Here is a 71,097-nt window from a genome sequence, read left to right as displayed (position 1 = left end):
AAATAATGTAATTTTTTAAAATTAATGTATTTTTTTAATGTAATTTTTTTTAAAATTAATGTATTTTTTTATTGTATTTTTTTTAATTTAAATAATATTATTGAATTTTCCCATATATGTGTCGTACATTTAATTCCGTATTTTGTGTGATTGTCAATTATTTGTTTTATATAATTAGGGGTGATGTGACTAGGCTATTGCTGGGCTATTTGCTTGTCCTGATGATGTGGCATGAGGATTTTTAGTGCTGATGATGTGGCAGAAGGAGTTTGTGGCTGGGCTATTGCTGGGCGAAAGCCACTGGATATGCCCTAAGATAGATTTATAATAAGGCCAGATATCTGTTATGTATTAATCCAATTTGTTTTCTGAAACCTACATAATTTCCTTTATTCTACCTATGTTTGACGTTATTTATTAGGATGTGAAATTTAACACTAATAGTTTGGTTTGAAACATCTTGTACTTACACACGTACTTGTGTTGAGTATTACAACATCTGATATTTTTCCTAGTAATTTTGAAGAGATGTTAATTGGCAGTGTTGCAAATAATTAAATGTGACCAAATAAGGTAGAATCATTTGTTTATTTATCATCAAAAAAATTGTTTTTTTAAGAGCGAAGGGGAAAAAGTGTGTGGACAATGAAATAAATATTGTGATATAAGAAAGTGAGGTGAGAGGTGCTATCAATGATGGTGGCTCCTCCAACTTTCGGTTTCTCGCCAATACATTAGACTTCCTACCAAACAATATATGCATAATTAGTGTAGACTTTATGGGGTCCATCTCATTTTCAAAAATTAAATTAAATTAAATATTTCACCAATAATAATATGATAATACTAACCAAATTAACATTTTTGCCTTTACTGATGAAAAAGAGTTATATGAATTTTACAAAATTGTAAATTCTTGTAATAGTACTAGTATAATTTATGCAAAATTTATAAATCATTGTTACAAACTTACGAGAGTTTAAAATTTTATGAAAATCCAAGTAAAGGTATTAATTAGTCTTTTTAATTCCTAAATTCTAATTTTTTCGTTTTCTAAATTTTTTTGGTTTGACTCGAGTGTGATGTTACTACCTCTCTAATTTTGAATGGTACGTATATTAATTTACACAACTAATTATTTCAGCCATGCCTATATTGCATTATTGTGGTCGCCCCCATGATTAGACTATCTGCCGTTGTCTTTCTTTATTTAATTTTTGGAACTTAATAATTTCGGAATTATTTTGATATTGCTCTGGGACTTGTGTGTATGATTTCTTGGGAACTCCACTATCTTGCTGCAAAAATTCAAGAAGTTGTGTACATAATTGTATGATGGATCAAACTTATTTTTTGCTGCTCAAGGATGGCTTATGATTGGTGATTTAGCCGTAAGGCTTGCCTGAATCTCTTTGGGTTTTGATTTGTAACTTTTGAAGTTGCATATGACACGAATTGAATTGAATCTCTTTCCCTGTACAGCTCTATAAATAATAGTATGAGATAGGACTGCAAGAAGAGAATGATAGCATGTTACATCTGCAAGAAGAGAATGAAGAAGACGACGATGAAGGCACCTCTAATTACTAAGTAGAAGACTTGCTGCAAAACCAAGAGGGATTAGCCATATAGGCTCAGGCTGGGGAGTTCACCTCCCAAATTCCAAAGTTATTAAAGCCTAATGAGCCTATTTTGTAGCGTCATTTTATCTGTGTAACGAATAGTAATAGCACTAGAATAGATTAGGAAACATGATATTTGGGAGAGAAAAAGAGCCACCAAATTTTTGATCAGTTCTTTGAACAGTAGTATAATTGTGTACGTATATGAAATATACAGAAGTTGAGCTTTAAACCACCTACCGATCCTAGAAGTCAAAATCCTTAAGAATCCATTAGCATATGGATCTTTATGACTAAACTGAAAAAATCAATGGCTGCAAATTTATGAGTTCAAATTTACTGCAGAGATTTACAAAAATGGGATTTCTGATTAGCTTTACACACATGGGGCTATGAACCATGTAAGCTGCACTGCATACACAAGAGATAGTTGCAGCATTCGCGTAACTTGCATGGAACGAGCATAAAGTATTCACATGATGGCACACTTCTCTTTCGATTTGGACTCCTGCTTAGTTGAGGAAGGCGTGTGTTTCCAGCTGTTGTGTGAAACCTGCAATGATATTGAGCTTAGAACAATACTTCCGCTATCAACTATTCAAAGTGTAAAACAATGCTCCATATTGATTGGATGGTGACTAGGATAGAAAGCCTCAACATAGACATGCTAGTATTTTGAAATCGAGTACATAGCAAGTTGGATAGGTGATGCAGAAAGCGTCTCATCCGTTAGACCATCAGCAGTGGGGCGCCCTAAGGCGCGCCCTATGGCGCGCCACGTCAGCATTTTTATCCTCCTCCTTCTCCACCTGCAGTGGGGCGCCCTAAAGCGCGCCCTATGGCGCGCCACATCATCAATTTTGTAATATTTACAAAATACATACGAATTAAAAAAAACTAAAATACATTTAAAATACGAATTTTAAAAACTTCATTCATTTAATAAAAATTAATACATTACAATGCGAAATAATAAAAAACGCAAACTCAGCGACGGCGGTTACGAGCCCACACTTCTTCAATCATGTCGCTCATGAGCTGCGCATGCTCCTGTTGGTTGCGCATTGAGGCCTGCCTAGATAAAACCTCATCGAAACCTAACGGTAACCCTCTATCGGGTGTCTCGGTCGATGTGCCGGCAGAGCTAGATGCACGGTCGTCGTCATTCCAATCGGTGATGCTTCCGCCTTCACTCTCGACTATCATGTTGTGCATGATTATGCACGCATATATGACATCGGCGATGACTTCCTTGTACCAGAAACGAGCCGGCCCTTTCACAATTGCCCACCGTGATTGGAGCACCCCAAATGCCCGCTCTACATCCTTCCGCGCCGCCTCTTGCTTTTGCGCAAATAAAACTCTCTTCTCACCAATCGGGCAGCTGACCGTCTTTAGGAAAACTGGCCACCGTGGGTAGATGCCGTCGGCCAAGTAGTACCCCATATGGTATTGGCCGGGCCGTTGCGGTTACATTGTTCGACCCGGCTACGCCGAAGTAAGCATGCTAGATCCAAAGCCGATAGTCAGCGACGGCTTCGAGGATCATCGTCGGGTGGCTGCCCTTGTATCCACTTGTGAATTGGCCTCTCCACGCCGTCGGACAGTTCTTCCACTGCCAGTGCATACAGTCGATGCTCCCGAGCATCCCAGGAAACCCGTGCGCCCTCTCGTGCATCTGCATCAGACCCTAGCAATCAGTGGCAGTCGGCTTGCGCAAATATGTGTCGCCATAGGCCTCTACTATCCCCCGACAAAAGTACTTCAGACACTCGCGGCCTGTAGTCTCCCCACAGTGGAGGTACTCGTCAAAAAGGTCCGCCGTGGTGCCGTATGCCAACTGACGAATAGCAGTCGTGCACTTTTGCAATGGTGTAAGGCCGGGTTTCCCGATGCCGTCCTCCCGAAACGTGAAGTATTCTTCACGTGAAGACAATGTACGAACAATGCTGAGAAAAAGGTACCTCGACATTCGAAACCGGCGGCGGAACACAGTCGGGCCCCAACGTGGTTGATCGGCAAAATAGTCTTCAACCAGACGCCTGTGAGCTTCCTCGTGGTTGCGTCGGACATACGTCCTATGTCGAATAGGACGATGGACTTGCTCAGCCGCCGCCTTCTCGCGCTGCATTTGCGAATAGCATGCCGCCATGGCCGCTTCAACGGCTGCATCTAATGCTTCGTCAATCGAACTACAGGAATCAGACGAACTAGAACTATTGGTGTCTTCGCCGGGATTCATTTTCGTTGGATGTTGAGAGAGAATATGTTGAGAGATAGTCGATATGTTCGTATGCACAACTGAATGAGAAACAAGATTTATATAAAAAAACGAAACCGCGTGCCATCGTCCGCGTGCCATCGTCCGCGGCCTTCACAATGGGGCGGACGATGTCGCGGACGATGGCCATCGTCCGCGGTTTAAGTTGCGCCTGAAGCATAGGCCACACACCCACAGTGGGGGCGGACGATGAATGGCGCGGACGATGCGCGCCATCGGGCGTGCCATCGTCCGCCCATTGCGGATGGCCTTACTTATGATTCAAAAAGTAGTGGAAAAAACAAAAAACACAGGTAAGAGTGAAATTTCCTTGATTCTCTATTGAATACAGGAAGAACTGGAGAAGGAAAAACAAAACCTAGCTTTTCATTTTATCAAAATCAACCATAAATACATACAGAAATCTCTGTATATACAAACTAAACAAGCCAAGCCCGTAAACTTAATCAAAAGACATAAATAACCCTAAACTGAAAGTAATCATCTTTTGGATAGGGTCATGAGTTTAGCTAAGTTCCATACAAATCAAACTATCAACCAGGCAGATCCTTTAGTTGGGCAGTGGACATTAGTCAGAGATTGGGAGACAGATGATTCTGGCAGTTAATAGTTAATATGACCCCCTTTTGGTTAAGAAAGTTTATACTAGCCTACATAGTCATTTAACATTATGGTTTTCCACCCATAGTTGTCCCATATCACAGAATCAAATCTAATAAAAGAAACTACTTGCTACAGGGAAGAATCTCAATCAGCAAACTATGGTTACTATTGACTTGTGCAATATTATCAGCCGTTTAACAAACCGTTAAGCACTAATTAACTAATATTTCAACAAAACTTCACCGAATTATCATTTAGAAGTGGATGAACAATTCCAGAAAATATGAGAACAATGCCACAGCACATTGATTGCTTCAAAACAACTACCTGAGGATCCGTGGCCAGCCCTGAATCACTAGCAACAGTTGGGTGTACTGATCGCTGAGGTTGTTGTTGCTCAAATTCCTGTTGTTGAAGAGCTATAGCCAATTGCAAATCAGAACTGCCAAACATAAAAAGCATAAAGTCATTCAAACAACATCAGAAATCAGAAATAGAATAATGAGATGATACATGTAGGCTAAAGATAGAAAAACCTCAGAATATTCCATCAAGTAGAAGGAAATTATATTAAGTAATGGCATGACAGCAGTAATTATCTTAATTGCTGCATGGAGTGGTGCTGAGTAATGGAGCAGCAGTTACTGATTAGTCGGAAATAAATGTGATATAGTAATATATTAGAATATTATTTACGTTTCTTTTAATTATTGTTATAATTAATTGCTGGAGTCTTGTTAATAGGCTAAACCTAATTTGCATGGGCTTGGGTCCATTACCATTAGTAGTTTCGTTGCTAGGTTTTCAGATTATAAGTATTTTGAAACAGCACTCTTGAAGTTGTATAGCTTCTTCAAGTTTGTTTGAGTTTCATCGTTTCTTCTTCACACAAACCCCCTTAACTCTTTCAATTTGTGAGATGGGCGCGGCACTGAAGAACCAAGTGGAAGAGATAGAGAATGATGTTGAATATTTGCAGGGCCGTATCGCAGAGATTCGAGCAAACCAGGCAGTGCTCGACGTCAAGGTTCGTGCCATATTGGCAAAGCTGTCGATCAGTGAAGCTTCTTTCAACGGCAATGATTCCGGGGGAGAGAACTTGCGGGAACATAAAACTTCACCGCCACAGCTATTCAAGAAGATAGATTTACCCACTTATGATCGCTTCAAGAAGATAGATTTACCCACTTTTGATCGCTTCAATGCCGAGGCGTGGCTCATCCAAGCTGAGCAGTTTTTTCTGGTGCACGAAATACCAGTGACAAACAGGGTGAAGTATGCCCTGGGAGCCATGTCGGGGCCAGCGGTTGCATGGATGCTATTGTTGTTGCGTCTACATCCCCAGCTTACCTGGCAACAATTCACGCAGGAGATATTGGTGCGTTTTGGCAATGTGTCTGCCTTCAATGAGTATGAGGCTCTTAAGAATACCACACAAACCGGCAGCCTGGAGCAATATATATCTGCATTCGAAAGTAACATGGCACGGCTTAAGGTATTTTCAGAAGCGGAATGTGTGGGGTACTTTTTAGCAGGATTGAAGAAGTCATTGCGTGCCCAGATGTATCCGATGATCAATAAATATTCAGTGGCAATCAAGGAGGCCCGGAAACTGGACCGCGCCACACAGCCTAATGTGTATGCATCATATCCTAATGTGTATGCATCATATCAGATGTAGATTGCGTCAATGCCAGCAGCATAGAGTCAGGTCTATAGTCTTTAGTTTATGTTTCTCATGTCATGTTATTTTAGTTTATATTTTCAAAGAGAGTGTAGTAGGATTAGTTTACGATTCATTGTTGAGTCCGAGTCTATGGTTGGTAATAAATACTATCTGGAGGTTAGAAAGAGAGTGTCAAAGTCTTGAGTTGTAGCAGGCCTCTTTGGAGGACTGAAGTTGCTGAATTTAGTTTGTTAAATTCCTGTTTCAGTTTGTCAAAAATTGAACATCTGGTATGCAATATATTTCCTGTTATTCATTCCATTGAATAGTCCGTGTACAACATATTCATTCAGTATTTTTGCTGCCCTGCTGATCGACTTCTAACACATCCACCCTTGTCCTACCCACCACCAAACCTTGCCACCAGTTTTTCCCTGTCCGCCTTTAACTGGCCACAATTCTACAGTGACATCCTAGCATACAGCCTCAAGACAGATGCCAAGGACATCTTCTCCCACCTAAATGCAGACTGCCATTTGAGGATACGAGCATGGCAATGGACGTACCTGATGAGCAGTCGGCATCTAGCGCCTTGAGGACAAGGCTGTTAGTGCGGAGGGAGGGAGCAATTGATAGCATGTGGTGCATAAGTTAATTAGTCAGATTATGATTTATAAACTAAGTTCTTTTTACTATTGTCGGATTTTTGTTAGTAGGCTAAGCCAATTTGCATGTGGATCCGTAAATAGGGCTTCATTGCTATGTTTTCAGTATCATAGATTGAGTATCTTGGGACATACTGTAGTGGCCTCTTTTGATGGGGCATTTTTTGTCAATTTCATCTCACCTTCCCACATACCTTAACACTACCAAAATGATATGAAAATACATGTCAAACTAGATACCATCCGATTCTCAAGTACTACTGATTTAACTAAATATTAGGAGTACTATCTTTCTAGTGATGTATAACAGTCGGAATCATTTCATCTGTTCCTATCAGTAAACTGAACAAAATAAGCTAGCTATCAATAAAGTTAGAAAAATTACTTGATATTGGAATTTGATTGAGCTACACAATCAATGCTAGCTATATAGTCCTGTAAAACAAAGTTGTGGCTTAGTGTAGTAGTCATACATTTCATAAACCAGAAATACGAGAACTACATACAGCCGTACAGGACATGGCATTCTGCTCATCCCAGGTCACGTTGGAAGGATCATCCATCTTGAAATCCTTAAAGTTTCCCATCACGTACACAGTATCACCATTCACCTAGTCGAAGGAGAGAATTACATGATATAAATCTCAAAAAGCAGACCAGAAAACCAAATGATGTCCTCTATACAAGAGTAAAGCCCATTTAATAGCCAGAGTGTATTTATGTATGTTTTTGGATACATTTCTCGAGACTACATTAAATTAGAGAAAGGGAGAGGGAGAAAAGAATAAACAATAAAATAAATATAAGAGTCTACACTTCATCTTAACAGCCTCTGGTTGTAATCTATCGTGGAAGTTCCAATATTAACATTATCAGAATAAAAATTTGCTTACTATTATGGAGAGAATTAACACACTGCTGAGCAGTCATGAAACTCTGAACTTAATAAAAGGTATATTACCATTTGTCAAGTTACACCTTGATTGTGGGGAGCTTTGAAAAAATATTATGACCATGGAAATTTGAAAAATAAAACTGCTGATAACCTCTCAACAATTTTTCAAAAATGTCACTGGATCAAAATTCCAACATTCGGTTTCTGACTTGGCAAGCCAGAGTCTCTCATGTAAATCCATTTTTAAAATTGGACACACATTTATATATAGATTCCAGCGTGCCAAATAAACTTTCATGACATTTTATAAAATTACTGCATAATAATCCTTGTTATACCTGTGATATTCCCATGAGTACCATAAATTACGTCATAAAGCTGAACAGTATACTCAATATTCTGTCTACTGAAGCTGAGACAGTTATATCTAAAGCATGTCCTCGTAAAAAATATCAATACATTCTGGAGAACACATGAAACAGCCTAGATGTTATCTAATTTCCATAACTGCATCAAGAGTGCTCCCTAATCACACCCATGATGTCAAAATTAGAAAGGCGGAGAAGTAATTTTATTCCACCAATAGATTATCTTCTTAGGGACTTTGATTGGCCAAGCACGATAATCACTTACATGCTTTTATATTATCCACTGAAATGAGACCATCAACTGTAAAATAATTAAATTAAAATATACACTAGACAAGATTCTTACCTCATTAAGTTTTTCCCATACTAAATCTGGCTGATTTATGTAACCTTGGTCTGTTGCCAATATATACAAGTCACCTTCATACTGCAAACAACCAAATATTAGCTTCAAAGCCAACACCAAAATAGCAAGACTAATTGTTAGTACTATTCTAAACCCAATGGAAAAAAGTAAAAAAAGAGAAACTACATATTTTAAATCTCAAAAGAAATGGAAAAAATTAAAATAGGAATTTTCTGATGTCTTATTGAACTCTAAAAAGAACATATAATTTTCATATAAAGTGCTACTTTGATTAGTCACTTACTTCAGGAAAATTTCGATTTTGGGGTTAACTTGGAAAGAAGGTTCCATAAAAGGGAACTATTTTGATTGGCGTTTTTCCATTTATAGAATACAAAAAATGAGATTGGCGTATTTAAGTTTAACATAGTTCATCAAAAAACGCGAATGTTGAGTTTGCCCATGTGGTTTGGTCGAAGGTCTTAGGTGATGTGTGATAGGCTTCAGCCTGAGTTCGAATTCTTTATTTTTTTACGAAATATTAAATTTAAACACGTCACTTTAAAAATGACAATGAGATTGGCGTATTTTCCATTTATAGAATATAGAAAAAATGGTTCCCTTTTATGGAACCTTCTTTTTTAAATTACTCCCCCCGGTCCCCATTAAATGTCTCATATTTCCTTATTTGGACTGTCTCCAATAAATGTCTCATTTCACTATTACTATTTATACTAAGTGGACCCCACATTTCACTAACTCATTCTACTCACGATTATTATAAAACTAATATATAAAAGTAGGGTCCACACTCTACTAACTTTTTTCACCCACTTTCTTTCACAAAGTCAAAACAATTTCTTAAAACTCGCACCGGTCAAATATGTGATATTTAATGGGGACTGACCCCAAAATCGAAATTTTTCCCTTACTTAAAGCGTCAGAAGTCTGATTTCATGTATATGCAAATACATGCACTAGATGATCCCCTCGCTAGGGTCAATGCATGACCTGGGATCCCTTATCTTAATTCAAAAGGTTCACGGATTTAGTAAATTCTCGTCCAATTGAAATTAGCTATAAAGACTAACCAACCATATTTTGTCTTCGGTGAGTTTTCCACGCAAGTGAGAAATAACACTAAGTAGAAAAGTAAGCTACTCCTAACTCCTAAGAAATGCCAGTATGATTGCCAATAGATAAACATATAAAATATAGGCATCATAACATACTAACCTTAAACATAGTGTTGAAGTGATTATTTCTGAAAAAAACACACAGCTCACGTTCCTTCACTTTATCTAGTAAGCAAAATAGGCTGCAAAGACAACCAACACTCAAATCCTTTGGAAGCCATAAAGGCCAGACAAAAAGAACCGCACAGCAGAATTTCATAAAACTTACCCATAAATAGTCAACTGACTAGCACTGTTCTTCATAAAGTTCCTGATTAGTTCTCCTAATAAGTACAATAAGGTAGATAAATTCATTAGCAAATGTACTGCACATGAAAACAAATACATAAAGCAACAAGGCAGATTCTAGCTTTATCCTCAATGGAAACAGTAAAAAGAATTAATCAATAAGAAAAAATCTGTCATTCACTCAGAGACTTAACCTTGTGTGATAGATATTCTCTCCATAGAGTCACCCTCATTAACACAACCACTATCCCCTTGTTTGGCAAGAACCATCTCACCCTCATAAATGGGCTCTTGATTTTGACAGACTGCAGTTCCTGATTCCATTATACACTCTTCCCCTTCGTACATCGGTTCACTAACATCAATACCTGAATTGAGGACAGGACTAAAGGTGTTATGTACTGGGCCACTTGATGATCCTAAATCTGCAGAAGCAGTCAAGAAGCTTGGTAATTCTCCAGCTGTACAATCATTTGTGCAATTACTTTGTTCATCCTGGTCTGAAGTGGAAGTGAATTTATTTTCAACATGTTCACTATTCCTGGGTTCATCATGACAGTGACTAGAAGATGAAGGAACTTCTTCTAAAGAGAGAGTTTCATCAACATGTTCACTATTCCCGGGTTCATCAACTGCACTTCCACAAGATCTTTTAAATTCATCATCATGTACAAAATTGTCACTGTCATTAGAAATTAATGCCCCATCCTTTACAGTTTCACCAGAAACATGATTTCCCACTGGTTCTGAACATATCAACACTTCAGACTTCCCCATATGTTCACTATCAGTATCTACAGCTACACCGGCCATTGCTGAACTAAGCATTTCAGTCTCTGATAACTTCAAGACTCTCAAGACTTCTCCTTCTTCTTCCATATCTCCCTTTTTCATACTTCGGGGTGAATCAGTGAAGGATTGGCTTCTTGAAAGACTAGGAGATGGAATTCCAAGAACAGCAGTTGTCGCAGCCACAAAATCTACACTGTCTTCTTCTAGATTCTCATTCTCTTCACACTCCATAGCTTGTGTTTCCAAAGAAACAAGCTCACTCATGAGAGAGTTATATGATTTTGAGCCAATAGCATCAGCAGTTTCAATATCCTGAAACATAGAAACAATCCAAAACATAAGTAGATGATCTTGAGATATATAGAAGATTGATTGGAAAGTTTATCTATCTTAGTGTGACACATCCTGATATTTCTTATCCTTTAAGTGTGGTGAGAAAATTATATGTCATTACTAGCTTTTGATCACTCGAGGGTGGTAGAGCATATTCTGTGCTACTTAAAGGGAGTGTGTGGCATGGAATCCCATATAGTGACCATGGTCTTAATAAGATTGATTTCATTTACTTAAAGGCATAAAGGGAGCACCTGGTATGGAATAGTTTATAGTGACCATGGTCATAATAAGATTGGATGTTTCTTAGATGCTGATTGGGTAGGGTCAAATGAATATCAAAGATCCACTTCATAATATTGTCTTTTTCTTGAGGTAATTTGATTTTGTGGAAAAGCAAGAAATAAAATGTGATTTCGTGCTCAAGAGCAGAGTAAGAAAAGCAAGCTATGACCAAATCAGTGCAAAATAGAATGGATACATCAATTTCTCAGTAAAGTGGGTTTGACATTCATAAGCTAGGTTGTAGTGTGATAATTAGATTGTACTTCAAATTGCATGTAACCTGATCTTTTTATGAGCAAACAAAACATATTGAGGTTGATATTAAGTTTGTTCATAAGAAGATTCAACAATGAATGATTTCTAGTGAGGATCAATGGGGAGACAGTCCTCTAAATGGGGTAAGAGCTGATAATCTATTATCTTTGTATCAAGCTAGGGATGATTAATATCCATGCTTCTAGTTTGAGAGGGACTGTAAGAATTGTACATACGGTAAATTTGTATTGGGTTTTTTAAATCATACAATTAATCGAAAATGTAGATGTATGTATGTGATAAAGAGAAGCATTCCATATGCAATTCTCAAATAAATTTTCAGTCTCTTGAGACACCATCTAACTAATGCTTTGGTAATATGTCATTTAGGGACTACGAGACTGAATCCCACGAGTTTACTCCGGCGGATCATACACACAGTGCCCAAAATAAAAACATTAGAAACTGAAAATTTCTTGCAGTGATAAGCCAAAAATTTGAAACCTGTGGATCAACAATCCATCCATGGTAAAGTGGGATATCCAGTAAATCAAATATTGCACATTCTGGAGTGAACTCAAAATCATCAATTCTGAAAATTCAGATATACATTTATCAGAATATATCTAGTAACATGTGATTATATATTAGTAGTGTTAACCTCTGAGATGTGAAAAATGAAAACCAGAAAACTATTAACAAGAAACCTAATCCACCTTCTGAATTTTATATTCACATCAATGCCAGTTGTGAGCCTAGGAAGTAAATCAATAGCATCAGTAATATTCTGCTGCTGATTCTTAACATAGCCAGCATCTTTGTTCTGTCACAACATTAACAAACTCACGTTAGCTGAGATCAAACAGGTCAGGTTTCGAAGAAATATGGGAATGTATGCAAAGGAAGATCATATTGTATGAACAATGCAAACTAATCTATTGATGAAAAAGGAGTGGACAAGAAAGAAATTACATCAATTTTACTGTTCGAATTAATCAACCGGTCAGCGACCAGAGAAAGCAATTTATCCTGCGAAACCTCTGGTGTATCCAGACTCAAACTCAAACTGTTCTTTAGGGAGAGAACATTACCTATTACATAAAAACAGTAATTGAGTTAGTAGGGGAGAAATTGCAGTCAACCAAGGTAACAATTGCATAAAAATGAGAACGGTTGTCACGATGGCATCAGTGCATTTGGTTGAATAACAAGACTCATACAGCATATATCACTATCAAATGTAAATACAAAACCTCATCCACTATGAAATTGTCAGTCTGCATAAATGCTACTAGAAGCCTAAAGGAAACTCAGTGCAGATTCAGATCACTAAGTACACAGCTGCAGCTAATCGAATTTGTTTCCTCTATATTGCCTAAAAAATTTCACTACACACAATTGATATAGCAATGCCTTGAAATTGTTACTGATACTCTTTATATCACTTTCTCCAACGTGGTATTGAAGAGCAATATCTACACTTTAAACATTCCATTGGTCAAAAACTCTTCAGTCTGTGTTACGCTTTTTGGTGCCATTCACATTATATCACAAAATAAATTCAACCATCTCAGATTCGTCCGAAAATGTTCAATTTGTTCCATGAAAGTCACCAAAAAAAGTAGATAGGTTTGGCAGCATTGATGGTGATATGAATAAAGAAAGCCCTAGATGTAGAAAGAAGGGCGTACATATAGAGAGGAGAGGGCAGGGGCCATTATTGTTTTGGAGAATGATGGGAGCTGTTCGGTCGAAGAATTCAATCACTTTGGTCTTGTACACAACCTCCTCCAGCGAGGTCAGCGGCGGCGTGGCGGAGGTCGATGGCGGCAATGTAGAAGAAGAATCCATATGGAAATGCTTCTGAATCTTGAACAAGTCTTTTTTGGGTGTAATAAAAACAAATGTCGAATTGCAGGAAAATAGAGGGCTTGCTCTCTCTCTTCTCCCGGGAAACTAAAATAACACTATAGTTAAATATTCCATTAATAATTATAATTATTCTTAAAATGTAATATTTCATCTATTTGAAGGTAGTAGAATTGTACTCCATATTTTTTTAATTCTGTTAAAATAATTGAATTATTTTCTTTTTTTTATAAAAAGCTTTATTCACTTTCATATTTATTGACTCTCTTATTCTCTCTTATTTAACCTTTAAACGTCATTTTCTTAAATCTTGTGCACATAATAAACGTCTAAACTATTTTAAGGGCGTACTTCATTATTCAATTTATTTTTATCTATTTCCTTTTACTTTTTTTTCCTTTTTAGAGATGGATACTGAGATTTTTTTTATATAATATGTCATCTTAACAAAGACGACAAGTATCATACTTATCATTAATTGAGTCAAATTCCTTAATATAGTACTCCACTCGTTCCATAATGGATGTCATATTTTTTTTAGTTCATCCCCTGAAGCATGTCACATTTCTTTTTTTGGAAAAAGCTATCTCTCTCACATTAATATAAATATATTATTTTATCTCTCCACTTAATACACAAAACAACATCTCCTAAAATTACGTGTCACTCATCAAGTATGTCATCTATTATGAAACGAGTAATATCAAGAGTGGTTCATCATTTTATTATCATATTATATAAAGTACAATATAAGTCTAACCTTTCACAAAATTAATACATTATTTTTTTAGAAAACATAGATTGCGGTGATTTGTATTACTCCCTCTGTCTCATTATAAGCGAGACGCATTAATCCTTTTAAGGTCGTCGCACTATAAGTGAGACATTTCATTTTATGGGCAAAAAACAACACTTTATTTATCTCTATCTACTTTATTTTACTCTTAAAAATATATGCTCAAAAAAATATCTCACATGTAATGAGACTGAGGGAGTATTAAATATTGAAAACACAAAATATGATTAATATTCAACATTTTTAAGTTATGATGACTACACTACCGAATTACTAATAACATGCCCAAGAAAGTATATCCAAACTTTCATATGTAAGCAAACGAACTCTGTAATTTAAACCACAGCACCCCTAAAGAACATACTAATATTGATAATATTTGTGCAAAACATACTGATAATATTTGTTGTAAACTTGTAATATGTTAATAATAATCCGATTCTAATAGCACCATTTCTGTCAAAGTAAACCATAAAGATTCAAAATTAAAGAATTGTGATGTCGACCAAATATAAAACAAAGATAATACTGAATATTTATTTCTGACCAAATATAACACAAAAATAATTCTTAAATTTTATTTGTTCCTTGCTCATTGGAATGTAATTTTTGACCAAATATGAAACAAGATAACTACTGAACTTGTTTGTTGTGTATTGCCGATGATCTCCAGAGTCCTGAGCCATTTATTTTAAGAAAATTGAAATAATGCCAAAATAGGCAAGAATATTTACGTGGTTTAGTAGTATCCATCCAAGAATATTTAAGAGTAGAAGCAACCCCCAACCCAACCGCTCTTGACACGATCCCCCTTCGCTCAACACACACACACACTATGAATGCCAAACTTCCAAGTTTTCCAAACATTTTGGCATCCAAACAAAGCTTAAAACACCGAATCACAGACCAAGAAAAAGAAAAAAAAGTGGGAAACATTCCCCAAAAAGCAACCTCCTGATTTTTGGCCTTCATTTATTCCCCACTCTTCTCTGACTCAAAACACAAGTCTCCATTAATTAAAACACCCTTTTCTCATTTTCTGAATTTTGTAGTATTTCAATTAGATGGGAACCATGGCAGCTGCGTTGCTCCTCCCATCAAAATCTCCATTAACAGATGAAAGAAACGCTTTATTTCTGCACAGAACAACAAGCAGACACAGAAAAAATATATCCATCTTCCCTGTAAGTTTTTTTTATTTTATTTTATTTTATTTGAATAGTGGATTTAGTTAATTATAAACTGAATTATATAGATTGTGTGATCATCGGTTAGGTTGCAAGATTATTTGGGCCGGCAATATTTGAGGCATCAAAGCTCAAAGTCCTGTTTTTAGGGGCAGAGAAAAAGCATCCAGGAAAGCATCCAAGAACATACACACTTACACACAGTGACATCACTTCCAAGCTCACTCTAGCCATCTCTCAAACCATTAACAATTCCCAGGTAATTACTATATTTAATTTTCCTTTTTATCGATCTTTTTTTATTTTTTTAAATATTTTGGAAAAACTATTTTTGAGCGGTCGGTCCACTTTGAAGATGGATGATGACTGGGATCTTCTAGATTTTTCTTTTTTTAATACTACGTCGCGTCTATTTTTGGCTTACTTATTTATGATGATTATCATAATTAGTTGCCCAATTTCACTAAAATTTATGAGCGAGACATATTATACTTATACAAGACGCAACGAAAAATGACACAACTATGTCAATAATCTAACTCAAATTGACTTGCACTACAAATTAAATATGTGAATTCAACCTATAATAATTTTTTTTCAATTTGTGTATTTTAAGGATACTATAGTAATTAATTAAATATATATGTTTAATAATTAGATTTGGTGGAATGAATATGTAAATTGTGGATGCAGTTGCAAGGATGGTACAACAAGTTACAAAGAGATGAAGTGGTGGCGGAGTGGAAGAAAATCAAAGGGAAGATGTCTCTCCACGTCCATTGTCACATTAGTGGTGGTCACTTCCTCTTAGACCTTTTCTCCAGGCTCAGATACTTCATTTTTTGCAAAGAACTTCCTGTGGTAATTAATTAATAACAACAATATAGCTATCATCATAATTTATAGTACATATGTTGATAGATCTCAACTCATATAACAAAGTATAAATATATATCATGAATAATTAGGTGTTGAAGGCTTTTGTGCATGGAGATGAGGACTTGTTCAAAAACTACCCGGAGCTACAAGAGTCTTTGGTTTGGGTGTATTTCCACTCAAACATTCCGGAATTCAACAAGGTCGAGTGCTGGGGCCCACTCAGGGACGCATCGTCCCCCTCCCACGACGGGGATGCTTTCTTTCAGGGCAATGATTATGGGTCGGGTTTCGATACCCTACAGCCTTGCCAAGAGGACTGCTCTTGTTGTTTTCCACCAATGAGCTTGATTCCATGGCCCCAGCATGCCCAAGTAATCGACGATCTTGCTGCCCCTTCCGAATCACTCGATGCCTCGCAAACTTATCCGTCCGGTGGTTCTTCTTGACTATGCTTGTTTTAATTAAAACTGTTATTGTGTGAATTATACATATGCAAATTGCATCTCTAGACTAGTGGCTCTATGTATATCATTATTTGTGTAGAGGCCTCCATGATGTTTTAGGGTTAAAAATATTAGTAGTACATAATGTGGTACCTAAAGCCAATTGGCGTACGTATTGTATTGATTGCGCAAATTGTTGGGTGTGAAAAAAATTTGTAATTTTAGGTTTAAGGCCGTGTTAGTTGGTTTGGAATGAAGAAAATATAAATTGGTTGTAATGTGTTTGGTTTATTGCATTGCAGCTGGATTTTAGGTATTTAGGTGTGTGGCCTTATTGGTTAGTTAATTGTCTCATTTGACCGTACTAGTTTTAGTTTTGGAGTGTTGTCAAATTTCTCTTTAATGTGCAATAATTTCTCAGTAGTTAATGTTCCTTCAATCTCAAAATTAATTAGTAGAGGCTGGTTGGAGTCACTTCAATCATGTAATGTAACGTTCGAAAATAAAAATTTCTATCAAACTCATCTTTGTTGAACTCAATTTTTGTCGTAGTTTTGCCTCGACAATTCATTTAGTTGTACACTACATGAATTTGAATTTATAAATTAATTTACATGTGCAGAATTGTGACCGGTCTAAATGATTTTACCTTACAGTTCGATCGTATAAAACCAAGGGAGTGTTTACTTGTGATAAGATAAATTGATAAACGAATTAATTGTTTTTAAGCTTATTTTACGATCTTATGATTCAAATAGTTAATTTTATGTTTTCACTTAATTCTATGCGCTAAAAGTAAAACACGCTCCATATAAAAAAAACAAAGCACGCGGCAAACAAACAAGAAATGCTTCTTTGACCTTTCAGTTTTTCCAAACCTTTTCTATTTAAGAAAATATAAGAATATGTGTAACCACAATAAATATATAGCACGGTAGAAACGTGAGAAAATTAAAAGCTACTTCAAGTGGTCAATTATTAGTTTTTGGTCAGCTGAAACTTTATTTATGTAATTCAATACTTTATATAATGAATCTAACTGCAATGTAGTACTATTAGTTACATTTATTAGGTGAGATAAAGTCACCAATATTTTTATGCTTAGTCTAACTTTAAATCATAAAATAGTGGCATAGTATTATGAAGAGAAAACAAAAGCAACTAAAAAGCCTTTGAAATCAAGGGCCGGGGGATAACAAGAGTAGTTTATATGGTGAAAAGCTCTTAGGATAAAATGTTTTCCCTCCAATCATTAGGCCCGAGATTATAATAATAATGAAGATAGAGAATATTTTTTATCCCTCTTATAAAAATTGTAACACTACATAATATTTTCAAGCTTTACTTGAGTTGATTTTTCAGACCGCTTTGCTGTTAGTACTACTACTTAAGCTTGTAAATGCATCGACTTTATTGACGAGTAAGTTTCTATTTTCCTAATAAAAAAAAATTTAATCGCATTAATATACTTCATCCGTCCTCCATTAAATGTTCCATTTTTCTTTTTTCGTCCGTCCGCCAATAAATGCCCCATTTCACTTTTATCATATTTGGCAAGTGGACCATACATTCCATTTACTCATTCCATTTACATTTTATTATAAAATTAATATATAAAAGTAGATCTCATATTCCATCAACTTTTGTACTTACTTTCCTTCATAAAGTTAAATAATTTCTTAAAACTCGTGCCGGTCAAATATTGGACATTTAATGTCGGACGGAGAGAGTATTTAGCTGCGAGAAGAATTGGCAAAGTAGCAAGCTGGCCAATTCTGCCAGGCTCCGCTCAACCCGGCCGGGCCCAGTCTGATCTCAACGAGGCATATGGAATAAATCTGGGAACAATTGTCTGTCGTTTTTTCTCGTTATAGCACCATTATTTCAATTTTCAAATATTGAATTAATGATACTATTGATATTTACGAATTACATCATGTCATAATCTATGCACAAAAGTTGTGGTGTTGATGGATTAAAACAAAATTATTGGGATAAAGGTAAAATAAAAAATTCATAATTATTATACATATTTTTCTGAAAGAGTGAACTACATTAATGGTACATGATCTTTCACTTTCGCACATACTCCCTCCGTCCGCCATTAGGAATCCCGGTTCACTTTTACTATAAATGGTAGGTACACCTTACTTTCTACTAACTCATTTCACTCGCATTCTATTATAAAACTAATATAAAAAATGAACCCCACATTCCACTATCTTTTCTCACCTACTTTTCTTTATATTTCTTAAAACCCGTGTCGAACTCAAATGAGACTCCTAATGGCGGACGGAGGGAGTAAATGGTACTTGATCTTTACTTTATATCTATTTTGGTACCTATAAATCACATTTTTAGTACCTGATGCCATTTTCAGCCAAAAATGCCCTCTAAACAAATACATTTTTCATTTGTATCATTTAGGATATTTGGGCATACACAAAACTAGTACCAAAAGTGATATTATAATAACTTCTCCCATTCTCCTCACTCTTTATATTATTATTAATTATTATTAATTAATATTAATATTATTATTTTGATGTTATAAATTAATAATTAATTAATATCATTAAAATATATTTAATTTTTATAATAATTTTATTGTTATAATACTAAAAATAGTAGTAATTAATAAATAGTTATAGTATAGTTATTTAAATTATGAATCATATTATATAATAATAATAATAATAATAATAATTATTATTATTATTATTATTATTATTATTATTATTATTATTCTATATTAAATTAATAACTAATCGATATAGTATTGATAAAAATTTTAAATTGCGAATTGTATTCATAATGATATAAAGAGTTGAATATTTTTAGTTAGGTGTTTCAACCCTAAAATGAGTACAGAATAATTTAATAAAAAAATTCAATTGATTTAATAACTTTAAATAATTAATTTAATTAGATGTTATGTTCTTAACATAAATTCAATTAGATGTATGTATAAAGCCCTAAAAAAGAAGAAAAAAGAGGAAATATAAATTAAGGAGAAAAAAGAAAGAAGAAAGGAAGATAAAATACTAAAAAGAAAGAAGAAAATGAAGAAAAAAGAAAGAAGAATAAACTAAAGAAGAAAAAAAGAAAGAGAAAAAATCACATGGTTGGTATTTAATTGAAATTTCCAAAAATATCCTCCATAGCAAAAAAATAATATGTTTGGTACCTAGGATTATTTTTGTCACGGGGTATCAAAAACAATATAAAATAAAGATCAGGTACCATTTATGTAGTTCACTCTTTCTAAAATAGGGCGCTGTGGTTTCTAAATTAAGATCTATATAAATTACTATCTCTGTCCCTAAAAGTTTGTTCCATATTTCCATTTCCGTCCGTCCCCTAAAATTTGTCTCATTTCACTTTTTACCATTTTTTGGTAGTGGACCCTTTATATCACTAACTCATTCCTATTAACATTTTATTATAAAACTAATATATAAAAGTAGAACTCATAATCCACTAAGCTTTTCAATTCATTTTCTATTACATTTCTTAAAACTCGTGCCGGATCAAAGTTGGGGGCGGAGGTAGTATAAAGAATCAGCCAAACCTTGTTCAGGCCACATAAAGTTAAAATAGAGCAGCTCAATTTTGATGGCCATTGCTACCCAACTGTTTCGGCTGTTTTCTGCCATGGCGGCCCAACTTGAAAGATGGTGACGTGTGATGTAAGGACGCGCACCTGAATGTGCACAACAGGAGTGCGTGTGCACGGGCCTGTGCAGATTTATAATTTATGTTTTTTTATTAAATTTCTTCAGAATAATCTGTTCTTTTTTTTTCGATTCATTTCCGACAAATTTGATTATTTGAAGATAGACAAAAGCTTGGAAGTGTGAAAAAAGAGAATTGAGATGTGAAAAATGAGAAGGAAATGGAGTATTTATAAATATTAATATATATTAAATTAATAATAAAAAATAAGTAAATTGCCAGGCGCCATGAGGGGAAGAGACGTCCTGCAATACGTTGTTGGGGTGGGGCTATATTGTGAACGCTTACGTTGGGATAAAGAATGAAGTAGAATCAATCATTCTTCACATTTCTCTGTTTACCGACACACTGCTTGAATTAAACGGCCCTTTAGTGCAGTTATTTATATATCTATGATTTTGGTAAAAGAAAAGAAAATATAAAATAAAATAAGATTTATATATTAATGAAAAATATCTTGGAGAACGATAGACGATCTCCTTCAACCAAATGTTACCAAGCATGACAGTTCCTATACACTTTGCTCATGTTTCAAAAAAGTATTACCAGTTTTGCTTGATTGTTGGAGTACAATCAGCTGATATTTGTGACCTCGCTTGGTGTCGTCTCCAAACATTTCTGTGATAGGAGCCGTAACATTCTTGTGACCACAGCGACAAGGAATAAATAGGATGATAATGCGCAGAGTGATACATAGCAGAGGATCAGCGAATTTGCGTCCTTCCAAGTGATGATGCCCCGATTTCACTTTCAGTGTTCTACAAAACGGTATGTATTTGCCACACCACACCATCACTTATCAGTAAAGACATAAGTAGAACTAAAATTATTGTGTAAAATCTCAGAAAAAGGTGGAAGAAAGTTTGAGTAGCATCGCTTCAATCTTAACCAGGATTTGGTTATTCACGTTTGGCGCTCTAAGAGCCAAGCTACAAAGTTACATTAAGACGAAGAAATCAGAAAATTCACCTGAGATTTAGGCGAACGAAAAACATTCCAGAACCGAAGTGTTTCTTTCATCTCCTGCTCCTGTCACGATTGTCCTACCTCTCCGAACCACTAAAATAGTATAACTTTATGTATCCAATTTATAGCATTTATGAGTTTATCCTATAAATTAGCGTCCCCTACCTCTCCGAACCACTAAACACACGATTTCTAAAAAACCTCTTATTTTATGAAAATCGTGAGTTTTGTATCCCTAATCAATTGTGAACTCCCTTATTCCCGATTTCAATCTAACAAACTTAGAGCATGCACAACGGTGGACGCCGGCCCCGCGTCCGTCCGTGCCAACTATAAGGACGAGGCTCGCCGCTGCTGCGCTCGCACCGAGCAGGCGACGTGGCGGCACGCGATTGGGCAACGGCATAACAGTTGCCTTTGAATATATATTTTTTTAATTTAAAATTCGTTATTTTATTTTAAATAATAATAAAAAATAAAAAAATATTTTCCAAATCCCAAAAATATGACCATTTTTTTGCCCGTTTTTTTGATTTTTTTTGAATTTTTTTTTGAAATTTTCCCCCCAAAATCATTTATAAATACACACATTCATCATCCATTTATCACATCAAATCATCTCTCATTCATCTCTCATTCATAATTCTCATACAAACTATCAACACATTCATCCCTCACTCAAAACCTCAAATGGATTTCACCCATCTTATGGCGGAAGCGGAGCGCGAAGAACAAGAATACTACGAACAACATCGTGCCGCTTACGAAGCATATGTCGCGGCGATTGTGAAGGCCCCGGCTCGGCTGTGGTACGTGAATAATATAGCCGACATCATGTTCACGTGTATTATCTTACACAACATGATTATAGCCGACGAAGGGCCGAGGGCGGCTAGCTTCTACGATGAGGATGAAGCCGGAAGCTCAACAGCAAGGTCTCCCCCACGCCGAGGTGAGCATACGACGGTTGGCCAGAGGATCGAGACAAGGCACATAATGCGCGATACCCGAACCCACATTCAGCTACAAGAAGACCTAATCAAACACATGTGGGCGAAATTCGGCAACGAGTAATGATTTTTTTAATTTTTAGTATTTTAATTATATACTCCCTCCGTCCCGGTTTGACCGGGCACGGGTTTTAAGGAGTTGTTTGACTTTGTATTAAATGAAAGAGTGTAGTGGAGTTTGAGTCCCACATGGATGCATTTCTTGTATTTTGTTTAAATGAGGTCTGATTAAATATACTCCCTTACACACTCCCTTACACCCAAATAGAATAATGCATTTGACCTAAAACTAAATATACTCCCTAACACCAATCAGCAAACACCCCCCCACATTTTATTTTCTTCCCCAATTCCTCAAAATTTCCCAGACGAAACCCTAGCTCTTCGATCGGCCGCCCTTATCCCGGCGACTTAGCGGACGCACGGTGGGGATTCCGGTTCCCCTGTCGCCGATTGTCCTCTCTCTCGGATTTTCTCTCCACACCAGTCAGCCTGCTCTAGTTTGTAAATGCTAAACGAAATATATAATCAAGGACAAGCATAAATGAAAGACTATAATCAAAGGAAAAATGGTTCGATTCAAGAAATTCATTTTTGACTTTTGAAACCTTCAATAATCAAGAGAGAGAAAATACTGTTGCTAACCTAAATGAGCCTAACCTAAATAATAATTAAGGGTGTTAATTGTTTAGGTGCAGAATAATGAAGTCAATTTTATAGAGAGAGAAAAAAACAAAAATAAAGATGTCAGTGGTTTACTGGGCTTGAAACCTAGAAGGCCTGAAGCGTGGGCCGCATGCGAGAAATTATTGTACGACCAAGTGGTGTTATTTTTTATTTTGTTTTTGTTCTTATTCAGTCGGCATTAAATAAATGAGGAAAATCGATATTTCCAGCATGTCGATCACTCTTCGTTTGTGTCATAGGGCTGCCGTTGTTAAATACTTAAATGGGTTCTCAAAAGTTTGTTTTTGTCACCTTTTGTTGGAAGAAGGAAAAATTATGTGGGAAGAAGGTATAGATGCCCTTTTGTGAGATAATAATTAACGTTCTTGTTTATACATGGTTGGATTTTACTATAAAACCGTAACTAAGCATAATTTATACCCCTCCTTCTCCCAATAGCGTAAATACAAATAGTTAGTAGATATGGATAGAATGACTATAAAGATGGGGGCGTGATCAATTAAGATGGGGCGTGATCAATTAAGATGGGGCGTGATGAATTGCTAATTTTCTTAAGTTGTTAACTCATTAACGTAGTGTATTAAAAATGTCAATACGATGATATTAAAATATCAACACATAATTTTGTTGATATTTCAATATATTGTGTTGATATTTTAATGTCATTGTGTTGACATTTTAAATATATTGTGTTGATGAGTTAGCAGAGCTAGCAACTTAAAAAGTTAGCAATATATCGCACCCGGTAAAAAGAGTATATTACTAACTCGAATGAGATCCCTATCTCAGTATCTTTCGTGGCCCACAATATGCAATTACTAATTTACTAGTAGTAACTTTCATTATAAAATACTCCTAGCATATTATTATACTCCGTATAATGTAAGTAATTAATATTTTAAACAAAAAATTTACTTTTAAAAAGTTATGTACCATAATTTTCTGAAGTATTCTTGTTAAAAAAATTATTTATGTTGATTACTCTAAATTGTTATATATAAAATAAAAAAGTACTATAAGTTTTTGTATTAACACAATTTACTGGAGTATTTACGTAATAAACTTTTTACAGTACAATAAATGATAGTTAGTGAAATTATTAGTCGAATATTATACTCCCTCCGTCCCACAAGAATATGCACTGTTTTATTTTTAGTTCATTCCACAAGAATATATATTTTTTGAAATTCTTTTCTCTCTAATGAGGTGAGACACATTCTTTTCTCTCTAATGAGGCGAGACTCATTCCCACTAACAATACTTTAATTAATTTTTCTCTCTACCTCTTTCTTACTTATTCAATTTTGCAATAAAACCCGTGCCGAACTCAAAGTGCATATTCTTTGGGGACGGAGGGGGTGGTATACAAGATTATGGGATAGAGAATCCCACCCGGAGAGTTTGACTGGTAAAAAAGTAGTACTACTACTAATAAATAAGAAGTGTTTAAATATAAAATAAAGTGTGAGATCATATTTCAAATTTAGAAATGTTAAAAGTTTTTGGAAGGCACCAAAGATAGATAGTAACCGTGTAATACTATTAAGAGGGGGTACTGAAAATCCTAATACCATGTTGAACTATTAGGACCGCAAGATGAAAGTGAATCTATTACTATTAATCCTTGTTCATTAAAAAAAAAGGTTAGAGAATGAAAGGAAGATGTGGGAAGCACATTGTATCCATGAGTTAGTTGAAGAACACGCGTGATTTTTCGATGTAAGTCAATGACAATATGCTAATTGTCCATTCTCAATCATCAGTCCTTTGAATCCATCTCATTCTTATACTTCCACCGATCCAGTTTGGATTATACCATTTTCCTAGAGGTGATCAATAGAAAATAAACAAGCTTAGGATTGAAGTTAAGTTTAAACTAATCGAGAAAGACTAATTAGAATATATATATTTTTTAATCTTGATGATGGTGTTGAAAAGAAATAGTAGTACTAGTATTTTTATGTAGAGTTTACTAATTTTGCTGAAGAATGTTTGATATATAGGTTTTACGTTTTCATTTATGTTTCATTTGAACCTCTCTCTATATACTAATGTAGTTATTTGACCCAAAGAGTGTGCTACCTAATTATAAAATATTTACCAAACGCATTTTTGTTAAAAAGTAGTACCTCACAACTCAGAAGAATGGCAAATATATAAATTAAAATAAAGTACCTATCCTTGCGCATCTTAATTAGTTACTCGTAGAAAGAGTAAATCAGCGAACTTAATTAACAAAAAAAAGTAGTACATGGTGTAATTATATTAATGTTGTAAAAATAGGTGTAATCACTGAAAATTAACATTGGCAGTGTAAGTCATTCCGGGTTGCCAATTTGCAGGGGTAACATAGTTTGCAATTAAAACTTGGTGCGATGTGTATGAAGTGATCTTGAATGAAAGCGGCTGCCCACCAAGTGTTGCAAATGCTTGATATGAAGCACCCCAGTTATGGCTCATGCTAATCCAGTTCGTCTTGCTTCCCTTCACCCACATATTCGCCACGTCCCCCCCTCCCCCGACGTTCATCACGTACACCAGCACCCAGTACCCGTTCCCCTCGAACTTGAACCTTATTCCCCCTTTCTTATTGCATCCTACTCTGCAACAATATATGTATATATGTGATCTCAGAATTCAATATTATTTTCGTCCGCAAAAAAATAATCATGTTTTTCCACTAGGTGAGACTCATTTTCTACTAACGTCTAAAAATACTTTAGTCGTATCTCTTTGTTGGTGTTTTACTTTAACAATTTTGCATTAAATCTCTAGCACTAACTTACTTTATTAATTTTGCATTGAAACTCGTATTATCCACTACTATGATTATTTTTATGGGCCGAGGTTTTATGTACGTACCTGCGGTATGTGACTGGAACAATGCCAGCGGTCCACTGAGCAATCTTCATGAAAGCTGGCTTGGCCATGTCGAAATGGGAGCGGGGCGGGTTGCACCAGCCGCCGTTGTTGGAGTCCTGAGACCAGTTGGGCGGGCAGAGATTGGTGGCGGTGATGGTCGTGATGGGTGACCCTTTGTTGCACCACTTTGAATTTACGCAACGGAGCTGGAAGCACTGCCCACACGCGTACCCGTTTTGGAATAGCGTTGTGCTCAGCGCCGCCGTGTCCGTGCCATAGCCGGTGTTGAACAAGTTTCCGTATCCGCATGCTCCGCCTGTATAGCGCCATTACAATTTTTTAATTTGTCACCATATCATCATATTACTATATGTGTTCATTTCTTGAAATAGTAATTGGGATTAATGATCATGTGAGGCTATTTTGATTAATTTTGTAAATGACATGCATGCAAGTCTATTTTCCACTTGAGTGTTGAAACAAAACTGGTAAAAAACTTAGTGTTCCGAGCATGCTGTCACATCGTAGTCGTATGTTAATCAATCACAATTATAGAAATAGGATAAAGAAGGAGAGCATACTTGTACAATTGCGATTGACTAGACATATCACATATATAACACTATTTCTCATCCACTAAATTTTTTACTTTGAAACATGGAATTATATGAAGATTAAGAAGAATTACTGACTCATGGTTTCGGAAGCCGATTCATCACCATAAAATGTGGCAAAGGCTTGTTGCCATGGAGTAGGTTGAAATCCAGCTGGGGCTGAATATTCCCCAGCTGCTGCTCCACCAACTACCACCGCTAACACAAGGCACCATGAATAAACCAAATTATAAGCCATTGGTTTTGTTCACCTCTAATCTTTGCTAGTATCTAAGAAATTCGGACTAAATTCTGTGAAATTGCATTTGATAATCGGCTATGACTATGGGTGTAGAGATGTTGTTTATATAGTAATCTTTTGAATGTAGAATGAGTAATATTAGCTTGGTGACATTCACGAACGTGTTAGCAATTAGCATATCTTTCAGGTCAATCAATTGAATTTTTTTTTATATAAATTTATGTTTAAAGGGCAATCAAGCTTGAATTTGTACCACGTAGTCCTAAAATGTGTGGGAACGTGCGCGCAGGTATAGTATTTGGCCTTAATGATAATGTAGTATACTTTTTTATTAACAAGATGTGGATTGAGGTTATGTTCGGTTAAAGGCACGGTTATTGTAGAATCCAATTAAGAGGGAGATTTTAAATATGAGGAAAAAAATATTATAGTAGTACTGTACTAGTTATTTTGCTTAGTCAATGTGGAATCAGAGTAGCAAAGTGCTTTTAATATAAGGTACACCATTTGATATAGAATGATGAGTGGTCATTGACATGATAATCAACGAAGAAGCTGATGATATAGAAACAAAAATCCGGGTTACTACTGAACATAATATTCAACATAAAAAAAGTTAGAAGAATGAGATAATGTAAAAGAAATAAAAGATAATTACTCCTCTTAAAACTAAGATATCTTCATCTTAAAATGCCATAACAATAACACTAAGTTAGACTGAACTTTATTCCTGAACCTATCAACACTAAAAACTCCAAGTTGATTAAAATTTTAAAACATAGCAATATCCCTAAGACTCCACTAAAAATAAGACACTTGCTAAGAAAAAAAATTAAATAAAACTAATCTAAATGTAAACCAATATCACAGTTTCATTAAACACCTTGTGGCAATCTTGTGTATTTTGTCTATTATAATTAACATTATATGATATTGTTCGTATACATTGATTTAGTCGAATCTTTTTGGTACAATCGTCTTTCGCTCTGTATCAGAGTTGGGTGATGTTGTAGAGTGATAATTTTACCCCCAATTACTAACATTGTAGAGCTCGCGCTAAAATTTGTCTCGAGCAATATATTTAATAATAATATCTTCTCATATAACTGTATTATGTTTTCTCTATACATTAGATTCTACAACATAAACAGAGTATGCAAATTAAAAATTAATATTGCAACTACGTACTTTAAGAAATGTGGTATCTAGGATATAATACAGCACCAGAGAAGCCTCTGTAATATATTTACATTACCAATGTTGGCCTTGTAATTGGTAGCCAATAAACGACAACATCCTGCACCAATTTGTTCAAATATAAGCAGACTAATGGAAGCTGATTTTGGAGAAAAAAAAAACAGAAAAAATATTTTGGAGATTGAATTTGCATATCTTATTTTTATTAGCTCACTCACAAATACAAAGATAAAATTATGGAGTAATACATTTTTCGATTGCCTTAAATCGCATCCATATCTTACCTATCAAAAAACGTTAAGACTTCTAGTTAAATTTATTATCACATGACTAGATATGATTTTTTGTAAATTCAGTAATCATGTAGAACTGTGACAATTTTTTCACTAGTTAAAGTAGATAAGAATTTTACATTCATAACTATCTATAATTAAGTGAATTGGAAGATCAATGAAGTTAAGAAATTAACAGCAAGAGTAATTTCAAGGATGGTACCTTATCAAGTTATGCATCACTTCCTTCAGGCAACGTAATCAAACGTGTCTTGGAATCATACACCAATGCAGTCCCACAGCTGATAACAATGCCACCAATTTAAACAATCCAGACAAGAAAAAGCTAGATAAACACTCTTTATGTTGGATAAATAATCGAGCTTACTTGGAGCATTTCACGTTGTTGATAGAACCCCCACTAGAAATCGATAGTATGGAACCGAAAAAGGAATTGTTCTTGGTGCCGCAGTTTGGACAGATCCCCTGAAATATCCAAACCTCAATGTCAAACATACTGCAGAAAAAATCAGTTACTCTACTTTTCTCTTGTCTGATTTAAACATTGGACAGAATTTCACCTCTAAGATTAAAACATCTTTCACAACGGCATTTGTGAGTGTGAACGCTAGCCATATAATGAAGGGCAGAGCTGCAAACCACGTGACGAGAAAACCAAATGGCTCCGGAATCTGAAATGACATTGGATTTAATTCAACTAATGAGAATTGAGGAAGCATTGCTGATATGTGACATTTCAGTTGAGTGGCATTTGATCACCTTTAAGACCTCGAAGCCAGTTATTTCGTCTATAAAGAAAAACCTGCAGAAGAGATGATTGAGTGAAGTTTGATAGCACGCTATGCTCTAAAAGTAGAGAAGGTTGATGAAGTCTGCGTAATGCATAAGTATGGTGTGACTTACAATCCTAATGCAACAATTGTAGCCGGAGCGTTCAGAAGGTACATCTTTAGGTAGTCAACAGAGAGATCACTATAGACCTGCATTTTAAATGAAAACAAGACATAAAACATAATGTCTAAGTCAGTCACCTAAGAAATTTACTTGTATGAATATCAAGCAAGAAAGACTTGCTACATAACCATACATAAAGGGAAGTAATTGAGGAATTAAATAGAATTAACCTTCCTACTACGGAGGCTGCATCGAGGACCTTCAATCACAATTTCGCTACCATCTGCCTACAAGATGCTAAAGGAGTGAAAATCAATAACTGAAGTATCTTTGAGGAACACAATAATAGTAGTATATGCTAGCATATATAAGAACATAAGTGATAACAAGATATTAATTGGTACTAGCATGTTATCATATTATCAAATTACCTTAAGCCTCTGTTTCAGTTCATCAAACTCCTTGTCGGACAAAAGTGGGTTTCCAGATACATAAGCCATTGAAGCTTCCAAAAACCTCTGCTCATCAGCACCTGCAAACACAAGACAACATAAGTAAAAGAAAGGAATTTCAGTAGTTAAGAGGCACAATCTCTTACAAATTTAATATCATAAAAGTAACAAATCAAAGATGCAAAGATATGAAGTATTACTTAGCATTACAACGCTGCTTCCTTCCCACATTAGTTCTTCCTTGAGATTATCAAATTCTTCATTCGACATAATTGACTTCCCCTCATAATAGAACGCCTGAAACAAGCATAACAGTTGGTACAATACTAATCAACAAACATAGCGATTTAATCATATAAGGGGCGTTTAGTTTTGAGGATTAGCCTAGAGAAAATTAGTGTAATTTAATCCATGTTTAATAGGATAAATTAAAACTTTATTACGTCATTAAAAGAGTAAAAATAAAGATATTATGGTAGTAATAAGAAATCTGTGATACTACGTACCTGAAGTGCTTGAAGAAATTCCTGTTCCATCTCCCCTACAGTCCTTTTCGGTTTCTCGACGACTTCATCCTTTTCAACCTGACCTGAGGCGAGTAACGAAATGTTGAAAGTTGAATTCAGTTCCCACATCTCAACACCAGCAGAATTGGGGTTTCAAAGTAGTAATTTGCGATTGAATTTGGATTTTAAGATGATTTAAGAAGCAGAAGCCTAACCTGAAGGATCAGTGGTGGCATTGACAACCAAATTGCGTGTAAGTGACAACTTTCGAGGAAGTGCGAAAGAAGAAGGAATATTAGAAGAGGAGGTAGTGAAGTGAGAAGTAAGAAAGAAGGGTTTGGTTGCGTGGAAAGTGAGTCCGGTGGCCATCTGCGGCGGAAGAAGGGTGGTGGTGGTGAGGCGTGGTCATTTGGTGGGGGCGGGAAATATAATTGTTATGGTGTGAGTGAAGTTGAAGGATAACGTAATATGTGGAGGGAGTTTGACTAAATACATCGCCGCTCCTATTCTTATAGACCGCCACGTGGTCTAACCTTGCTTACTGTATTCATGACGTGGAATACCATACCATTTTGTTAACTGAAAATGAACAAGCCCAAAAATTAGGCTTGGTATGGTAGCTTCAATTAATCTTCTTTACTAAAGCACATAATCTGTTGAAGTTTTGTAGTACTTGATTTCTATAAGTCCCAAAATTCAACTAAAAGAAGCTAATTCAATCATTCCAGAAGGGGGAAAAAAAATCATTCCAAAAGGGTTAAGGTATATACTGGGGGAGGGACTTGGATCCCCGGTTGTGGAGGAATCACAGCAGGGGATGCTGTGCACTCACAACCCAATATTTTATTAATAAAATATAATATTAAAAAAAGTTTTTTTAATAAAAATTTAGAATGTGAGTGAGAGCATTTCTGCCTCGATTCTTCCACAGCAGGGGATCCAAGTCTCTGGGGAGTGCTAAAACTAGCATATACAGGAAATTATCAAATACTTGGCATGATATAAAAAGATCATATTGAATTTCTAAGTGTCTGTCACGATTTGAATTTCTAGAAACCAAATAATACAACAATATTTAATTTGGTAGCTCATTGACAAATTAAACTTGTTAAATAACTTCGCTGAAATTATAAAATTTGTAGTATTTACTAAGTTCGTTTATGTTGGTGAGTAAAAAAAATTTAAGTTATTGACTAGCTTAGCAACTGCACTTTTACACCAATAATTGTCACTCTTTTCCATTTTGGTCCGTCCAACAATAATTGTCACACTTCATTTTTACCATAAACAGTAAGTAGGTCTCAATTTCACTAACCCACTTCACTCACATTTTATTATAAAACCAATATAAAAAAATGGATCTCACATTCCACTAACTTTTTCAACCAACTTTTTTCTTTATATTTTTTAAAACTCATACCCACAATAAGAGTGACAATTATTATGTGATGGATGAAGTATTAAATATAGAAATACATATTAATGATAAGCAAAAAAACGCAAAAAATGGAAACTGGAACACAAAGTTATTAGTAGTACATAAATATCATGACGACATTACCTCCATCGATCAGATATACATAAGGGAAAATATATACGAAATATACATGAAATACATACGTATACACAGTGATACAAATCGTTTCAATGTATCTGTTATCAATCGAATTCGGTTTGATATATGTAAAAGATCATTAAGTTTAGAAGTTATAAATAGTTTACCACCCGGCTCTGTTTGTTAGGTATAACCAACTCTCAAACTAGTCATGAGTGTGGACAATATGTAAAAGATCATTAAGTTTAGATTTAAGTTTTAAATAGCCATATCGTTGGATAGTAGATGAGTCATGAGTGCATGCATATAACTTAATTAATTGTATATATTAGTTATATAGTACTGATGAAGTTGCATTTTATTGCTAATCAAGTAATTGAACTTACCACCACCATCCTATGCGGCACATCTTATTATGTCTCACAGATAAATTTTAGTGAAGTGTCTTATAACGATCTATTTAAAATTTAAAATTAATACTCCCTTCGTCACCCATTAATTGTTCATTTTTTCATTTTCGTCCGTCCTTAATTAATTGTCAACTTTCACTTTTTACCATTAATGGTAAGTATGCCCCACATTCCAATAACTCATTTTCATTTATATTTCTTAAAACTCATGCCAGAATCAAAGTGGACAATTATCAAGAGACGGATGAAGTACTATTATGTACTCCTTCCGTCCCATAGAAATATGTCATATTTCCTTTTTCGTTTCTGTCCCATATAAATAGTTCATATCCATTTTTGACAATCTTTTTCTCCTTCTCTTTTACTTTATTATTATGGGTTCAACTGCTATCTACTACACAATTTCAGCTATTTTTCTCATTCTCTCTTACTTTACCAATTATACATTAAAACATGTGTCCATATTAAATGGTCTATTTCTTATACATTAAAACATGTGTCCATATTAAATGACCTATTTCTATGGGACGGAGGAAGTCATATTCATCACCAAACTTATAGCATACCATGCCTCTACTCCCCAGTCAACAATACTTGCCATTTTCATTGTCTCTTTCCTACCCGCTTTTCTACACATCTATTAATACACATACATCTCTCATGCAATTACACTCACACGTTCCAACCTAATATACTTCCATTTCATAAACTTCATCCACAAACCTAACTTTTTAACAAAGAATGGTTGCTACAACGGCTCCAAGGCCGCGGGTGGAGGAACTCGCCCGAAGCAGCCTGGAGACGATCCCCAAAGACTACGTCCGGCCCCAAGAAGAGCTGAATAGCATCCGTGACATTTTCGACGAAGAAAAAAGCATCGAGGATGGCCCACAGCTGCCCACGATCGATCTCCTCGAGATCGATTCGAGCAACGAGGAGACGCGGAAGAAGTGCCACGAGGTGGTGAAGAAGGCCGCGATGGAATGGGGGGTGATGCATTTGGTGAATCACGGTATACCTGAGGAGCTGACGAACCGTGTCAAGGCTGCCGGGAAAGAGTTTTTCGAGCTGCCGGTGGAGGAGAAGGAGAAGTACGCCAACGACCAGGTGGCCGGGAACGTGCAGGGCTACGGAAGCAAGCTGGCTAACAACGCCAGTGGCCAGCTCGAGTGGGAGGACTACTTTTTCCATTGCGTGCTGCCTGAGGACAAAAGGGACTTTTCTATTTGGCCCAATCACCCTGCTGATTATGTGTAAGTCCACTACAATAGTACTCGTATGTTAAATTCTCCATTTGTTTACATTATAAATATGTTTTGTTGGGTTCAAACCATCCCACATCAGATAATTAGAAAATGTGCAACCCGGGTGTTCGGTTTGCAAGACTGTATCCGAGATTAAATTTGTAGTGTGTTTGATTCATGAGATTCAACCCCACAACTCAATGATGGATAATCGTGGGATAATTAGTCATAGCTGACCCCATATGACTAAAATAATCTCACAGCTCAATTCTAGATTGTACCTTGGTATTATTTTATATCTTGGAAACCGAACACCTGAGACATTTTGGGGAGTGTCCCTGAAAGCAAAACATGCTACTAATATCATACTAATAGTTGAGTCTGGGTGTGCATTGCCGAACCCTTTGTTTGTGTGTGTAGAGCGGCTACAAGCGAGTATGCAAAGCAGGTGCGAGGGCTAGCAACGAAGATATTATCGGTCCTATCAATAGGGCTAGGGCTCGAAAAAGACAGGCTAGAAAAAGAAGTGTGTGGTACGGAGGATCTAATCCTCCAAATGAAGATAAACTTCTACCCGAAATGCCCCCAGCCGGAGCTGGCCCTTGGAGTCGAGGCGCACACGGATGTCAGCGCGCTCACCTTCATCCTGCACAACATGGTCCCGGGGCTCCAGGTGTTCTACGAGGGCAAATGGGTAACCGCAAAATGCGTGCCGAATTCCATAATCATGCACATCGGAGACACGATCGAGATCCTGAGCAACGGAAGGTACAAGAGCATCCTGCACCGCGGACTCGTCAACAAGGACAAGGTCAGGATTTCTTGGGCCGTTTTCTGCGAGACGGACAAGGATAAGATCGTCCTCCAGCCGCTGCCGGAGACTGTCTCGGAGGCTGAGCCGCCGCGCTTCACTCCTCGCACGTTTGCTCAACATCTCAAGGGGAAGCTCTTTAGGAAGACAGATGGTGATGGTGATGGTGTTGGCGAGAAGAATATGGATGGGAATAAGTCAAATAATTGATTTTGTATTTCTTGTTTGAGTTAAGTTTATGTGTTAGTTTAATATGGTAGGTGAAGTGTGAGGCTTAATTTGAAGTCTCCCGCGTCATGAATTTGAAGTCATTTCTAAATTGTGCAACTAATCGTTATTACCTACTTCTTCCGTCACATCGAAATAGGCTGAATTTTCTTTTTTTCGTCAGTCTCATGCAAATAATCCCTATCCATTTATAGCATCTTTTTCTCCTTTGTTTTTATTTTATCATATATAGGCCCCTATATTCACTATGTTATTTCAACTATTTTTTCTCCTTTGCTTTTATTTTATCATCATATATGATCCCATTATTTTCTACAATATTTCAACTATTTTTTCTTAACATATTTTAAAACATGTGGCAGAAAAAATGAGACTCATATTCGCATATAGAGGACTATAATTTATAATCTAAACTATAATTAACACTTATTTTCTCATAATTTACTATGGTCACTAAGAGAAATGTTATTGTAAGATATAAATGTAAGTTTTATGTCTCACATACGTGACATGTGATAGAATCTTAAATAGAATTGGAGTTTTGATATAATAAACTTGGTATAAGACACATTTTCTCTAATTAATCAGCTATCAATAGCTATTAATGTAATGGACCTTTTTCTAAATTATCATCATCCAATTAGCTATAATATATTCCCTAAATTAGCCATTAAGTTTGACTAAATATATGTTCCTACGCTGATAAGGAAAAGGAGAATATATTTATATAATTATAGTATATATATGCGTATTGGATTGGAATCATTAAGTGTCACGTTTGTAGCTGATTAAGGATAACCTAGCCCGGGGTACCGTGACTGAGCGGGGAATAGAAGAAGAGGGGGAAAGAAGCGGGGGAAACAAGAAGGATAACAAGCCAACCGATAATTAAGTGTTCAAGATAAACTAAAGGAAACAGTACTTAACACGAAATACGCTCGATCATGCAGACTCGAGCGGTTGTTCGTACATATTAAAATTACCAGAGTCTTAAACGAAATAGAATATATCAGAGTCTTAGATAGAATAAACGTTGCCTTTCTAGAGGCACCGCAGAAGCAAAAGAACTCGGTTCCATGTATGGAGACATGAACCTCCGAGAGTTTATTCTTGGTGGACCAACAACACTCACTTCACCCCGCCACTGCTCAACCGGCACATTTAGAAATACATGCAGGGCTGAGTACAAAAGTACTCAGTGAACACATTGCCGAAAAATATAAATATACATTTGAAAAATATTGTCAAGCCACTATCACAGTAACACTCGGGGTTTTACTTTAAAAAAATGCCCGAGCTTACTAAAAATCATTATTTGACTGCAGTCCATTTTCTTTCTGTATTTTGCCATATCTGATAATCTTGTGCCGTAGAGATGGTGTTCTCTCACGGCCACCTTAACATTCTTGTGCCGGGAAGGTGGCCACCTTCCTCGGTCACCAGGACCTGCCCTAAGGCCATAGGTCTCCTGTGTACACTAGTCTGAGTAGGGACACCACCCTCACTTGGACCCGAATTCGATTCACAACATAACTGGTCTCACGCCAAAAACAGATAGGCATTATACACAAAACATTTATGGCAAGACAACATCATTTGAAAATGAGCAACGAACATATGTTCGAGTTTTCACAAATATCATTTGAAAATAGTTTTATTTTTATCCACATTAGTATGTAGGATAGAAAAGTTCACCTCGTGCGCTTCCCAGTGAAGTAAAGAAGCCAGTTGCAACCTGACCCGGGAGATCGAGGAAGCAACTGTGAGCAGAAAAGTGTCTTTTTGAAGGACTTTCTAGGAGGCCAAAATCGTCAATTCAGCAAAGAGACTACCCTAGAAGTTCGAGCCTCAACTATAAATAGAGACAACATGAAGAGAGAGGCATCATCACCAAGTATTATACACTTTTCACTTTTCTCTCTTAGCTCATTACTTCACACATATCATTTTCTCTGCGCACTTAGATACATATAGGGTAAATTCTGGGAGTTCATGGTCACCTAGTTTGATTTCCGTGGTGTAACACTGTCCTCGTGAAGGGCGAAGATACAATTTACCATTTTCTGTTGTTTTCTATCATTTTACGCCGAGACTTCACCATTTTAGAAGCTCGGTGCTTATCGTTTCAGTGTTGAACCTTGAATATCATATCTATGGAAGTTTATGTTTTTTGTTTAGCTGTTTCTTATGTTTGATTGTTGGATTTCCTGTTTTGGATGCATTTTCGCAATTGATGTTTGACGTAGAGTGGAGATCGGGTTGATCGGAGTTGAATTGTCGTTAAATTGGTTGAGTCGGAGTTGAGGAGTAGGATTTGACGTATTGGAGTTGTTTCTTTGTTGATCTGAGTAGAATTGTTGAACGGAGTTGTAGATCTGAGTCGTGATGTTCTGAATTTTGCATGGTTATGGATATTTACTATTTTCTGTTTGTTTTGCTCGGCCTAGTAGTTTAGATCTAGTCATTTCGTGTTCAATCGTAATGTTTGAAGTCGGATCTGTGATTGCTCTGTTTTCATATAATTGATGCTCTGTTTTCATGTATGTTATTTCAATTGTTGGAAAAGATAAAGGTAGAAGTTAGTTAGTAGTAGGATCCGTCGCATGTGTTACTTTTTTTGCAGATTTTCTGTCGTACTAGTTAATTCGGGAAAGTGGTCCCCTCTGCATGTTTACGCTTTGTTTAGCCGTTTTAGGAAACCTGTTACCTGGTCAAGTAGTTTAGTTGTTGAATTCTCTTGGTTAACCTCATTCTTGTTACTCATGCATGCGTACGTACTTTTTCTGTTCCTTAGGTCCAGCAGATATGATAGCCACCTTTAATTTTCCCAAGTCTAGCAGATAAACAAATCTTAACCTATGAGTTGCGTGGCAGCAGCCATCCTCTTCCTAGTCATCTGAAAACTTGCCTACCTCGTCCATCTCTATGGGATAGATCCTTACTACCATGTACTAGCCAATAGTAAATGGGTTAATGTTTTGATAGGAAGTGAGAGTATCCCAACGACACAGACAGATAAGTTTAGGGAGTTCCTAGGCCTAGCGGTTGAGTGAATCCTCTGCACTTGTTTGATCTGCACCACACCCACATATCACACACATCTACATCTCATTACTACTCTTACCTATCACATTGCAAAAGAATGTTTACAGAATGTTGAGGATCGCTTCGCAACTGTATATAAGTCTATTGCAGGAAAACTTATGAAGGATCTCATGAGCATGCAATATAATAGTTCACGGACTATGTACGAGCATGTGATGGACATAAATAACATCTCTTCTAAGCTGGAAAAAAATTGGATTATAGGTGGATGAGGATTTCCTTGTCCAATTCATCCTAACTTCCTTACCTCCTTAATATGGACCATTCCAAATTGATTCACTATAAAATATTAGTGGACTCTTAAAGAATCGGGAAACGTATTGGTCTAGGAGGAGCGTAAGATGAAGAAGTATGGAATGGGTGCATCTCATGCTCACATTGCAACCGAAGGAGCACCTAAAGGATAATATTCATTCGAATTTATCATTCTTATGGCATAAAGGAACTAGATCATATTTCTAGTGAAAGAATTAAGAGGCTTATAAAAGATAATATTCATTCGAATTTAGACTTTACAAGCATTACCGTTTGTGAGGATTGTATTAAATGTAAACAAACCAAACACAATACTAAAAATGCCACAAGAAGCAATGAGCTCCTTAAAATTATACATACAGATATTTGCGGACCTTTTGATGTCATCGACTTTTGGTGGAGAAAAATATTTTATCACCTTTATTGATGATTTTTTCGTGTTATGGATTTATTTATTGCAAGAAAAATCTCAGGCACAGTTGAATATTTTATGACTGAGGTTGAAAGACAATTAAATAGAAAGGTGAAAATTATTCGATCTGATAGAGGTGGTGAATTTATGCTCTTAGAGCCGCTATTTATGTATTAAACTGAGTTTTTAGTAAGGTTGTACCAAAGACTTTCTTATGAACTTTGGACAGGTAGAAAACCCAGTTTGCAGCACCTTCATGTTTGAGGCTGTCCAGCGGAAACTAGAGTATACTCTTCGCAAGAAAAGAAAAATGGATTTTAGACAGTTAGTGGTTATTTTATGGGTTACCAGAAAAATCTAAAGGGTGTAGGTTTTATTGTCCTAATGATAGCATGAGAATTGTGGAAACTAGAAATATATGATTCTTTGAGAATGGTGAGATCAGTGGGAGTTCTAACACTCGTAATGTGGAGTTGATAAACTCGTGGTTTAGCAAGTATTTTGGATGTTTAACGTGAACATTTCAGTGTTTTTGTAGCATACTACTTGAGTTTACATTCATTATCCACTACATAAGTGTTTTGACGAGTTTGTCGAGTGTTTGGAGCTAAAACATGTGAAAATAACTTGAAAACGAGCTTGAAGGAAGAATCGCCTGACCGGACGCGCTTCAATGCGCGACTTTCGTATAATAGCCATAACTCTCTCATCCGGACTCCGATGGGGGCGTGCAAGATACTCACGCGAAGCCCTTTCGAAGACGAAGACAATGCTTTTAGAGGATTCTAGAGAAAACGCCCGACCGGGCGATTTTTAAGGGGAAAACGCCCGACCGGGCGTTTTGGTCGCGAACTCCAGAAAGTTCGCCCGACCGGGCATTTTGGCGACTTAAAATCGCCCGGTCGGGCGATGTGTTCTGCGAGATTGAAATTGCTATTATTTCCGCCCCGGGTATAAAAGGAGACCTAGGTTTTCGACCTCAACACATCTTACACGCCCCATAGCAGCTTTTGAAGGTTTGGAGAGTGGAATTGAGAGGAAATGCATCACGATCCTCAACAAGATTGAAGACGAAGACGAATTTCCGTTCAATCCACCCTTGGGAGTATTTTCATTGGTTTTCATGTTTTATTCAATGACTATGATTTATTCTTATGTTTTTGAGTTGAATATTTGTAGCTAAATCGTTTGTAGAGTTTTGGTGAGGACTACAATGAACACTTGTGATTAATTCAATAGCTTTTGATTACCTATGCTCTTGTGATTATTTTGCTTCATTCTTGTGCCTTTCAATTCAATTGCCTAGCTAACAATTGGATATATTGACCTAGTTTTGAGTAATCGAGAGATACCTAATTAGGATTGATAAAAGAATGAACAACACCTAGATAATTTGCATTCGAGAGAAGGAATTCTAGAGTGAGGGCTTGAATCTTTTGTGTATAGGAGTTAATTGTGAAGTATTAGAAGGAGACTTCAATATTAATAGTTAATCAACGGGTTGAGTGCACTCGAGAGGGGGCTTAGCCTAGAATAGCGATTGTCCTACTAATCCTAGAGACTTCAACGGGTAATCAAAGTTGTTGAGTTATTTACATTGTGGGTATTGTAGTCAGATCCAAAGCTCCACCTCGTTCTTATTTGGAACTTTATCTTTTGTCTTTTGTTTTACTTTGTTTATGGTTAATAGTTAAATATCAAAACCAAACATTTGCTTTGTCTAAATAGTAGTTGAAATCGGTTCGTGGTACTTGAGTTTACACAATTTGTCTCTGTGGGATACGATACTCTTGCTTACTTTGTGCTACACTAGCCCCGTACACTTGCGGGAATTTCTTGTGTTAAAATAAGTTGAGTCAGTGGTCATTAATGAAATAAGGGTATAACCTTCTTCCCTCATTTTCTCAAGAATTAAGTGTGCCAAATATTGTTGAACAGCCTAACAATATTTGAATGATCAACCACTTAATGATGATGCCAAAGTCATTGAACATAGGTGTGGAAGAAGCATCTACGGAAGTGCCATTAAGGCGTTTTCTATGAAAACGAAGGTGGGCAATTTCTGATGACTATGTGATATATCTCCAAGAATCTAAATGCGATATAGGTATGCATAACGATCCAGTTTCATTTTCACTTGCCATTAAGCGTAATAATTCTAATAAATGGATTGATGCCATGATAGAAGAGTTAAAATGTATGGATTATAATAAAGTTTAGGACCTTGTCGAATTACCTGATAGACACAAATGTATTAGGTGTAAATGGGTCTTCGAGACCAAATTCGACATGAATGGTTTAATCGAACGATTTATAACCAGACTTGTTTCCAAAGGTTATACTCAGAAACATAGCATTGATTATAAAGAGACTTTCTCTAATGTACCAAAGAAAGACTCACTTAGAATCATTTTGGCACTTGTAGCCCATTTCGACTTGGAACTACATCAAATGGATGTGAAAAACTGCTTTTCTGAATGGCGATTTGTAAGAAGAAGTCTACATGAAACAACCTGAAGACTTCATTAAGAAAGGGAATGAAAATTTAGTCTGCAAACTTAAGACATCAATTTATGGACTGAAACAGGCTTCTCGACGATGGTATTTTAAATTCCATGACAATATTAGTGTTTTTGGTTTTGAAGTAAACACTGTTGATCGGTGCATATACCTCAAGGTTAGTGGGAGTAAGTTCATATTTTTGGTTCTGTATGTTGATGATATATTGCTTGCTAGTAGTGACATTGGATTACTACATGATACTAAAATTATCTCTCTAAAAATTCCAACATAAAAGATATGTGTGAGACATCCTACGTCATAGATCGAATCTTTTAGAGAGATATGACATGAGTGCATGTTCTCCAAGTGTTGTTCCAATTCATAAAGTGACAAATTCAGTTTGAATCAATACCCAAAAATTGAATTAGAACCTAAAGAGATGGAAAATATTCCTTATGCATCTATTGTGGGAAGTTTGATGTATGCTCAAGTCTGTACTATCAGACATTAGATTTGTCCTCAAAATGCTAGGTCGTTACCAAAGTAACCCTCACATTGAACATTGGAGAGCTGCAAAGATGATAATGAGATACTTAAAGGGGGCAAAAGATTATATGCTTGCAGATAGAAAATCTGATCAATTAGAAGTGATTAGATATTCCGATTCAGATTATGATTTATGTGTTGACTTTAGAAAATCAACTTTTGGTTACATTTTTCTTATGACCGGAAGAGCCATATCATGGAAAAGTATAAAGCAAAGTTCTAATTCAACATCCACCATTAAAGCTGAATTTATGGCTTGCTTTGAAAAATTAGTGATTGCAAAATTTTATTTCAGGCCTTGGTATTGTCTCCTCAATATCCATGTCCTTGAAATTGTATTGTGATAATAGTGCAATTGTATCTTTATGTAAGAATGACAAGTATTCAAAGGAATTAAACACATGGAATTAAAGTTTCTTGTCGTGAAAGATGAAGTTTTGGAAACAAAGAATATCTATAAAATATATAAGCACACAGCTTATGGTTGCTGATCCATTGACTACGCGTTACAGCCTAAGACATTTATGGAATAAGTTAACAGAATTGGTCTTGAGTATGGAAACGTCTAATATTTATGTTTCCATGTTGGTTCAGACACTTAAAGTTATGGATATTTTGAATTTAATAAATATTTTTCTACTTTTCCTGCATATACCTATTATTTGATATGCATATATACATTTTTAGTATTAACCCAGGAGGTCTTGAAATAAGACAATTATGGACGTTATGTCACTAATAGATTATTTTAGTGCGGTTATTGGTGATGTGGTACATGGAAGGAACTATTATAATATTATATTGAAATAAGACAATTATGGACGTTGTGTCACTAATAGATTATTTTGAATAATTTCCAACAATAAAAGCATTATATAAAAAAATTATATAATATTATATTGTAATTATTCAAATTTTACATGTCATCGACGTGGTCGAACCGTTGCTCTCTATCACGTGTCAACTCACGCTGAGCTGCATATGCTCGAAGATTTGCCAGAGTGCCTTGAGGCATGATGGTCGCTTGTAGTCAAGGAACCGGCAATCTCTTCGAATGCCGAATTAGCAACATTTGTTCATCCGTCCATAATAATGATGTTGTGAATTATGATGCACCAGTACATAATATCAACAAGGACGTTCTGGTATCATGTAAGGCACACACCATTGACGAGGATGATGGAGGTGAATGTTGTTTTTTCTAATTTCCACCTTGAGGACAAACATATTTTAATTGAGGAGTAGTTTGAAATGAATATATTTTCTACTTCATTTAATTTTCTCCATAAATCTAGAATATTAGTAATAATACATAAGAGATGAAAAATAATTTAATATAATCTTGAAAATAATTTTGTTAGAGCATCTCCAATGGAGGACGTCCGGTCGGACATCCGCGACGGGTGACCGGGACGTCCGCCATTGTGGCGTGGCAAGTCGGATACGGACATCCCATAAGGACGTCGGATGTCCTCGGACGTGCGGGCGACGGGCGGGCGGACGTCCGCCATTGTGGCGTGGGTCGGACGTCCGGTATTTAAATTTTTTTTAAAAAACTCTATATATATGACTCGTTGAACTTCATTTCATTCGCACCACTTGTGTTAACAAGCTTCTCTCTTCTTTTACTACAAATTTCATTTCTAATTAATGGAGAACGACAGGAACTCCCCCACCACGAGCGAGTCGCAGACTCCGACATTTCCCGCCGAACTGGAGGGAAACTCTAGCGGAAATGCAACAACGGTTCCGACAATGTCGGGGATGGGTGGAATGGGTAGGATGGGTTGTATGGGTGGGAAGAGTGGGATGAGTGGTATGATGTCCCCTTACTGCAATATGTACAATTGGATGGGTGGGATGGGTGGTATGATGCCCAGGGCAGCCGGGATGGGGGGCATGACCCCAAATATGATGGGGATGGGGATGGGGATGGGGATGGGGGGGCATGACCCCAAATATGATGGGGATGGGTGGGATGATGCCGGGGATGATGCAGACCATGCCTGGGGGAGGGGGTGGCAGGGGGCCTGAACCACTAGCGGACGATGTCTATCGGCCGGTTATCGATATGTTGTCTACTGATACCCCCTCCAGTTTTGTTCCGCAGACTCAGTTCACCGGCGTGGAAACTTTCTCTTTTGAGGAGTTGAGGCTATCTCCAGTCAGGGAGACTCCCGATGATGTGGGGACAGCGGCAAGGGGCAGGGGCAAGGGCCGTGGCAGGGGCAAGGGGAAAGCCACGGGCTCTTCCTCGCGAACGGTGGCTGAGGAGGAGGATGATGAGGAGACGGGAAAGAGGACGGTCTGGAGCGTGTTGGAAAACGTCGCGCTTTCGAAGGCTTGGGTTTCAATAGTCGAGGATCCCTATGTCGGTGCTAACCAGCATATTGACAGACTGTGGCATCGCGTCGCTGAAGCCTACCTCACACACAAACCGGCTGGGGCGAAGTGTCGCGTTCCCGAACAATGCCGAAACAATGGGAGCGGTTGAGGCCTAAGCTTAGTCGATTTGCCGGCCTCTACCAAAACAATCTCCGCCAGGCAACCAGTCGATTTGCCGGCCTCTACCAAAACTATCTCGTGGTGAAGGATTCCCAAAAGTTTTGTGGGGGTGTCGAATCGGGCTGGCAGAAGCAGACGAAGATCAACGCTTCCGGTGAATACAGCAGCAGTGCTGGTTCGCACGAGCTCCCAGAAACCGAGGAAGTGTCCCCGCTACCTTAATCAGACTCCCGCCGGCGTCGTCGCCTGATTGGGCAAAAGGCTGCGCAGCGGAAGGCTAGGGGAAGCAGCAGCGGGTCGTTCGAGGTCCAATCGGAGGCCCCTGCTCTCCCAGAAGAGTACGACCGTCTCGCCCTCGCGCAGATAACGACTAGCTTGGTCCGGACCATGCATAGGTGGCATAGCACGACAGATCCTGTGTACAAAAGGATGTTGAAGGATGTCATCGATGGATGTCGGCGCGATTTGGGGATGCCACCCATTGGAGATGATGGCGCCGAGATTAGCGGCGGGGACGACGGGGGCGGCACGGGCGACGGCGAAGGCGACACGAGCGACGGCGAGGGCGGCACGGACGACGAGGAGTGAGCCGAGTCAAAAATTTTATTATGTAATTTTTTCTTTTTTATTATGTAATTTTTTTCTCTTTTTTATGTAATTTTTTTTAATGAAGCATTTGAAATTTTCTCGTATTCCGTGTCAAAATTATAATTCTGTTACGTATATTTGTGAATTTATGATTTTTTTATTGCGGGAAGTCCTAGTGGGAAGGGCGATGGGAAGGGCAGATTGTGAAGGGGATGTCCTAGTGACGTGACAGTGGGATGAGAAGTTCTAGTGACGTGGCAGGAGGTGTTTTTGGGAAGTCCTAGTGGATGTCCGAGTGGGACATCCGCCCAATGGAGATGCTCTTATTTGAAATACCTACCTTCCTTCCTTTTGTGTCAACGAAGCGGTCAGCTCGGCCTCCGGCTCCAACTCTCGCCTGTCGCTTTGTAATTTATTCATTATTAATCACTGAAATTCAGTCCGAAAATTGCTCTTCTTTAATTCTTTCAATTGTTTCCTTTTCTATCTTCCCTTTTCTTTCGCGTAGAAACTCACCAATTCGCAAGTACGACAAATTGGGTCCGATGATAGACACGGGCTCCAACGGCAGCGGCGGCCGTGTCAAACCCGAAGTTGTCATTTCGACCCTCAAAGACGACGGTGATTTTGATCGCCTTCGTCGAAAAACCATCCGTAAACTGAAGGACGATGTGAGTTTTCTGCCTCACTTGAGCCTTTCAATTGGCGAATTTTGTTAAGCTTTGTACACACCAACTTTACTGTGCTTTATTAAATTAGCTGCTGTATATAGTTTCCGGTGCATATGTGCTATGGTGAACTTAAGTAGTTTTCTCGCCAAGAGTTGCAACCTTAAAATTGGTGCTTCCTCCTTAACAGATTTAACCTAGTTTACTTTGTTGGATAAGGATGAATTGCTGGTGTTTTCCTAGTGTGGTAAATTTAACCCTGAATAAACAAATGAAATTTTAATTTTGTGTTTTTGTTAGTATTTTCGTGTTCACTAAACTAAGTTAACTGTACCAAACCGTCTGTTATTGGACTCTTGTTGAGGAATTTTCCTCCAAAGATTGTAACTTAATCTTTTATTTTGTGGGTAACTGCAAAATGAAGTGTAGTTCAGTATAGGAGTTGTGATGGATAAAATGTTTGGTAGGGATCTCTAAGTTCATCATAGTTTGGTTGAAATTTGCTTTGCAGTTTATTTATTTTTTATTTTGAGATAAGGTTTTTGATGTTTGGTGCAATGTAAAAGGTTTATGTTTTGGTTGGATCCTTTAGTGCTTGACAGGGATTTAATGACCCAAATGCTAGGGATTTACAAGTAGCAGTAGCTTTACGTTCATCATGTCGGTGATTGCCATGAATGGAACAGAACTTTCCACCCATTTTTTCCTGTTCCTGGTCTTGTGTGGTTCAGAAGGAAAAAAATGAACTTATACATATTTTCAAGGCATATGGAAAACTTGATGAACGAACTCTGTTGTGAAACAGATACTTCATTATTTAGTGCTATAAAACAATCTAAAGATGGAGAGTTGAGATAAACAGGTTGCTAAATCATGGATGGCATTGATATAAGAAACATCTAACCTTTGTTGGATGGCGTTAGTCCCCTTGCTACCTTGATGTATGAGATTCATTATACTCCACTCCTTTATACACTTTGAAATGCAGGACTAATTGTCTTGTCCTTCTTTCATAGTTTGTAAAAATAGAGCTTGTGTTAAGTAAGAAAGTATACTTGCAGAGAAAACCTTCAAAAATTGGGTATTTGTGGTTAATCAGATAGATGTATTTTAGAGTACTTGACAAGTTGACATCTATGCTGGATTGCTGGTAGGAGAGTTCTGAACCAGATTGTTAACAGGGCCAAAAGTCATGGTAGCAGCGTAAAGACCACTTATTGGTATTTTATCAATATACAAAAATACCTCTGTGACTCACTGTATGGACAATATACACCTATTTTAAATTCAGCTAAAGAGTTAGGTGAAGGACTGAAGGTTGCAAAGTGAATTGTTAAAATTGTTATCTTAAGGATCAAGAGCTTACTTAACTGTAATTTCTCCTATATTGTGTATATATTGAGTAGAGTTGGATAGTCAGTGTACCACGTCACCCCTTTATGTAAGAAAATACTAGAAGCTCTCAGTCACAACTCTAGAATATTATTTGTACTTTTTGTAGGTGGTCCAGTAAGAGCACTCATCATAATCAAAACTATTTTTAATAAAGGATCCCCTAAATATTTGCAGATGCTTGTTACATTTTTTTCTTGGATAGGAGTACTATATACTCCCTCTGCCCCATAGAAATTGGCTAATTGGGGATGGCATTGTGTGCAAACCGTGTGAATATTAATTTTTGGTGAAAACTCATTTGAGTTAGGTTCAGAATTATTGTATTGCCAATTTGCAAGGGAAAGAGAACTCAAAATATGATTTAAAATATACATGAAGAGATTATTTGGCTAATTTCTGTTAGATTCACTGTCATGACTTTGTTGAAATTGGGACATGTTGAAATGTGGATAAGTATAAGACCATTTCATCATACCGAACCATAACTTTATAAATTTTAGTTTTGCTATAAAAATATCATTGGAGTTGGTTCCAATATTTTTGTACCATGATGGATACTGGATAGAGAGAACTAAAACATATAAAGGCAAATATACATTGGGAATGAATATTTTGGCCTAGAATAAGTAATAGGAATTTTATTATACTGAACCATAACAATGAATTTTATTTTATTTAGTGGAAAAAATCATTGGAGGAATATAGTTTTAGAACTAATACCGTAAATGAACGATAAAATTATCTTTCCCCTGCCTCCCACTATTATCTGTTCCTGTATTCTGATATATAACAGTAGTTCTGTAATTATCAACAGGAAGAATTGCGAAGCAATATTATATCAATGGTTAAACAATCAGCAGCACTAAGTCGTCCAGGGGTGGAGTCTATGAAACCACGTCAGCTTTCTGATGCAATACACCAAGAAATTGGGTAAGATAACTCTTCAGATTTGCTGCTGACACAAATATAAATTATAGTTGTGTCAAAATTGGGTAAGATAACTCTTGTCAGAGTTTCTACAAAATGCTCGGTTCTTGATGTTTCATTTGAATCCTCTATATTTCAGGGCCAAGCTGATGAACCAAATATCTGATGGTTTGTGGAATATAATTAAATCTGCTGATGGCATGCAGTCTGAAATAAAAGAAACTGTACGGTCAGTATATGATAAACTATCAAATCCTGGAGGCAAGGACAATGGTGAGTCCTCTTCTCGAAAGGATTCATCACCAGGCAATAAGCTAGAATCTCGTGATGCTGCAGGCGCTTTTGCGGCTAGTGATACACTTTCAGATGAAGACTTGAATGAACCAATAGGATTTGCTCTGAGGCGGAAGAAGAAGAAGAAAAACCAAATGAACAATGTTGATAGGCCAAATCGTCGTAAACGAAAAGCAATAAAAGCAAAAGTGGGAGACAGCTGGCAGCTGGATGAATTAGAAGAGCCTGACAATTTGGATTACGATGCTCCACCTGGATTTTCTTCTGTGCTCGAGCATAAGCATTCAGGAGATGCTAGCTATGAAGATCCTGATGTGCCTCCTGGATTTGGATGAGTAAACATGCAGCTCTATGTTTCAGCACTATTTTATGACGCTTTTTGACATGGGGAATGATTCAAATCTGTGATGCAGCATCCAGTTAGAGACTAGGGTAAGTACTAATTTTGCGTATATTTTTACAATGCCGATGAGGTTATGAAACTTAGGCTTTACCTAGAAACCAAACCACGGATTGGCTAATCTTCCCTCAATTCTTAGTCTTGTATCAGCTGGACTAAGATCTTTTGAGCTGATCTCATGGCTTGAGTAAATCTTGTTTGAGAAAATTTCTTGATAGGTGTACTTGGGCACTGTTTAAAAGCAAATTCCCATGATATTGTGTTATATGATGGGAAGCACACGTGAGTTACATGCCGAAAATGTAATTTTTGATCTGTTTTCATTCATCTCTAATTCGTTTGTAGGTATCCCATCATATATATTGTCTAGGATTTCTTGCTTGAAAGCCCTCTTTGTGTTTGTTACTTTCGAAGATGGAAGATATGATCCAAGGGGATTGTGCTTGTGTGGAAAATTTGAAAATTATAAATATCCTCCTTCAGTTGTCAGCTGTGGCAGTTTTTTTGTTTTAGTAGAATGCAAGAAATTCACGATTTGCAGTTCGCTAATTGGCGTCGCAATATTTGTGTACTCTTATCTTCATGTCCCATTTTGAACAATTACTCTTATTTAACTGTAATATATTACTCCTTCCGTCCACCAAAATTTGTCCACATTTGACTCGGCATGTATTTTAAGAAACATGAAGAAAAAGAGAATTGAAAATGTTAATAGAATATGAGTCTTATTTTTATATATACTACTAGTGTTATAATAAAATGTGAGTGTAATGAGTTATTAGAAAGTGTGGTCCATTTATCAAAAATAGAGAAAAAAATAAAGTGGACAATATTTTATGGATGGATCGAAATGATAAATATGGACATCATTTGGTGTTGGGATGGAGTGGCATATAATTGAACTTGTTTCACCACCATTGGAATTTTTTATCCCTGAATACAACTCTGCGCTCCCGTTTAATGGCTTTTGGACTTTTCCTATTCTTTTTTTTTTCAGTCGCTTTATATCGATACAATCTTTAAATTAAATCTTTTTTTGTCTGTTTAAATAAATAGAAAAACCCTTATTAAAGCACCTGCAACTATTATTTCAATGGAAGAAGAGATGAAACATCAAAGTTGATGATGACCATTATTTATTCAGTACAATGCACACATTTTTGTAATTTTCCACTGGTAAAGATTAAATGAATTCTTTAGTAAATGTGATATGATCTTTTTTTATGTATATTGGATATGCGCAAAAGCTAAGTTTGACTCTTGAATATAAATGTATACTTATAATTTGCAGTTTTATGATTTGTGGATTCATCAATAAATATTACTACTATGATTTGTTTAGAGGAAAGTACAAAAAGAAAAGAGTAAGGTAAATATATAAAATATTTTGATATGTCATAGTACTACTATATAGAGTCCAGATTTGTTGATGCATACACCTTATTACTATCATCATCATTATGTGATTATCACATATACGCCAGTATATAAAATACAAAAACGGATTAGGGACATTTTCAATAACCTGAGGCAATATGGCATCCACACGCCCCCATAGTAAAAAAATCACTTTAAAATCTTATACATTTAGCCCATGTTCGGTTGCCCCGACAGAGTCTCGATTCGTATCTTTTCATGGACAATCTATTGTTCGGTTGGCATTATTGTCATGCTCCTCCGGCCCGTCGGCCCGCGTCTTCTTTGTCTCGGCCCATCTCGGTGCAGCATTATTTACCTTAATCTCGCGACTGTCCATCTCTCCCCCACCCCTGCGACTAAACTTATCTGGCTTCTCCTACCCTTGCTAACTGTCGTCATGGATGTGGATGAGGTCGACAATTTGTTCTTGGGGTTGGGAAATTTTGGTTTATGCATTTGGGGTTGGAGAATTTTTGGGATGTGGTTTTTTTATATGAACTTTTTAAAAAATGTCTAGTGGTTATCGACACATGTGAACCATGCACTATACAATAGTTATGCAATCCTAATATTTTGGTCACACGTACATAATTAAGATTAATCAATTTTAATTTTTTTAAAATTTTTAGAGATATAAATATAATTAACCTTATCAATCCAATATTTTATATTGAAAAAAAAATATCTTGGACATGATCTTGTAAACCAAACAAAAACATAAAATCTAATATAAAATGAGTTAATGTAATTAATCTTGTTTACCAATTATCAAACTAAAGTTATCTAAGATTAATCTAGTAAACCAAACCACAATCCTTAATTCAATATTAGTTTAATCCTAGATAAGGCCCATCCTAACCTATCTAATACTATGATTATTTAGTGTCGCCAACCGAACATGAACTAAGTGTATGAATGTTTATCACCATTATCACCATCACCTTGAGCAGGGAGGTCACTTCCAGTTAAGGAATCGATTGTCTCTTTATTTGCCCAATTAAGCTGCATTGACTCCTTCGTATCCAAAAAGAAACAAATTAACTATCTTGGAACGAAAGAGAAGTATTTAGTACCAAATCTGATAAGATCTTCTTTATCATCCAAATTAGAAATACCATCATTCGAATATTATTCCTTTGTTACACCAATGCTCACGCAACGTAAGAAACCGGGATACTCTGCAAATTCATATGAAGTACTGTACTTAAATTTATGCCCTACTCCAGTACAATTTCGTATAACATGGACAATCAATTGTGTCTAATTCAGCCATACCATTTGAAATATAAAAAAATAGGGAAAAAAAATCTAAATCAGCTATACCAATCAAGAAAGAGAACTGAAAAGGTAAGGACAAATAAAAAGAGCAAAAGAAATGTTCTGCTACTGCTATTCCTTTGGATTGCTTGCGAGAGCTCTTTATTACCAAGCACCACATTATTTGTAGCCTCAACTGCCTGTTTAATCCAAAAACAAAGGAATAATAAACTTCAGCATTTCTAATATACTGCACATTTATTTATCTAATTAAAAGTAGTAAACAAGTGTTCTAAGGCTTTTTTATGGATGTGAAACAAGCAAAAGGTAACAAACGAGCTATATCATGAAGTACAATTTCCACATGAAAACAGAGATTGTAAATCAGCTTGGAGAAGTGGATGAAGTTCATTTTACCTGCTCGTACAGAAATTCTATCTGTTGGGCTTGTTGCAAAACATGAGTAGACATGAGGTGGTTCAGTGCAGACATTTCCACCATCTTTGTCTCTGTATCTTGAACAGCGTCTAACATGGTAGCTAACTCTACCTGCATCAACATTACACAAACTCAGAAAATCAAATTAGAGAAAACTATGGCTTGACTAGCTTACGCCACAAATACAGAAGCTTCTACTAGTCACCAGTTGATTACCTGAAGAGCGTGTGTCTCATCATCTAAGTACTGTTGCTGGAATCTAATTGGCTGTGCTTGAGCATCATCTGTCTGCCTGATTCCTGTATTGCTTACTTCCCTGGAGTCAATGTTTCCAGAAGTTGAGCTCTCTGCAACAGTAGGGCCTTTCGGCTTGAGTTTTCTTCTTGGTGTCACCCGATTGATGGCGTCTCGAAAGCGTACAGCTCGAAGCTGATCAAATTGGGATGTTACTGAGTGAAGCTTTTCACTTAAGATTAATACCTGCAATTACAAAAATAATTTCGCTAAGCAAAAAGTCATATTGAGAAATGATAATACTTCAGCTTTTATATTAGTACATAAATACGAGTCTATGTGCTTCCTAGAGATGCTAAAACTATAAAAAGTTTTTTTACCTTAAATTGCCACAGCATTACTAACAAATCAATGGTTATGGCACAATATTCTGTACTCATAAACAAATGAATTTGACACGACAATCTCGGATTGAGGACCACCACAACTGATAACAAAAGCAAGGTCATCTTTTGTTTCATGTAAAAAACATTAAAAGAGTCCAAAACCTAGTGCTACGTATTATTGAACAGCTCGAGTGAATATCCAGAGAAATCTCAACAATAACCACAGCCGCAACTATAAACAAGGAGAAAGCATTATGATTGGTATCAAAACAATGCAGATATACAAGCCATACCACTCCATGTTTGTGAGCTATGGTATCTGCATTTGAACTGTCACTCCTTATACCAAGCCATCCCTTTGAATTGGCTTCCTCGTTATTTATGCTATTCTTGAGAACATCTATTTGCTCTTTGCAGGCTTTGATGAAAACTGTAACCTGCAAAATGTAGATTTTGTCAAGATCTAGGCAACTCCATAAAATTTGCCTATATGGAGCAGAAAACCTCTTAATCAGAGAAACTAAACAGATACAAAGTAATTAAGACAATCTCTTTATAATAGTCAGATCAAACTGAGCATTATAAAGATAGTCTACTAGTTCCAAAATCATAAGGTCCCAAAATAATTAAGATTCAAATGGCAGCACAGACCAAGGATAAGGGGTTGGGTATTTCGAGAGGATAGGAAAAGTTAAGACATGTGGTGCATGGGATATTCAGTTACACGTGAGAAATGCGAATAAAGTAGGAACCAGACACGGATCCATTAAAGATCACGAAGAAAGGATACAAGATGTTTAAAAGATATATTGCTACATAGCATATGCAGTATGTACAGTTGAAATGAAACAAAGTCACCACTCAAGCAGATTGTGTATACTTTATGATAATAATCCAAACATAAAATTTCGCTGAAGAATAACATGGAAGATATACATTGGTAACATATTTTTCTAGTTATGTCAATTGTCAAACGACCAAACCGATACATTATCCATCAAAATATCAGAAAATTAATAGTAGCAACAAGTGGCAGTTTAGCCTTTTCAAGAATGCAATTGTTCTCTATGATGGTGATACTTAGGGATAGATTTGACCATTTATCCTTAATATACTTTTCTAATCAAATGAAAATTGGTAGGTTATGGAAACTATAAGCAATCTATCCGAACAATGTGAATACATGAAATCATCATACAGCGTAGTAGTAATAATAATATATCTGTAGTAGAAACTTCCAAATCGATAACATAATATTAATTTATTTTCCAGATCCCATACATAGAGAAAGAATGAAGTTAAGTAGATTACACTTTATGGCCCGGCCTCTGGCTTGACCTTCAAAAAATACTCGACCTTTAACCCAATCTCCAAAGCTGGCAAGGGAGTGAATTTCCAGTACCAGAATGCTAAATTTTGGAATTGGAACACCAAATTAAATGACCAGGCTAGTCCGATATAGAAACTGAATCCATAGCTTTTGGGACTCCGGCGTGCCAAGGCAGCAGTACGGTACTGAAAATTCGATCCCAGGCCTTTTTGGAGATTCGGTGAATGGTTTGGGTTTTTGCAGTTTTTGAAGGTAGGGCCATTTTAAAACCCAGGCCAAAATGCCAAACGTCAATAGTAATCCTAAACCTAAAACACAAAACCTTAACAATCATTCTATAAGGAAAAAAACAGGCCCCAAAACGCAAAACTAAAGGGAGCTCTAGATAGAAAACTAACTTCATGTAGACAGGCCAAAAGTTATAAACTTATAAGAAATCTTAAACTTAAACACAAATCCTTAACAATCATTGTTGAAGGAAAAAGAACAGTCTTATAAAGCTAGGGAATAAATGTATATCTCACCTCATGCTCGACGCTATCCCTCTCTTTTCAGTAATTCGGTGTACATCTACATAATCCTTTTTATGCTTCGAGAGGAACTGCTCTAATGCTCTAATACTTTCAAGCTGGCAAAAAAACGATCGACACATCAACTCAGAAAAAAGGTTATACATCCTCATAAAACATGCCAGTATCACCAACACTCAATTCAACAATCTTCCCAGCTATGTGACACAAATGTACCGTTTTCAGTGCAGCTTTGGTGAATATTGACCTTTCCAAAGATTTATGCATAATAAAAGATGCCATTATCGCTACAATTTTGGCCTGCCAAAAGAATTGACAAAGTAAGAGAAACATAGAGCAACCATCCAAAAGAAAGAGACTCAACTGTAGGAATAAAAAATACGACAACAATCTGATAAACCATGATGAAATAAAAATTAACAAAACCTCATCATATTCCAAATTTAGTGCTGCTCGGCGCGCAGCATCCTTAAAATCCTCAGTTCTATCTCTGGCTTTTGCCATGCCTTCAACTCCTATTTAGCGGGGGCAGAGTGGCCGTCTGATTTGGGGGAAATCTGCAATTAGATTTCACAATCGACATCAACAAATTAAACTAATCAAAAGAATAATTGGGGAAAAACTAGGAAAAAACATAACAATTCTAAGTCATTTCAATGTAAAGCACACTGACATGATAAGCATCTATGATAGATTGATAATCAACCCAACAAAAAATCCAAATCTTTGAAAATTATTGATAAAACCGCAATCGAGTTTGTGATTTCTCAACAGATAGCAATCTACACAGCAGAAAAGCTTATACAGACACGAGCAACCAGAACCTTTCCAAATCGGAATCGCACTTCTAGAGAGAACGATCTGAGAAGAGACCAAAAATTCAAAGCTAAACACTAATATGACATATATTTGGGGAAATTTGGTTCTTTCTTCATGAACAAATTAAATTTAAAGTTCATTACAAGAATTGGGGTTCGATTGTTTTTGTGAAAAAAAAAAACGTCTTCAGCTTTACTAACTAGTGCATTTAGTTTAGGAAAATAATTTTATCTCCAATTATTCTTCTGCTTCTTGCAATTACTAAATCTCTGTGTTGCGCTCAATAATAAAAAAAAATACAAAATCAATATAAATTTATTCTTATGCATAACAACTACCTTGGCGGCTCGAGAAAAATACTTCCAACAATGGTCGGACGGAATTGGTAGCCAAGGGCTTTCGGCACTATAAGTGTGCATCGTATAGTTCGCGACTGACAAAAGTTCTAACATGTTCAACGAGTACTTGCAATTGATTTGTCCTCACAAAGCATGCCACGATTCCCCCGATATGTTTGGCATTATTGACCGCATGCACTGGCAGTGGAAAAATTATCCAACGGCATGGAGGGGGCATATACCAGCGGCCACGAAGGCTCTCGTTCGACGATAGTGCTACAAGCAGTTGCCAACTACAGCCTATGGATTTGAAATGCAGTTTCTGGTGTTTCCGGATCCAACAATGACATAAATGTGTTTAGCCTAAACGGGAGAATTTTGCTAGAACGGTGTCAATTATCACTATAATGCAAGAAAAAGTGCTCGAAAAGTTTTTGTTAGGGAATGTTATGCGAGCAACATTGTGATGGAGCTGAAAGAGCACTTCCACTGATTTTATTTTGTAGTGAAACAAGATCATTAATAGAAACAAGTTACATCATAGAACCCTAGCCTCAACTCTCCATCATCATAGCAACTAATCAACCTGGAAACATTGGTGGAGGATTTGGACCGATTATTGAAGTACTCATTGGGCAACACAGTTTCTGAAATATTTCTCATTTCACATATCGAAAAAGTTTATCCAATATCAGGACATATAATAAAATATGTACTATGTAAGAATATTTTAGTAATCATTAGGGTGTCATTGTTACATCTCCATTGTAACTCGTTATCATCTCGGACACTTTAATTCACACACACACACACACAGAAAGACACGTACACACAGAGACAGGCTGGGTTTGAGTTTTACACGAGACTCCAAACCAATGTAATGAATGACATATTCCAAGTTAGTCACAGCTCTACCTTGTTGAAAAAATGCAGCAAGCAACTGTAAGTACAAAACTGACCAATAATTTCTCAATTAAATTCTTGTCCATCAGAGAACAGGGTAGTAAATAGAATGAAACATTATATATACATGTGTGACTGCATGTGAACTGTGAATAATAAGGGTATCAGCCTGTATTAAAAAAAACAGGCCTAAACATGTGGATATTGGCATCTGGCAATTTCTTTTTTTTTTTCTTCTGGGGAAGGGTGCAAACGCAAATAAAACAGAAGCATTCACAATCTAAAATGACGAGGAAGATGGCCACATGTACTTTGTAGCCTCAAAATCTCTTGTGCAAATCCTTGATTACCAGTCAGCATCAGCCCATTTAGAACATGATTGAAGGTAAGCCTTCGTGGCATGAATCCTCGATCAACCATTTCTATCAACAGCTTCCCAGCAACCAACAAGTCATCAGATTTCTTCCGTACAAACATTGAGCCAATCAAGATATTGTATGTATCCAAATTAGGCAAACAAGACCCACCATTCATCTTGCCAAAAATCTCTAATGCCTTCTCAAGTTTACCATCCTCACAACAATACCTAATGACAACACTATATGTTTGAATTGTTGGTTCACAATCATCTTTCATTTTATACATATACTCAATAGCCATATCAATTTTTTCAGTGTGGCACAATCCTCTTATGATCACATTGTAGGTAGTTGCACTTGGCACATAACCTTTCATTAACATATCCTCGAATACTACAATGGCCTTTTCAACAGAATCCTTCTTGCACAAAACTTGATTAGGGCAGTATAAGTTGCGACTGAAGGTAGCACACCAGCTCCAATCATCTCATATTTGTTTTTCTTTCATCCAAAATAAAATTATAATAAAATTATCCATATACACCAAGTTATTTATATCTTATACCACTATTAAAACATTACTTCAACTACTCTTCCCCTCCTCTCATACTTTACAAATTTTATCTTAATTTCCATAGCATATTATATGCCTATATTTTTATTGAACGAAGAGAGTAATGTACATAAATATAATATTTTAAGAAGCATAAAAGAGAAATAGGAATCAAAGTTATAAAGAACAAAATCTTATCTCATAAAAGAAATCAAAATCAAATAAATTGTAGCTTTTCATACTACTTTTTGTGTCCACAATCTCATCTCATGACGCAAATTATTTTGTCACAATCTCATCCTATGAATATCATCACCCAAACACTATCATTTTACTTAATTAAAATTTTAACATTTCTTGAATATATGTACGGTGCAAGTATAGAGAATTTATTTTTCTTTCATCCAAAATAAAATTATAATAAAATTATCCATATACACCAAGTTATTTATATCTTATACCACTATTAAAACATTACTTCAACTACTCTTCTCCTCCTCTCATACTTTACAAATTTCCATAGCATATTATATGCCTATATTTTTATTGAACGAAGAGAGTATTGTACATAAATATAATATTTTAAGAAGCATAAAAGAGAAATAGGAATCAAAGTTATAAATAACAAAATCTTATCTCATAGAAGAAATCGAAATCAAATAAATTGTAGCTTTTCATACTACTATTAGTGTCCACAATCTTATCTCATGACGCAAATTATTTTGTCACAATCTCATCCTATGATTATCATCACCCAAACACTATCATTTTACTTAATTAAAATTTTAACATTTCTTGAATATATGTACAATGCAAGTTTAGAGAATTTATTTTTCTTTCATCCAAAATAAAATTATAATAAAATGTTATATAGTTATACTATCTTAATAATAACTTATAAAAAAACTAAATGTCTCAATAAAAAAATATTTAAGTTGTAACAAATATTATAATAGTAAGTACCAAAAGGATCGTTAACACTATAGGTTTTAATGACTTAGCATAACTTATAATGTATGGCCAAAGACTAAATAAATAGTAATTATTTATAATATATAAAATAAAATCAACTCAATTAGAAAAATTTAAAGACCATACTATACTAAATTATTTGGCCCAAAGGGGAGGCCTAATACCTAATTAATTAGTAAACCCTACCCACTCCACCAAATTCAAAAAGAAACAGAAAGAAAGGGGGCGGCTACTTCCCCCCTCAACCTCTCGCTCTCTCTCTCTCTCTCTCCACTGCCGCGCCGGTGAGGACGCCGACGGCCGGCGCGTCTTCCTCCCTCATCTCTCTCCCCCGGTCTCTCTCTTTCTCCCTCACTCTCTCTCTTTCTCTCTCGGTCTCTCTACCGCCGGGGACGACCACCTCCGCCGTCGCCGCTGTATACATGGCGGTCTCACCGCCGTCGACCGAGGGAGGTAGGGTTTCCTCCATTTCTTCTTCCTCTTCCCCTTTCTCTTTATTTTCTTACTTTGAAAGCTTAAAACTAACAATCAAGTCTTGAAAAGTGTAGATTTGGATAGATCGTGAAAACGTGGTCGAAGGAGGTTAGTTTCGCTGTGATCGTCGGACTGCCGCCGGAGCGCTGCCGGAAAGTCGCCAGACTGCCATCGCCGTCGCTGGGCAGAATTTCCGAAAATCCGGCAGCTTCTTTACTCACGAGATAAGCTTCACTATTCAGTTAATGGTGTATTTATATAAGTCCTAAAACTTAAGTTTGCATTTTGTTGGATTATTTGAGAAGCCACTATTGCTCCATAGGAGTTGCCTTTTTTCTATCCAAGGGTTGTCATTTTTCAAAATGACAAAAAGGGTAAATAAAATAGCTTTTCATTTTCCCGCCAAAAAGGGCAAATAGGTATTTTCAACAAACTGTTACTTTAGATTAGTATAGATTTTTTTTATAAATGGATGTGACTAGTTTTATAGATTGGATAAAATTGGCAATAATGTAGCTTATCTTTGTAGAGAAGAGAGTATTAGAGCACCCGCAATGAGACGACCGCGAGACGCGTTGTAGCGTCCGCGCCAGCTCGCCACGTGCCCGCGCTAGGCGTGACGCCCACTCGCGGACAGTATTAGAGCACCCGCAACGAGACGACCGCGAGACGCGTTGTAGCGTCCGCGCCAGCTCGCCACGCGCCAGCGCTAGGCGTGACGCCCACTCGCCGGCCCGCGAGTGGGCTTCGTCACGCTGACGCAATAAATCATTTTTTTAAAATTTGAATTTAATAAAAAAAATTAAAAATTAAAACGGTAATGTTACCGTTTTCGACCGTTTTAATTTTTTTCTTTTCTTACTCTATAAATACTCTTATTTCATAATCATTATACACACAAACACACATGTATTCTTCCCAAATCATTTCCATTTCCTCTCCAATTTTCATCTAACATCTCCAATTTTCATCACAAAATATCCGTTGACGGAAGCTCTGGCGGTTGCGGCTCCGGCGGGTTTGACATCAACGCGTTTGGCGACTGGGGGACATGTACAATGTATTGGGTGGTTCGGGTTCCGGTTTGTCGACGCCGGACACCCAAGGCTCGTCGACGCCGGCGGGGTACCAACCACCCCATTGTGATGTGGATGCATATGCTCGTCCCTCCGCCCCGAGGTAGTCGTAGGGATTATCCCAAATTAGGAAGGATTATTCGGATGAACCCACTCCGGAAGGAGGACGAGGCAGTGGAAGCTCCAGGGCATTCGACGCTATGGAGGAAGAGGAGGAGGCGGCCGAGGAGGAGGAGGATGTAGGTCGTCATCCGTACAGCCGCAAGGACACGATGGCTTTGTACAACACCTGGATCAGTGTCACGTACGATCCTATCATCGAGAATCAACAATCCCGAAAATTCTTTTGGGAAAAGGTCACCAAGGTCTACAACGAGATTAAGCCGAAGAGGCCCCGCCACCGCACATTGAAGATGCTCCGAAGTCATTTTGACCAGGTCGACAGAGAGGTCAAAAAATTATGCGACATCTACAAGAATGAAACGGCTCATTACCAAAGCGGAGCCACTGGAGCCGACATTCTGAGACCGACTATGCGAGTCTATTTCGACAACAACGGCAAAGAATTCAAACATGTCGATGTTTGGGAGGCCGTCAAAGACGTCGAAAGGTGAGCCGGCGGTGTCCAGTCCAGCACGAGCTCGACCTCGAAACGCACGAAGCACACGGCGGTGACCAATACTCGTCTAGTGGGGGCGGTTCAGACAGCGCCGCACAAGAGGTTACCTCGCAGGAGGTTGAGGGTACGGGCCGAGGCGAATCAAGCCAGGCGGGTTCCCAAGGGCCGCCCTCCTCCCTAATGTCCATGTACTTCACCGCCACGATGGCGGACACTTCCCGGATGAAGTCCTCCCAATATCAAGCCCATCATGCCGGCATTGTGTATCTGGCGGGGCAACTTGGTATTCCGCCTCCATTCGGTGTACCGCCACTGCCTTCGGGGGATGATTCGCCGGCGGAGTAGTTTTTATAATTTCTATAAATTTATATTTTAAATTATGTATTTTTTTTATTTTTTTGCCACGAATTTAATTATGTATTTTTTTTATTTTATTTAATGAAGTGTGTTTTTATTAATTGAATTTGTTGGAAATAAAAATAAAAAATGAAATTGAACGAATAGCTAATGGATGAAATGGTTAAGAGAAGGATAAGAGATTGAGGGTTGCAGGTGTTGTCTCTTAGTTAAGAGATGGTGTGAAAAGTACAGTGGGGTCCATGAATAGTTAAAAGACGAGACGATTAAGAGACGGATAAGAGACAGCGTTGCGGATGGCCTTATGTAGAATAGTTGAGGGAGAAAATAATTAAATATTTAAATAATAAAAGAAGGGAAATTATTTCCCCTTATTAAAAATGACATTTTGTATGGCACACACTAAAAATAAAATATACATTTTAAATAGAATGCAGAAGTATTGTCTATGAAAAATAGTCTTATTTTAATATTTTGTGATTTTTATTTTTAAAATTAAAATTTTTTCGCTCATACTCTTATCTGCTTTTCTCTATCTCTTACTTTGTTCTCTTTTACTTAAATCAATTTTCCATTAAATAGAGTGTTATCCACAAATGAGACGTGTTTAAATTTACCAAAATAATTTTATTGTATGCGCTTAAATAATTTTACTATAATTTTTTTAGATCAATTTTCAATTTTGTAGGAAATTGTTGACTAACTCCAACCAAATTCAAATATGCACGTGTTCATTGCTGTTGGAAGAATCAAGCTAAAATCAAGGGAGATACACGAAGATTGTGGAATTAATTAGAATTATTTGTTCCAGATTTATAGCTAGGGTAAATAATAGGAGATCTTACCATATGTGAATATTAGCTCTCCTATTTAGGCTGCTACTAGCGTCATTGTAAATACACAAGGAATCAATGAATATGAAATTCCCTTTCAACATGGTACCAGAGCAGTGGCTCAGAATATAATTTCATCATAGCCGAATACCGTTTCTCGGCCAGAAGGCGGAGGGCCACCACCGGAACCTGAAAATGACAGAAGAGAAGGATGTCAAATACGATGATCTGAAGATTAAAGCCAGCAAGAATGTTGTGGTAGCGTTCAAGCTAAATGGAAGGAATTATCCATTGTGGGCTCGACTTATGCGAGTTGCCATCGGGAGTAGGCGAGCACTACGGCACATCACCGGAGTGCCAGAACCACCGAAACCAACGGACAAGGAATATCTGGAATGGGAGGAGACCGATTTAGTGGTCTTCTCCTGGATTGTGGACAACATGGAGATCGAGATCGTGGCTGACTTTGCACATCACCAAAGTGCAAAGGCAATCTGGGATAGCCTAGCGGTAACGTATCAGAATACATCTGATTCGTATATGATATATGATTTGGAGGACAAGGCCAGCCGTATTGTCCAAGGAGATATGGATCTGGAAACCTACTGGAGGACCCTGCACGGAGTGTGGATCGAAATTGATCGATGCCAAACCAAGACAATCACTTGTTGCGACAAAGGAATCGGTGAATACCGAACCATCATCAACACCCGACGATTATACAAATTCTTAGCCGGACTGAACCCTCAATTTGAGGGAACCAGGAGAGACATCCTTAAAGAGATCCCGGCGCCACCAGTAGACGTCGCATACGGGTGGATCAAAAGGGAAGCTACCCGGCTGAAGATCATGCCGGCAGCAAACCCTGAACCAACCGGTGCAACGAACGGCGTAGGACTCGGATTTGGAGCCCGAAACGTGCGATTCCCACCCCAACAGACGACACCCCGACAGGGGCAGAACCTCGTCGCCACCAACAACCGTCGCACAATTCCCAAACCAGACAAGACCAAGTTGTGGTGCTCAAATTGTGGGATGAACAAACATACCCGAGAGACATGCTTCAAATTGATCGGCTTCCCGGAGTGGTGGGAGAAGAATCAGAAGGGAAAAGCAAAAGTAGCCATTGGAATCGATGGAGTCGGTGGAACAGAGACCGCCGTCCGTGGACGAACATCTGAGGAAGGGGGTTCGCGCGACGGCGGCGGCAGACGAGGCGACGACGTGGGGCAGGCTGCCTTCGCCGAGCGAATCGGGGGAGAGAACGGCGGAGGTACTGGGCTAGGGTTTCACAAACCCAGCCCATCTTATGCTTTAATTTCACACTCATATGACTTTAGTCCTTGCACTTATCCGAAATTACAAAAATTACCCCATAGTTTGCATGATGGCCCCTATACTTTGCCTGCTACGAAAAAGACCATAAGTTGTGATGTTTCATTTGTGAGTCCTAATCCTTTTGAAATACTACATGAGTTACCCGTTGCATGTGCCGTGAGAAAAGAGTCTAGGGAGAAAGATAATCGGTGGATTTTTTACTGTGGGGCCACCGACACTATGACACATGATAAGGATGATTTTGTGAATTTCTGTGGTACTATAAAAAGTCAAATACAAACCGCAGATGGGGAATTAACTTCAGTAGAGGGGAGTGGAACAATTGAGATTTCACCGACGTTAAGGCTGTCTAATTGTCTCTATGTCCCAAAGCTATCACATAAATTGATGTCTATTAGCCATGTGACGAAGGAATTAAATTAAACAACGCTAATGCATCCTAATTTTTGTGTATTACAGGATATCAGGACGAGGAGGATAATTGGGCGTGGCACTGAGCGTCAAGGCCTCTACTATGTTGACGAGATGGCTCACCAAGGCAGTGCCGCGATGCTGGCTCACGGATCTGCGACCCGAGACGCTTGGTTGTGGCACAGACGTTATGGTCATCCATCTCTCGGTTATTTTAAACTTCTTTTTCCGAACTTTTCTCATCTTAAGAATTTTGATTGCGAATCGTGTGTTTTGGCAAAAAGTCATAGACAATCTTTTAAATCTACTGAAACTCGTGTTGAAAGTCTTTTTTCATTAGTACATGCTGATGTTTGGGGCCCTGCGCCCGTTACTGGTGATCATGGTTTTCGATATTTCTTGTTATTTGTGGATGATTGTTCGAGAATGACGTGGGTATATTTTTTGAAAAACAAATCTGAAGTTTATGAAAAATTTGTCATTTTTTACAAACTTATCCAAACTCAATTTCAAACAACCATTAAAACTCTTAGGTCTGATAATGGGAGGGAGTTTGTAAATCATGATATGTCAAAATTTTTTGTGGATAAAGGGTTGGTTCATCAAACTTCATGCCCCTATACCCCCGAACAAAATGGAGTCGCCGAGAGGAAAAACAGAATTATTATGGAAATAACTCGTGCTTTATTTTTTGATTCTAATGTTCCAAAATTTTTATGGCCTGAAGCGGTTGCAACTTCTGTTTACTTGGTAAATCGTCTTCCCACAAAAATTTTGAAAATGGAAACCCCTTTACAGTTGTTGTCTTCACTAGCACAAATACCCGAACCCCTCACTCTACCCCTTAAAATATTTGGTTGTTCTGTGTATGTTCATGTTCCGAAACACGAAAGAACAAAATTTTCCGCGTGCGCCATTAAATGCGTTTTTTTGGGGTACGGGATCAATCAAAAGGGTTATAGATGCTTCGATCCGTCGTCTAGGAAGATAATAACAACCATGAATTGCAACTTCTTGGAGTGTGAGTATTACTATACCAATCTTAGTGGTCAGGGGGAGAGTAGTTGTGGTAATAGAACGAGTGGACCCCTAAATTGGTTTGTGTCACCACCAAGTGAATCCGCTGTGGAACCAACGGAGTCAGCTAGCACTGCCGCCGAGCCCGTCTTATCGACAGTGGAGCCTCCTCAACCGCCGAGCCCTAACGATCCTCCTCCAGTGATATCTGAGGTAATTACTAAAGCTGGGATCAATAGTGCAAATATTCCTAATAACTCTGTTACAGAATCAGAACCCATGGAGAATGCTGCTATCGATGGGGATAATGGACAATACATACTTCCCAACCGAAGCACAAGGGGCATTCCGCCCAAGAGATATAGTCCAGAACGAGTATCAAAAAGGAGCAGATATTCAATGGCGAATCTGGCAACCGCAAACATGACAGAAATGGCAAGGGCTTTTATGGCAGCCCTATACGAAGAAGAAGAGATCCCAAGAACGGCAGAAGAAGCCATGGAAATCCCACATTGGAAAGATGCAATGCTCGTGGAAATGAGGGCACTGATGAAGAGCAAGACATGGGAGGTGTGTATGAGACCAGAAGGATCAAGACTGGTGGGATGCCGATGGGTGTTTACAATCAAGAGGAAACCGGATGGATCAATTGACCGCTACAAAGCGAGGCTAGTGGCAAAAGGGTACACTCAGACCTATGGAGCTGACTATGCAGAAACTTTCTCACCAGTGGCTAAGATGAGTACTATTCGAGTGCTGTTCTCCATCGCTGCAACAAAAAATTGGCCACTACATCAATTTGATGTCACGAACGCCTTCTTGCACGGAGAACTTACTCGACCGATCTATATGGAAGCTCCGCCCGGGTTTGAGGGGGAGCTCAGGGCAGGAGAGGTGTGTAGACTCAAGAAGACACTATATGGTTTAAAGCAGTCACCCAGGGCGTGGTTTGGAAGATTTACGGAGGTAATGAAGAAATATGGGTACAAACAGAGTAATTCAGATCATACTCTGTTTCTAAAGAAGAAAGACGGAAAGATCACATGTCTGATAATCTATGTGGATGATATGATCCTTACCGGCGATGATGAGGAAGAAATAAAGCAATTGAGGAAGAATCTGTTTACCGAGTTTGAAATGAAAGACTTGGGCCTATTGAAGTATTTTCTAGGCATCGAAGTGATGCGATCCAAGAAGGGAATATTCATAAGCCAACGGAAGTATGTGTTAGACCTCTTGGCCGAAGTGGGAATGATGGATTGCAAGCCAGCAGAAACCCCAATGATGCAGAATCATGGCCTTCGACTGACTGAAGGAGCTGAACTCACCCACCAAACGAGATATCAACGGCTGGTGGGTAAGCTTATCTATCTCTCTCACACTAGACCTGATATTGCATATGCTGTGGGAGTAGTGAGTCAGTTCATGCATAAGCCTCAAGCCGATCACTGGGAAGCAGCCTTGAGGATTGTGCGCTATTTAAAGGGGACACCGGGACATGGAATCTTGTTTGAAAATCATGGAAATCTAGAGGTGCACGGATTCACTGATGCGGATTGGGCTGGAAACCCAAATGATCGAAAGTCAACCGCAGGATATCTTACCTTTGTTGGAGGTAATTTAGTGACTTGGCGGAGTAAGAAGCAAAAGGTGGTAGCATTATCAAGCGCAGAAGCAGAATTTCGGGGAATCAAAAGTGGAGTGACAGAAATCCTATGGCTGAAGAAGTTGTTGACAGAACTTGGATTGATGTCAAAAGAGCCGTGCAAACTCTTTTGTGATAATAAAGCAGCAATTAGTATATCTGAGAATCCGGTACAACATGATCGAACAAAGCATGTGGAAGTAGACCGACATTTTATCAAGGAGAATATTGAAGCAAAGGTGATAGACCTTCCGTTTGTTCGTTCAAAAGATCAGTTAGCAGATATTCTAACAAAATCCGTGGATGCAAGAAGCTTCGCCGAAGTATTGGGCAAGTTAAGAATGGGAAGTCCCATTGCGTAACTTGAGGGGGAGTGTTGGAAGAATCAAGCTAAAATCAAGGGAGATACACGAAGATTGTGGAATTAATTAGAATTATTTGTTCCAGATTTATAGCTAGGGTAAATAATAGGAGATCTTACCATATGTGAATATTAGCTCTCCTATTTAGGCTGCTACTAGCGTCATTGTAAATACACAAGGAATCAATGAATATGAAATTCCCTTTCAACAATTGCGTATGCGCTTAAATAATTTTACTATAATTTTTTCAGATCAATTTTCAATTTTGTAGGAAATTGTTGACTAACTCCAACCAAATTCAAATATGCAAGTGTTCATTGGTGTACATCCTGGAACGCCATTTTCACTGTGTTGAGAGTTGAGACCCCCATTCCTTCCATTCTTTACAGGTTACAGCAGGCAGCAGCGCACTGTGATTCTCAAATATAGAATCCCAACTCAACTGGCATGGATTATCGTACCGACACTCTCTGGGCCCCACCTACCCTCCATCCTACAGCTCTCACTCCTCCTTCCCCACAAATCTAAATCCCCACCTTCCACTCAGATCCAAGCAACCTCCTCTACTCCTACACACACTACACACACTACCACTCCCTTATCCCTACAATCACGCAGCTCACAAAGACTACATTTTTAGTAGTAGATTTGTTTTTCGAATTGAAATGGTGGAGGCGCAGTCGTGGACGACTCGCAGGGGCAGCAACCCCCGTTTCGAGCCCCCGACCACCCCCGACCAAGTCGTGGACATCCCCACAACCCCGACCGCCAAGCAATACCTCATCTCCCCCTCCCTCATCACCGCCTCCGCCGTAGCCGCCTGGTACCTCTCCAACATCGGCGTCCTCCTCCTCAACAAATACCTCCTCAGCTTCCACGGCTTCCGCTACCCCATCTTCCTCACCATGCTCCACATGCTCTCCTGCGCCGCCTACTCCCTCCTCGCCATCAAGTGGCTCCACCTCGTCCCCTTCCAGCACATCCACAGCCGCCGCCAGTTCCTCAAGATCCTCGCCCTCTCCGCCATCTTCTCCTTCTCCGTCGTCTGCGGCAACACCTCCCTCCGCTACCTCCCCGTCTCCTTCAACCAGGCCATCGGCGCCACCACCCCCTTCTTCACCGCCATCTTCGCCTTCCTCATCACCTGCAACAAAGAATCCGCCCAGGTCTACCTCGCCCTCGTCCCCGTCGTCCTCGGCATCCTCCTCGCCAGCAACAGCGAGCCCCTCTTCCACCTCTTCGGCTTCCTCATGTGCGTCGGCTCCACCGCCGGCAGAGCCCTCAAATCAGTAGTCCAAGGCCTTCTCCTCACATCCGAAGGCGAGAAGCTCCACTCCATGAATCTACTGCTCTACATGGCCCCCATGGCCGCCGCAATTTTGCTACCCTTCACATTGTATATAGAAGGGAATGTGCTCGCAATCACTGTACAAAAAGGGAGAGAAGACGGATTCATGGTGTTTCTCCTCATCGCCAATGCCACCGTCGCCTATTTAGTCAATTTGACCAATTTCTTGGTGACCAAATACACCAGCGCGCTGACGCTGCAGGTGCTGGGAAACGCGAAGGCGGCGGTGGCCGCCGTCGTGTCGGTGCTGATTTTTAGGAATCCGGTGACGGTGATGGGGATGATGGGGTTCGCAATCACGATAATGGGAGTGATTCTTTACAGCGAGGCAAGGAAGAGATCCAAAATTACAGCTCATTGACAGCTGTAAATTAGGGATGAGAGGCATGCTTACTTTTTCAATTCTTTTGGATTGATGATTTTTTTTTGGATTAGATTGAATTAATCGTCATTGGGTTTGGTTATTTATTGCTGTTGTATTTGTATAGGAAAAGAATTCCGTTTTTTTACTCTGCTTTTTGTATACTGATTTATAGTATAATGAAAATGGCGAGGGGATGAGAGAATAAAGATGTCTCTTTTACTTTTCCCTTTGCTGTCAATTTGTATCTTCTTTGCGCAAAATTAGTAATTCCACCGCAAAAAGCCAACCATTCCTTTAGAAATAATTTATTGTCAATTTAGTTTTCGAGTTTCTTCTTTTGTTACTTAGATTTTGTAATGAAGAAACTGAGATACGAAAATGGATGGTGGTAAAGAAAAATGCATTGCTTAATAGTATTATAAATTTTCTGAACCTTCTGTTTCAAGAATGAGAGCTACAAAATTGGCAAAAATGTTGTTTGATCATAATGTTCATGAAAAATGAGTGTTGAAAGCTCATTTTATTGTTCTCTTAAATAATCACATCGTGGTCGAGTACTTAATGTAGTTGGTAAAGATCTGGATTAATCATATAAAATGTTAGTTACTACTCTAAATTAGTTTAAATGGTTGGATTCCACTCTAAGAAAGCCTTCCAAGATTAGGTTTAGTACTTCTGTTACTTTTGAGTTACTTATTGGGGGGGGGGGGCCTACTGTTTGATTCAGGTTTATCTAATGTGGAAGTGGGACTATGTGGCCACATCCATATGGGAAATGATATTAAAGGCAACTTCCTAATTAATTATGAGGTGGTTGGCGCTTTATTCATCTGTTGGGACATTGATATTGTTATTTTCTTTAGTTTGCATATTTCTGGTTACGGTTGATATTCAACTAGTTATAAGATTTATTATAAGAGAAAGAGAGGGGCCAACTCTTCTTTATTAATAGGTTTATCCAAAGTACATTGTCAAAATGGTTAAATCCACTTCGGATTTGCTTTGTGATGGAGAGTACAAATATAATTAACAAAACTAGCTAAATGAAGAAGGGGGGAACTTTTTGGTACTCACTTTTTGAAATGTTGGCATACTAAGGGCAATGGGATTTGATAAAAATTTGAATCTTAAACATTAGCATTGTTTACCTTTAAGGGCTCGTTTGATAACTTAGTAATGCCAAGAAATAGATATGTATCTTCATACTTCTGTCCATTCGATAATCTATTTATCCTATCACAACAGCCCTTGTTTTTTGGTATGGCCCATCTCGGCCCGCTGAAATGGACTAGAAGTGCATTGATATGTAACTTACAATTTTGTAGAGATAGCAAATCTGCTTGATTTTGAGTACCTAGAAATAAATTATTATACCTTTTATACCCTTTTTTCACATTCTTCTCGTCCACCACCAATTCTCTTCTTCCATTCCCAACTCTTCTTCCATCTCCAACTCTTCTCCAAGCAACTCACATCGGCAACTGTGAAACTGAAAGTGAATTTTTCACTGCATTGCTATTGCACACTCGCACCTTTTTTATTTTATGCACCGCACGTATTCCAAATTTTTCACTCTTGGATCCAAATACGTGCACCTCCCTTTATTTCCTCATATATTCATTTCATCATTTGTAAAGTTCGTTCCACCGGCGAAGAAGAGGAAAGCCGATATGATGATAGTATATGTTGAAAATTTTGAAATAGAGGTCTGGTCAAATGAGTTGGGTTTCTTTTGGGGGTAGATCTACAGCTCGCCTCCTATGAGGGTTTTCGAGCAGGTCACTTTCTGTGAAGTTTTTTGTGAATTTATATGGTAATTAGTTCCACATTAGTCAAGCTAACAACAACTGTGTTTTAGCTATGGCTGATTTTGATCAATATGTCCCCTTTTAGGTTTTATGAAGATGGTGAATTTATTTCCAAGCAGCCGATGGAGATATACAATTTAGAAGCACAAATTTGTAAATACATAACATATTTACTTGATACAAATATTTCCTATCAAACACAAGTCACTAATAATTAATTATTAAACTAACTTATCAAACATATTAATGTAAAATCAATTTGTTTCATAACATGGATCTAAATCTTGATCCGGCCCTATCTTGGGCATATCCCACGCCACTTATCAAACGAGCCCTTAATATTAGTATCCACATCTATGTTTCCATAATTAGGTAAATTTTTAACACTTAACACTGTTGCTCCATATTCGAACTTTTTCTTTTCATTGTTAATTAGTTTTGAATTGTGAGATTTTGAGGGTAACGGATAAATCAAAACTTCATTAATAAAAAATGGAAAATACATAATAAAACATTTTATATTCTGTCACTACACAGAACAAATCGTCAGAATCAAGGAATCAAGGAAGATTGAATTCGTCAGAATTCTTCACGAGAGTTTATATAATTTGCTTTATGTTAACTATATATTCACTTGTATTTAATGTAGTTATTTTTCTATAAATAGCTAAACTCGTAAATAAGGGTGAATTTTTTTTAAAAAAACTAGTACTTATCACACCCAAAAAGTATTGAAAGATAAAAAATTTTGTATACCATAATTTTCATGAATTCACTCAAAATACATGTCAATCATTAAAAACATACATTACAACTATATTAAAATTAGTTGAAATATTTGGAGAAAATATTTAATAAGATGAAAATCGAATAACCTCTATACCGAGAAAGAATTTGTAAAACTTGATTTAGTTCTGTTCTGTGCCCAAAGTGATTCAACAGAATCACTAAATTTCTATAGCTAAACACTATGAAACCAGTTGCAAAACCAATTACAAAAAAATGGGATAACGACTTTGCTATAAAAAGTTGTGCATTATTTGACATTTAGCCATGGATCTTAGATCAAAAACTACAAGCTAATAAAACAATATTCGCGCGCGCTATGCACAACCACGAGGGATATTAGCCAGAGATAATATTTCATAGCCGGAGAGACTTCAGTGGCAGCCGAGGCCATCGGACTTGAGGCAGAAGATCCAGACACGGGGCCAGGGACGTCACAGTGATGGCGAGCTTCATCCCCTCAGAGCAATCTTTATACATGCCGCTAAAATACCACTGCTTATGGGTTGTTAGTGGAACGACGTCGAATCCGCTCGATAATTCGTTTTCTGCTGCACTCGAATATATACAACGTTGGAACACACTTCCATTCACCTTTATAACGTTGTGCTCTTGTGGTGTTGATAAGGCTAATTTCATGCATCGGTCTAGGGGTTTTATTTCGTGAAATTACTGGGTCTAACGCACGATTTAAGCCAGGTGTGTGAAGATTTTCGCTAGATCCAGGAAAAGAAGAGGACGCTTGCATGGTCCTAGGAAACTGGCGAAAAAGTGGACATTATGAAGGAAATTGCTTGACGGAGGAAGCCTCGGAGTTGAAGGGTAGAATAAGGATTTCTACGAAGACTCTAGAAGGCTATGTCCGCATCTATAAAAGGAAGAAGCATGCAAGCTGGAGGGATCTTCTCGGTGGAGACCTTGCTAACAGCCTGTAGCTTAGTCCATTCTCTTCACACTCTTGGGTTCTTTCGGTGGGAAATTCAGGGCACACTAGGGGGTTCACCTCTAGCTTTCATACATTTTCGATCTGGTTGTAACACCGTCCTTCTTTAGGGCGAAGAAACAATTTATTTTCCGCTTTCGTTTCTGCTGAATTCGCCGAGCTTCGCT

The 71,097-nt window shown here is 37.5% G+C and overlaps 7 protein-coding genes and 2 pseudogenes across 15 annotated transcripts; 4 read left to right on the top strand and 5 right to left on the bottom strand.

The window, feature by feature from the left end:
* Positions 1-1,757: 1,757 nt before the first annotated feature.
* On the bottom strand, positions 1,758-13,464 carry LOC121788877 (ubiquitin carboxyl-terminal hydrolase MINDY-1-like). 6 transcript variants are annotated; one of them, XM_042187471.1, is made up of 12 exons: positions 13,227-13,464; positions 12,508-12,626; positions 12,252-12,358; positions 12,040-12,127; positions 10,065-10,974; positions 9,851-9,905; positions 9,683-9,764; positions 8,447-8,527; positions 7,344-7,448; positions 7,223-7,272; positions 4,834-4,948; positions 1,758-2,175 (listed from the first exon to the last, which is right to left on the bottom strand). In XM_042187471.1, exons 1-12 carry the CDS (start codon positions 13,384-13,386, stop codon positions 2,095-2,097), a joined length of 1,953 nt encoding a protein of 650 aa, XP_042043405.1. In that variant the 5' UTR covers positions 13,387-13,464; the 3' UTR covers positions 1,758-2,094. The 6 variants fall into 6 exon arrangements, 5 of the variants coding, with proteins under 5 accessions (XP_042043405.1, XP_042043406.1, XP_042043407.1 ...); XM_042187472.1 differs by lacking the exon at positions 1,758-2,175 and adding an exon at positions 2,238-2,458; XR_006047948.1 differs by lacking the exon at positions 1,758-2,175 and adding an exon at positions 5,286-5,969.
* Positions 13,465-15,003: 1,539 nt separating this feature from the next.
* LOC121788883 (protein STAY-GREEN homolog, chloroplastic-like) lies at positions 15,004-16,987 on the top strand. Its single transcript, XM_042187479.1, has 4 exons — positions 15,004-15,384; positions 15,476-15,646; positions 16,081-16,248; positions 16,356-16,987. The coding sequence occupies exons 1-4, from the start codon at positions 15,265-15,267 to the stop codon at positions 16,710-16,712; spliced, it is 816 nt and encodes a 271-aa protein (XP_042043413.1). The 5' UTR covers positions 15,004-15,264; the 3' UTR covers positions 16,713-16,987.
* Positions 16,988-25,262: 8,275 nt separating this feature from the next.
* Positions 25,263-26,821, bottom strand: LOC121788880 (expansin-A18-like). The gene is made up of 3 exons (XM_042187476.1): positions 26,662-26,821; positions 25,970-26,285; positions 25,263-25,709 (listed from the first exon to the last, which is right to left on the bottom strand). The coding sequence occupies exons 1-3, from the start codon at positions 26,819-26,821 to the stop codon at positions 25,397-25,399; spliced, it is 789 nt and encodes a 262-aa protein (XP_042043410.1). The 3' UTR covers positions 25,263-25,396.
* Positions 26,822-27,888: 1,067 nt separating this feature from the next.
* On the bottom strand, positions 27,889-30,752 carry LOC121788875 (PGR5-like protein 1B, chloroplastic). The gene is made up of 11 exons (XM_042187469.1): positions 30,382-30,752; positions 30,167-30,249; positions 29,861-29,957; positions 29,640-29,740; positions 29,439-29,495; positions 29,218-29,294; positions 29,074-29,116; positions 28,875-28,985; positions 28,682-28,779; positions 28,517-28,595; positions 27,889-28,121 (listed from the first exon to the last, which is right to left on the bottom strand). The coding sequence occupies exons 1-10, from the start codon at positions 30,533-30,535 to the stop codon at positions 28,526-28,528; spliced, it is 891 nt and encodes a 296-aa protein (XP_042043403.1). The 5' UTR covers positions 30,536-30,752; the 3' UTR covers positions 27,889-28,121; positions 28,517-28,525.
* Positions 30,753-32,797: 2,045 nt separating this feature from the next.
* On the top strand, positions 32,798-34,576 carry LOC121788881 (leucoanthocyanidin dioxygenase-like). Its single transcript, XM_042187478.1, has 2 exons — positions 32,798-33,384; positions 33,796-34,576. The coding sequence occupies exons 1-2, from the start codon at positions 32,873-32,875 to the stop codon at positions 34,394-34,396; spliced, it is 1,113 nt and encodes a 370-aa protein (XP_042043412.1). The 5' UTR covers positions 32,798-32,872; the 3' UTR covers positions 34,397-34,576.
* Positions 34,577-44,691: 10,115 nt separating this feature from the next.
* On the top strand, positions 44,692-48,689 carry LOC121788873. Of its 4 annotated transcripts, none has more exons than XR_006047947.1 (4): positions 44,692-44,998; positions 47,205-47,320; positions 47,457-48,043; positions 48,357-48,689. XR_006047947.1 is itself a non-coding variant. In XM_042187468.1 (4 exons), the coding sequence occupies exons 1-4, from the start codon at positions 44,873-44,875 to the stop codon at positions 47,944-47,946; spliced, it is 669 nt and encodes a 222-aa protein (XP_042043402.1). In that variant the 5' UTR covers positions 44,692-44,872; the 3' UTR covers positions 47,947-48,689. The 4 variants fall into 4 exon arrangements, 3 of the variants coding, with proteins under 3 accessions (XP_042043402.1, XP_042043401.1, XP_042043399.1); XM_042187468.1 differs by having other exon boundaries at positions 47,457-47,590; positions 47,654-48,689; XM_042187467.1 differs by having other exon boundaries at positions 47,457-47,590; positions 47,636-48,689.
* Positions 48,690-50,615: 1,926 nt separating this feature from the next.
* LOC121788874 lies at positions 50,616-54,882 on the bottom strand (annotated as a pseudogene).
* A 1,056-nt stretch (positions 54,883-55,938) lies between these two features.
* Positions 55,939-56,510, bottom strand: LOC121788882 (annotated as a pseudogene).
* Positions 56,511-65,929: 9,419 nt separating this feature from the next.
* Positions 65,930-67,637, top strand: LOC121788872 (probable sugar phosphate/phosphate translocator At1g12500). The gene has a single exon (XM_042187464.1). The coding sequence runs from the start codon at positions 66,347-66,349 to the stop codon at positions 67,388-67,390; it is 1,044 nt and encodes a 347-aa protein (XP_042043398.1). The 5' UTR covers positions 65,930-66,346; the 3' UTR covers positions 67,391-67,637.
* Positions 67,638-71,097: the final 3,460 nt, after the last annotated feature.

This window comes from Salvia splendens, unplaced genomic scaffold (assembly GCF_004379255.2).
Source record: "Salvia splendens isolate huo1 unplaced genomic scaffold, SspV2 ctg1169, whole genome shotgun sequence".
In the NCBI taxonomy this organism is placed as follows: Eukaryota; Viridiplantae; Streptophyta; class Magnoliopsida; order Lamiales; family Lamiaceae; genus Salvia; species Salvia splendens.
This window is presented reverse-complemented; position numbering and strand designations above follow the sequence as displayed.

Coding starts and splice junctions, on each gene's coding strand:
- LOC121788877 (XM_042187471.1), bottom strand. CDS start 13,386: ATGGATTCTTCTTCTACATTGCCGCCATCGACCTCCGCCACGCCGCCG. Junction 12,627..13,226: donor CTGCCCTCTCCTCTCTATAT/GTACGCCCTTCT, acceptor TTTATGTAATAG/GTAATGTTCTCTCCCTAAAG. Junction 10,975..12,039: donor GATGGATTGTTGATCCACAG/GTTTCAAATTTT, acceptor TCTATGTTTCAG/GATATTGAAACTGCTGATGC.
- LOC121788883 (XM_042187479.1), top strand. CDS start 15,265: ATGGGAACCATGGCAGCTGCGTTGCTCCTCCCATCAAAATCTCCATTA. Junction 15,385..15,475: donor AAAATATATCCATCTTCCCT/GTAAGTTTTTTT, acceptor ATCATCGGTTAG/GTTGCAAGATTATTTGGGCC. Junction 16,249..16,355: donor TTTGCAAAGAACTTCCTGTG/GTAATTAATTAA, acceptor ATGAATAATTAG/GTGTTGAAGGCTTTTGTGCA.
- LOC121788880 (XM_042187476.1), bottom strand. CDS start 26,821: ATGGCTTATAATTTGGTTTATTCATGGTGCCTTGTGTTAGCGGTGGTA. Junction 26,286..26,661: donor ATCGGCTTCCGAAACCATGA/GTCAGTAATTCT, acceptor GGCGCTATACAG/GCGGAGCATGCGGATACGGA. Junction 25,710..25,969: donor GTTCCAGTCACATACCGCAG/GTACGTACATAA, acceptor ATATTGTTGCAG/AGTAGGATGCAATAAGAAAG.
- LOC121788875 (XM_042187469.1), bottom strand. CDS start 30,535: ATGGCCACCGGACTCACTTTCCACGCAACCAAACCCTTCTTTCTTACT. Junction 30,250..30,381: donor TGCCACCACTGATCCTTCAG/GTTAGGCTTCTG, acceptor TACTCGCCTCAG/GTCAGGTTGAAAAGGATGAA. Junction 29,741..29,860: donor AAGCAGCGTTGTAATGCTAA/GTAATACTTCAT, acceptor TTGTGTTTGCAG/GTGCTGATGAGCAGAGGTTT.
- LOC121788881 (XM_042187478.1), top strand. CDS start 32,873: ATGGTTGCTACAACGGCTCCAAGGCCGCGGGTGGAGGAACTCGCCCGA. Junction 33,385..33,795: donor AATCACCCTGCTGATTATGT/GTAAGTCCACTA, acceptor TTGTGTGTGTAG/AGCGGCTACAAGCGAGTATG.
- LOC121788873 (XM_042187465.1), top strand. CDS start 44,873: ATGATAGACACGGGCTCCAACGGCAGCGGCGGCCGTGTCAAACCCGAA. Junction 44,999..47,204: donor TCCGTAAACTGAAGGACGAT/GTGAGTTTTCTG, acceptor AATTATCAACAG/GAAGAATTGCGAAGCAATAT. Junction 47,321..47,456: donor GCAATACACCAAGAAATTGG/GTAAGATAACTC, acceptor TCTATATTTCAG/GGCCAAGCTGATGAACCAAA.
- LOC121788872 (XM_042187464.1), top strand. CDS start 66,347: ATGGTGGAGGCGCAGTCGTGGACGACTCGCAGGGGCAGCAACCCCCGT.